Source organism: Numenius arquata, chromosome 7 (genome assembly GCF_964106895.1).
Source record: "Numenius arquata chromosome 7, bNumArq3.hap1.1, whole genome shotgun sequence".
NCBI lineage: Eukaryota > Metazoa > Chordata > Aves > Charadriiformes > Scolopacidae > Numenius > Numenius arquata.
The window spans coordinates 53,127,944-53,200,032 of record NC_133582.1 but is presented as its reverse complement, the minus strand read 5'-3'; the positions used below and the strand labels follow the sequence as shown (position 1 = coordinate 53,200,032).

Sequence of the window (72,089 nt, the reverse complement as noted above, 5' to 3'; positions counted from 1 at the left end):
AGCATAATAAAAAAATAAGACAGTATACAATAAGAAAATAAATAAAATTTATAAATATTATAAAATAATAGAAAGTAAACTAAAATTAAAATAAAATAAGCAAAGCAAAATAAATTAATAAGATTTTAAATTTAAAGAAAATGAATAAAATAAAAATATTTGAAAAGATCTTAGAGTATATAAAGAAGTGAATAGTATATACAAAATACGTAATTTCAAAAAAACTAAACAACAGAATATATAATAAAAATATAAAAAATAAGATTAAACAAAATAAAATAAATAAAATAGACAAAAGTAAAAAAAAAATTAAGTTAAAAAACCAAAGTACAATAAAATAAGATAGAACTGAATAAAAATAAAAGAAATAATGCGAACTAAAAGACATTTAATAAATTAAACTAAAACCTAGAACAGAAAAAAAACCCCAAAAGTAAAAAATGAAACAACATTAACAACAGAAAATAAACCAACAAAATATAAAATAAATCAACAGTAAATACTATAAAATGAGAATAACTCAACCCAACGACAATAAAGTGTTACGGTTTTCTCAACCCATAACACTGCTGTGAAGGAAGCGATACCTTTGGACACCTTGGACAACAGGAGACTGCTCAATGTGCTTTTGTCTTCCATTGGGAAGGTGAAGAACTGAAAAGCCACGTGCTCCTTCCACCATCGGGCACCACAAGTAGCCTGGACAAGATGCAGCATTTCTGCTGAAGAGAAGCAGCTGAAAGAGTGTGCAGGCAGCTTCCAGCCACCTGAGAAACGCCCTTCTCCTTCCCGTGTTCATAAGCAGAGTGTTAATGACCCAGGTGGAGGCGCCTCAAGCTTCTCCTCTCCTAGAAGAATGCACGGTGGTCCTTAGATACAAAGCGGGATTCGTGGGCTTCTTCCCCTGGACATTCTGTTTTTCTTTTAATAGTCACAGAGCCACGGGTGCCATGCCTGCCGGTATTCTGCACGTCACTGCTCAGAAATGGTGTGCCATCCCCTTAATTTTGAAAAAATCCTAATTAAATCTGTCTTTTTGAATGTGTTGTTGACTTACGGCTGGTTTGTGTTCTCTGGTCCGTGGTGGCTGGGTCACCGCCTGCTGCTCGTGCACCACGGGGATGGCCTCTCGTGCCCTGCAGCCGGGGGGAGGAAGGCTTTTTTTTCCCCCCAGGCGGGCTAGCCGATGCCTCGGGGGTTTTTTTGCCTTCCTCTGCAGCATTGAGCACAGCCCCTTGCCGGGGCTCCTTTGGGCCGTGTTGGCCAGGTGCTCATGCTCCACGGAGGAGCACTTCACTCACTGGGCAGGTGACCGGTGTCATAGTACTTCTCATAGTAGGATGTCAAATTAGTTCAACAGGACTTTCCCTTTGTGAACCCATGTCGGCTGTTCCTGATGATTGCATTGTTCTTTAAATGTCTTGACAGGGCAGGCCCTGTCTTTCAATAGCACCCAGCAGGATCTTCTCCATAATTTTTCCAGGTACTGAATCAGTTTTGCAGCCAGAGTTGCACACCAGTTCTACATCTCCACATTAAAAGAGATGTTATAATGAATGAAGTGAGGTCTGATGATTCTACCAGACCTCATGGGTCAGTGCACTGTAATTCAGGGCTTGGTGTTCTCTGTGTTGTTCACCATCATTTGAAACAATTCACCTGAAACCAAAAAACTCAGCAGATAAGCAGTAAGTCTTAATATTTCAGAAAAGTGTATCTTGGTGAAACCATAGTTACACGAAAGAAGCCTCTTCGCATAACTAAGGAATAGTACTTTAATTAAGTAATTTGTTTTGGATTATATGAGCAGAGTCGCAGTCTGGGTTTTCAGTTACTTTCCAATTATTTGATTAATTGAAATGAACAGACATGTACCTGCAAGACTAGAAAGGAGAAATTTTCACCAGGGCAAGGACAGCAATCACCTTATATGCTGAGTCTTTAAACTTGACACTCCAATATTTGTACCTGATTACTTGGTAATTGTTGTAATTGATAACTTTCTTCCTCTTCGTGCTAGGAAGGCCGAGGCCTTCCATGTTAGCTTGTCTTCAGATCAGATTGGATCTAATAGAGAAAACTAGAATTACTTATAGGGGAAAAAAAAAAAAAAAGAAAGAAAATAAACAGTCCTTTTTCATGTTACATGCAAATCCAAATAATCCTCTCCCTCCCACAGCCTGACCCAATTTTGCTTGGGTAGACTTTGTTTTTCTAAGCCAGGCAGCTTTGAGACTGAGAACTTTGCAGACGCTACTGAATATGAGAGCACAGCACTTGCAAAATGAAGTGGGGCTAAAATGTCCAGCGTTCTGGCAACTTGCCTGCTGTAACCAAAACTCCTCCCTTAGCCGTGCTCACACAAATGGAGAAACCAAAGCCAAGAGTTTCATTCCTCCAGCAATTTTAGATACCAGAACATCTGCCCAAGCTGCTTGAGGGAACATCCTACTCGCAGGTAGGAGTATTTAAGTATATTCAACTGCTTATCATTATTGGAAAAGGGATAAAAAGTATCAGCAGGACACCACCAAATGTGTTGATTTCATGCTTGTTGCCAACAAGCTACAAATAAATCACTGCTCGCTGAGTACAATGTGACAACAATGTTGAGGACAATTGTTGTTGTTTTCCAGCACAGAACACAAACCAGTAAGGGGAGATATTTGCAGAGTTCCTTCCTTTCTTCTTCTCACTCTTTTCTCAGTCCTTGCACCCTCCACAGCACGAAAGCACCGAGCATCTTTTAGAACTGCAATCAGCGACACAACTCCTGTTGGTTTTCATTGGTGCTTCCTAAGAGTAAATTCTAGGAATCCCACCCCAGCCTAATGCTGTATGACTTCCTACCTTCTTTATCTACAAAAAGGAAATTAGAGGAGAGTTTAAAAAACATATTTATTTTCATGTTGTGTCCATAGTATACCATGTGTGTTTGTTCTTTAATTCTCTAGCTTGAAGAAGCGTACCCTGCAAATTTAAGAATCTTCCTTTGTATCTGAAATTTTTCAGAATGTGATCAAGCAGTTGGGATCCAGACAGTCCTGTAGCATTTTCTGGGTGCAGAGTGATAACTTATTGCAGTGGAAATATTAAGAATATTTATATTCTTTATATATATTCTGCTGTGGAATAAAGTCCCCTTTTTGGGGGGGCTGAATCATGGAGAAAATACCTTATTCTTCAATAACTCCCCGAAGAACAATTTGTTTATCACAGCGCTGAGAGCTAGGTTCTTGGTGTAGCTGAAGAAGTCCCCTCAGACCAGCAGGCCAGCCAGCACCAGCAGCAGGCCCCGCTGCTCCTACCAGCACTACAGCTGCACCCCGAAAAAGGCTCACAAAAATCCTCCATGCAAATGTGTTCTTGGACATCATGTCAGGACACAATGCCACTGGCCTGAAAAAAGCTGGACAAAAATAGCATGAGAACTTCACAGAAAATGCACAGGGGTTTCCTCTATGCAAATTCTCAACCGACAACGGAACTAAACTGGCAACGCCAGTTTTATAAAACGCACTTTTGCCTCCGATTTCTAGCCCTTTGCTCAGTATATGAATCCCCTTCTCCCAGTACTTTGGCCTCTTCCCCCTGCCTATTTTTCTTCTGCCTCCTCAGTCTTTCCTGTTGTTTTCCTAGGATTTTTTAATTATTTTTTTTAATTTAGCAGCTGCAATAATCCTGAGTTTTGCCATTGAGCTGATAGCTATTTCCAGTAGGCCCAGTGGTAGATGTTCTGGGCAGTATCCAACAGGTTCTTCTGGGTCTCTCACCAGAGACTGTTACACAGCTCACGGCAAACTGAGAGCTTGTTTTGCTGGCAGAAGGAAGAAGGGAAAGGAGCTGGAGCACACAGCCCCCGTCACCCATGAATAAATGGAGAACAGAATACAAAATAGGAAACATCAATTAAAATGACTGAGATTAGGAAAAATTTGCCTATGCTAGCAAAGACTGGTTACATTGAGCAAACTAGGGTAAGGAAAAAACCTTACCACCCTTTTGAGGAAACTCATCGAGGAGGTCTTGGACAGATCTTCCACTTCAGACCACGAAAGGTGGATGTTGTGATAGTCGGCATCCAGTCCTTTTGATGCAAGCTTTCCTATGGAATTTCCTTCCGATTCACATAGGAGCATCCTTCACATGTTCGTGCTGCTGCTCACCGCAAATAGTCAGCTTAGTAAGGTCCAATGTCTTCTGGCCTCCATTCTTTCCCGGAAAATATCTGCACACCGTATCTTTATGGAAGGAGGTAATTCAGTAGGACACTGAAGTGGGACCGAACAAAAAAAAAAAAAAAAAAGGCTGGAAAAGGAATTAAGGGTTGAAATCCTATAAACAAACAGTTTGGAAGTTTGAACAGACCTTCTCTGAAAGAAAAAATTGTCCCCTCCCATAGTTGTTCTTTCCTTTTTCATTAAGAACACTTGCCTCTATAGCCTCTGTTTGCTAAATTTATCTATATCTGATAACGAATTTTTGCTGGCAAAATTGTGTGGCTTAGAGGTACCATCATTTCACATTTATGCAGAGACAACTAAGAGAGATTTATAAATCTCATTGATAATAATTTTTATTATGCTAGAGATCTAATTTCTGAAAACGAGCCTATGTTAGCAATCACGCAGAGAACTATTTAATTGTCAGCGAGCCTCATTCTTCCTTTCTCACTCCGGTCTCTTCTACGCTGGCCTTCCTTTGTGAATCATTTCTCGGATGGGATGGTTGCTCAGAGCACAGCCTCTGACAGTAATAGCAATAAAGGTGGTGTCCAGCCTCGGTGCTTTCACCATCCTACCACAAAAACAGTCTTTATACAACTTTAAAGGACAGATGCCAGCAGCTGCTGAACCACCATCACCAGAAGTGGCAAAGAAAAATTGGGAAAAATGCTGATGTAGACACCTCATTTAATAGTCCTGTAATTCTCTGTACTCTTGTTATTATGAATAAATTGTTGTTCATATTGATCTCTACAGGTCTCCATAGTGTTTCGCTGAAGGGCTCTTATCAGATGAAAGTTTTGGGGTACTCAAGACAAATGAATAGTAATCATTTTCTTTTAGCAGAATTTTTTATCCCAGAATTTGCTTCATATTTTAATATCTTATGGGGAAAATCACCCCATAGCTTACATAAAAAGGCTAAGAAAAGATTAGATTCTAGGCTTTTCAGTATTAACAAATGAAGTAAATATGTATAATAGTATTCAAATAATTTCTCCTTTTTAAAGTAGAAGTTGCTCAGATTCTTTGGTGACTCTTTATCAGTACATAGATAAGTAAAGATCATTCAAGCTCTTCAGAAGTAGAAACCCTTACTATTTCTCGTAACAGAAAATTAACTCTTTTCCTTCCGCTCTCATTAGTGGGTATTTCCTAAGGCGTTTTTATCTATTCCTCCTAAAAGAATTTCAGCACTCAAGAACAGCCTCAGCAGCAAGAGACAGGCATTCTCACAGACAAATGGCTTCCCCGAGCTTGTTAAGCTCCTTTTCAGAGGCCGGATTCCAAAACCCAGAAATCTCAGGCTCCAGAGATGTGGCATAAAAAGTTACCATACTATTTCCAAGACAATCTCCAAGCGCTGAACACGCAGAATTAATCATGTATTGCAAATTAACCTTGGAACTCTAAGATCTAGAGATCAAAGATGTGATTTAGGCAAAATAAAAATATAATAATAATAATAAAACAGTAAGGTAACAAAATGACTAGTATTTTGAGTTCCTGAGAAATCAAGTAAAGCTGAAAATAAGAGATTTGATTTAAAAAAATAAAATAAATATTTTTTTATTTATTTGCAAAATAATAATTTAAATATTAATTAGTTAATTATATTTATCAGTCTTAATTTCTCCCTTTTTTTTCTGGTTTTCTCCATAACTACAAGGCTCCTAAAATTATTTCTTTTTTGAGGAAAGCCGTCCCTTCCACCGCCGGGTTTCCAGAACACCGGGCTCCAAAATTAAGCAGCCGCCGGGAAATCCACTCGGGACCCCGCGGAGAGGCCCGGACCGAGCTGGGGTCCCCCCTGTCCCCCGGGTCACCGCCGACCACCCCCCCTTCTCCCTCGCTACCGCCTCCCTTTAACCCTCTCCCGGGTCTCCCGGGGACGCGGCGGCCGGGGGTGGCGGTGGGCGGGGCTGGGGGGCGAGGCCCCGCCCACCGCTGGTGACGCACCGCCTCCTCCCGGCCTATGGGCGGTGGCGGGAGCGGCGCCGGGGCTGCGGCGGCAGCGGCGGGCGGTGAGTCGGGGGGCGAGCGGGGCGGCGGCGGGCGGTGAGTCGGGGGACGGTGAGTCGGGGGGCGACCGGGGCGGCGGCAGCGGGGGCCCGGCTCGGGGTTCAACGGCAGAGCCCCCCGGCTGCCCGTGGCGGGATCGCTCGGGCCGTGTGCGTGCTGTCCGCAGCCGGCAACGGCGGCGCGGGGTTGGGGGTGCGGGAGTGTGGAGCCTCCCGCCTCCGGGTGAGCTCGTTAAAATAAACCGGGGTTCAGGCGAGGGCTCGGAACGCCCGGGTGCGAGGAGCGAGCCCTCGAGCGGAGCTGCCGGCGTCGGTGGGGCTGGTTTCTTCCCCGCAGTTTAAAGCCTGTTTACTCCCCCGCTCTCCGCGATAGCGCCCCGCCGTGATTTACAGCCCTGTGAACGCCGGCTCCTAGTAATGATTAACACCGCGCACGAGGAAACCTCGGTTTAAATAATTAGTAATCTTGTTTTCAACCGAGGCTTTTTGTTTTGCTGAAGCGAGCCCGTCACCTTTGGCGACGATGACCTTAATACGGGTGTGCAAAAGCTCAGCATCTATATATAACTTATTATCCTATATGCGTTTTATAATCATGCGTGTTATTGTATATAATAATATATCAATATATAATGCATTTGATATAAAATTATGCCACCAAGTACATCATACTTGTACTTTTTTTTTGTTAGCCAGGCGACTGCCTTATTATTATTTTTAAATTAACTAATAAATTAATTTTTAAATGTGTTATTTAAGCTGAGCGGCCTGAGCGTTTCTGGGCTACATGTGAAGAACGCCTCCGAAAACACAGTATGCGCTTAAAACTAATTGATTTATAAGCCAAAGGAAGCTCCAGTGATTGAGTTGCTGGCGTTGCCTTGGGCCGCATGTTGAAATTAGGCAGGGGGGGGGCAGGCAGGCAGCTGCCTGCGCTCTTCCTCCAAACGGCCATGTTGGCTTCTTGTCTGGCACCCACCCGCAGGGATCGCCCAGTGGAGACACACAGTCGCCATCGCACCAGTCTCACGGGATGGGCGTTCTCACAGCCCCTTCCTTCCAGGATGTGGCAATTTTAGGTAAATATTACCTAATTCTGCAGGCAGTGGTGAAAAGATAAAGGCAGGTGGAGGTGTGGAGCCAGGCCACTGAGGGTCAGGTTCTGGCCGGCTCAGAAGCCTTTGAATGTCCCACCTGGCACATGCCCACATTACCCATTGCCCAAGGAAAAGGGTGGTTTGGGTTTTCCTTTCTTGCTCTGTTTCTCACACTGACAGGAAATAGCTCAAATGAAGAGGACAGGCTTCCTATTTGTGCTAGGGAAAACTGAAACTAAAAGTAATGCAAGGCAGAGCTTTCCTGAATGACACGAACTGACTTCCTTTAGAAAAATGGAAATACTGATTTTTTTTCTTTGGGTAGAAGACGAAAATAATATTTATGACTACTTCAGCCTAGGGTATTATGCTATGTTTATAATGTTTGACTTGGAACTCCAGAGGTCTCTTGTTTATCATGTCTATTTTGTATTGAATCTGACAAGTATTTACCGTTTAAAGAATTTCAATTTGAAGAACTTGCATTGGTGCACCGTGTCTGTATTCATATACTTTTAAGTAACTGTATAATGTATTTGAGCTTTATTATAGATACCATGATTTTAAATTTTATTTGCAAAAATAATTATAGCTAAGCTGGGGGGTGGAGGGATTAAAGGAAAAAAGTTCTGAAAATGTTACTACTAAGGTACTAAGAACATAATCTCTCCAGTGAAATAGTGTAGTTAAAAGGCAGTAGCACCTAGAGGCCTCATCCAGTTACTTGGACCCCATGGTAGGAGCTGTGCAAATATAGGTAAAACGGCAGTCCTTGGTCCCAAAGAATTTATAAAATAGAAAACAAAACACTGTTTGTGAACATAGACAGAAATGGTTGTTTAATCAAGTAGCTCCAAATGTTGACAAAGTGTTGTGTCAAATCCATTATAAATTATATTGGTATCATGGTTCCTCTTTCCTTTATGTCTCTGTAGTTTAACTGCAGTTAACTGTTATCAGTTGAACTACTGGAATTAAGGGTTTGTGCTTCTATACCATTGCAAAACAAACAGCAGTTGCCAGCTTGCAGATTGTCTTTCCTAAAATTAGCTGTTTCGTGATTGAATCTGCTGCAATAGTTTGTATGTTTGAAAAATATGGTAATTTATTTGCATGGTGCAGGCTTGGTGGGGTTTTTGTTTGGTTTGGTTTTTCTTTTTTTTTTCTTTTTTTTTTTTTTTTTTTTTTTTTTTGCTAGATACGTTTATGGTACGATCAGTCAGGGGTAGCCCAGCAGAAAGCTGGAGTAGCATCACAACACTGCGTTGCTGTGTTTCATGAAATATTGCCCAGATCCTATCTGAACAGACTTCCGGTTTTCCGGGTTTCCCTTGTTCCCTGCCTTGCAGGCAGAGCTGGGTAAACATTGCCTTTACTCTTCAAAACCTCTCCCTTTCATCTTTTAATGCACTCAGGAGGTGTTTTCAGCTGTGCTTTTCCACATTAACTCCTGAAGAACAGCTATTCTTGAGGCAGCCCCTTTCACCACCCCTGGTGTATCTGCTTCAGTGACCTCTGGGCTCGCCGCTTGCCCGTGGTGCTGTGATGCTTTTAGCATTGGATGCAGCGCAGGTGGGACGTGAGCGATGCTGTGCTGCCGGCTCCGAGCATCCTGGGATTTCCCTTCCCAAGCACAGAGCCGCACGGAGAAAAAGGCGCTGGGGATTTGGGTTAAGCCGAGTAATTCTCAGGCGTAAGAGGAGGTGGAGCATTAAATCAAGCCAGCAGTTGGTGCAAGGAGTTGTGATGTGGCATCTCTGGGTGAGCTGCCACCGTCTAGCCGGGACAGGTGATGTGACTGATGTAAGGTAGCAGTGATGAAGAGATGAGGACCAGAGCATAGTAAGAGGGAAGGCTACGTTCCCAGAAGTATTTTTACAGAGCTCATGCTACTGCTGCTGCATGTGAGTCTTTTACAAAATAGGTTTTCCCACCCAGAAAGTCCTTATTTTGAAGCTTCCTACATCCTGTTCCTAGTTAAGCAACCCTAGAACACCTCTCCTTGATGCTTCCCTCCATCCCCGCGGTGCTTATTGCCCCTGCCGTAGAGCAGCGTGTCCTTTGGTCCCAGGGGTTGCACATGCTTGTGCCAAAGGTGCTTCAGTGTGGCGTTCCCCTCAATCTGCCCACCTGCTGCTCCTCTGATCGTGTGGAGTGAAAGATGCTGTCAAGATTATTGATACTGAAATTGGGGCCCTTCTGACTGTAAAGGGCTGAGTCAGTCTTGCAGCCCTATTTTAGTCAATTTTCGCTCAGTAGTTCTAATCACCATCATTCCAGGCAGCCACAACCTTCTCTGCTCTTACAATACAATTTTGTAATTTCTCCACGTGAAAGAAGAAAACTCTTCTCTGACAGGCAGATTTAAAAAAAAAAAAAAAAAAAAGACAAACACCAATAAATCCCAAAGTAAAAAGGCTGCGAGCAGTTATTTGTTCAGCAGCATGGACTGCTGGAGGTGTTCCTTGCTTCCTGGGAGTAGGTAGATAGGATAGGACAGGTGACAAATCTGGTGTATCATATCTCTGCAATGTATCATGTGGCTCTTATTTCCATGCATGAGGTATATAGTATGCATAAGTTTTTGTTTGGCTTTCGTAAGCAGAGAAGTAAAAGAGATCTGGTTAATTTAGGATATTGTGATTATTTTTTTTTTCTTTCTTTCTCCTTGTTAGACATTTTGCATCTTCTTATTATCTCATAAAAATAACTCAGCAACTTTTGTTTTTCTGATCTAAAAATACTAAGAGTCAAAAACCAGCTAGGTGTCCTACAGGAATTTCCTGACTCCTTGGCAGGATAACTCTCGGGATAGAGAAGCAAATCAGACTGTAGTTGACTACAGGGAACTACACACACAAGTCTGAGGCACAGTATTTTGGCTCTAGATCAGTTTTATTTTGGCATTCCTTGCTGAATCTCTACACAGTAGAGCTTGGGCATGGGTTGGTTGCCTGGATGTGGGTGACTGGTGCCTTTCAAGGGGACTGTCCAAGGGGATCTGGGACATCTGTATGAGGCTGGCATCATGACACGTGACCTACAGTTGACCCACCTTCTTCTTGGGCAGCAGCTGAAGAGTAAAGTAGGACACCTTGAGAGTATCCACAAAGACACTGAATGTTTATGTTTAGCCATCTGAATCCTATTTGTCCAGATTTCTGCAGAGCAGGGGGATCAGTGGGAGATTTAACAAAACATAATCCGATAACGTAATTGCAAATGGTTCTGCATTCCCCACTGAATTCCTCCAGCGATCCTCTTTCGACTTGGGGAACTTCAGTGTAGTATTTCTCTTCTCGAGGTCTAATTAGTGATATGTCTTCACGGCATCCTTAAATGCCCTCAGGGCTTCTGGTGCCAGAAACCAGTTTCCTTTTGGACTTTGCTGGGCAGGTTATGGACATGCTGTCTCGCTGGTGCTGTGGCAGGAGTTATTTCAAAGTGCCTCCCAGTACCACAGAGGAATTCATCAGTAGATGTGAACCCTGCAAAAACCTTTACAACTCGACATCAACCTGTGGGCCTGGCCCAAGAGGAGGGACTTGGTTGGTTTGAAAGGAGTTTGCCTTTGCTCCGGCAGCTTCAGGTGATTGATGTTATTGTTTGCCACAGAGTTGTTTAGGAGGATGCGTACCATCGAGTTACATTTGTTTAAAAACAAATAAACCAACAATGTTTTTGTTACGGATCTTCTCTCCAGTAACTCCTGTGCATAAAAGAAGAACACAATTTGCTTTCCATGCCTGCTTTTTGTGGTGTGAAGAAATTTAATGTTTCTTGGTATTTAAAGGATTTGTGGCTTAAGAAAATGACTTGTTCCTCTCCCTTTCTTCTCTTCCGGAGTTGTCTAGGAGGATAAACTCACTTTTAGGTAGCCTGTGCCTCAGAGCAAAATGGATGTTTTGCTCCTGCAACAAAGCATCTGTTTTACTACAAAGCTGACAATGAGTAAGGTGCCCTGACCTCTGTCTCTGTGCGTGTGTGTGTGTGTTGCCAACACATCCTTCAGGTTCAAGTTCCTGCCCCTCCTGTCCCTCAGGGAATCCCTAACTGCTCGCCTACCTTGCTCCATGTGTACAGCAGTCACCGGGTTATAACTCTGTGCCTTCTAATAGCCTCGTTTTAATTGCATAGTGGTGATGTGTGGTTTTAAATTAGTCATAACTTCGGTATCCGTTTTAATGAGATCTTCAGCTGTCTCCCCAGAGGGGAAGGCTTTGTTTTCCCAAGAGTGATGTGCCTCTTCCCAGAAGAAATGAATTTCTGCTAATGAGGCATGAAAAGCCAAGGTGGTAGGTAAGTGGAGTGTTTACAGGGAGAAGGGAAATCGCTGCGAGTCTTGTGCACCAGAGAACATTTTGATAATGCCAGAGCCTGTGACGTGCTGGGCGTTTGCGTGTATAAATAGTCACATCGGCACAGTGTGTCATTGCAATCATGCTTGCTTTGAGAACAGCTAAATGTAATAGCCTTGTCTCTCATGGCGTGGAGGAACACGGCCCAAAAATACTCTCACGTGTCTTTAGACATGTGAAACAACCAGACCAGCGTTTAGTGGCTGTGACACCAGTTGGTCTGCTCCCCAAGCATTCATGACTACGTTGCATTCATAATGTCTGTCTGCTCAGGATGAAGACTGGATGTGGTATGACTATTTGGAGTTGAATCAACAGGGTTGTTGGGGAGACAAGAAGGCGAATTGCTCATTCCAGATAAGATAAACTCCCTTGTTTTCCCCTCTCCAGGGGGAAGAAGGCAGAGGTTCCTATGAAGATGGTGAGGAAGGCAGCCTGGTGGCTGGCTTAAACAGTTCTTCCACCTCCCAGACCATGAAACTTGGTTTGGGCAGTGAGATCCAAGAATCGGAGAGGATTTGTAGCCAAAATGTCCCTTTAGAGATTTTATGAAGAACTGTTTGAAACATGGAATTACTTGTGCAGAAATGAAGTCTTCCTGAAGGAAGCTTCCTGACTGCTATTTCACTCATCATCTCAGGTAGGAAGATCTGTTTGACCTGCTGGCCAGGAAAAGGTTGTCCACACTAGGTGTCTAAGACAAGGCTAAATCTTAAAGTAGGGATGCGAGATTCTCCCCCAGCTGAGGTCTTTTCAGTGATTCTTCCATATCCTCTATGCCAGAGCCAGAGATCTCTTTGTCCAAGGCAAATTTTGCATGTTAAATACCTTTTTATTAAGAGTAACGAGACTGCTTGGGAAAAATACAGCTTTGGGATGTACAGCCCCTGAAATTTATTGAAGAAGGGCTTGTGAACCTGAGAGCTCGTTTCTTTTCTCAAGTATGCTTCTAACCTGTCATAAAAGGTACCATCTCTGCTTACAGCACCATCTTGCCTTGCTCTTAGACCATGACAGCGACCACTAGGGTGTTTCTGAATGCTGCAGAATTATTTTGTCCACTTGAGGATCACTAGAGCTTCTGTCATTCTAACCTTGGGTGGTAACTGACTTGTCCTAGACTTCAGAAATAGAATTCTGTTGGCACCATGGAAAATTATAATTGGGTTTGGTGTATATGATTACCCATTGACTAGACTTCTAGCAAAGCTTAATTCTAAGGAGTGCTGTCTTTTTTCTCCATAAGCTCAGCTAAACTAGATAACTTTCAAACCTCAGAGAGCCTTATTTTGTCTTTAGTGCAGATGAAATTCTGGTTTTCAGCAGTCAGTTAATAGATAGCTCTTACAGTTATAAAAGCTGTGTTGTTTTTTAGGCTAGATGACAACCGTTCTCCTTCCTGTTCTCCTGCTAGACCAATAAAACAGGCTGTGTCAAGGACAGCACTATCCTTATAGAGTGCTTTCCAAGTGTGTAAAGCTCTTGCCTGTATATAAAGTGGAACCCATTGTCAGTAATGGTTACTTCCATCCTTGTTGGCCATAGCAGCCCAATTGCATCAGTTCTGCAGAAGAGTTACTGGCAGCGACTGAGCGGGCTGGATACCCATGTCAAAGCTTTCCTCTGCGGGTTTCCAGCTGCTGGGGATGTGTGGTTGGATCTCTTGGTGTTTGTCAGGTCCCAGCAGCCATGCAATAGACATTTATTATGGATTTGCCTGTAGGACCACAAAGTAGGATTTAAAATATGTCCATATATAATGTGTAGGTTTCGTCTGGTTTAGCTAAAGGTGTGGTTATATAAATTGACACTTGTTCTAAGACTGCATTGTGCTTCTTTTTGGCCTCAAGTAAATATATTTGAGTGAGCCTGGACTAAGCCTTACTTAAAGAACTCAAACCGGTTTCATCTCGGTCCGTTGTTTTCTATAGGCTTGTAATACAATCTGAACTGACCAGATTTAAAAAGAATCTGAATCTGTACGTCTGTTTGTTTAGGCAGCACCTGCTCCATGAGTGGGAAGTCTCTTTCCCACTAAAGTCAGAAAAAGTCCTTCAGACCACTTAGTGGTCTACTTGAATTCATTGTTGGAAAAATATCACGTGGGTTTGGGCACTGGGAAAGCAAGCTGTGGGCCATATTTGTCCTGCAGGCATGAAGTTTTCTACCTTTGCTCCTCTTGCTGCTTGACTTTGAGCCGGTGATCCAGACTGGCCAGCAACTCCTTTGGCTTGGCTGTGATGGCAGAGCAGTCCAAGCCAAGTACTGCTTTTCTTCTCTTCCTCCTATTTTTTTGTGTTTGTCATGTCCCCTGCTGTTCTCTCCCAACTTCTGAAAGGAGTTTTCCGTACCAGAAAACTACCTCCTGTACTGAGAGTTGGCCAAGGGCTGATGCGAGTCTTATGAAGTCATGGTGGAGCGGTGGGCTCTGTAATTGGAGTGAAAGTAACCAAAATCCCATCTTAACATTTAGTGGGCACAAAAGAAATGAGAAGCAGAAAATCCAGGGATATGGATAAATCTCTGTGATTTTTCAGCCTGATTTTCGTATTGGTCAGGCTCGTGAAAATTTTCTCCCACCAAACACTGTTTGTTCATCAGAATTGTCTGCTTTAGTAATGAGTAACGCTATTAAAAAGCTATTTACTTCCAAAATATTGTTTTCATGCCACTGGCACAGGCTAGCTCAGAAAGAGAACAAAGCCCATTGAACAAGGAAGCTGCCCAGCTGAATTCACTATTAATACATTCTTAAATGATTAATTTAACTATTGATAGATCCAGCTCATAAACTAGTGCAATATATGGGTGCAGCTACACAGATTAATATTTTGCGGTAACGATGGGCCATCTGATGTGTTCTTCAGGGGAAGAGAGCCTGAAGAGTGAATTGCCATTGTGTGAGAGACTGGACGTCTGATCCAGCTGGACCATTGTAGTGATCCTTCATGGGCTTGGTCAACTTAAAAGACCCAAGAAACACAACAGTTTGAACAGAGTTGATGAAAATGGAGGTTTGAGTTTGTTCAGCCTTGAGAAAAGAAGGCTTAGGGGAGACTTTATTACCATGTTCAGGTATTTAAAAGGTGACTACAAAGAAGATGGAGACTCCATTTTTATAAGGAGTCATATGGAAAAGACGAGGTGCAATGGGTACAAGTTATTTCTGGGAAGGTTCTGATTGGACACGAGGAAAACTTTTCACAATGAGAGCCATCAGCCGTTGGAATAATCTCCCCCAGGAAGCGGTGGATTCCCCATTATTGGGCACTTTTAAGATTCAGCTGGAAAGAATGCTGGGCCACCTTCTCTAGACCGTGCTTTGGCCAAGAAAGGTTGGACCAGATGATCTTGGAGATCCCTTCCAACGTGATATTCTATGAAAATGTTTGGTGAGTGCGCTGTATTTACTGCAATATTTCCTGTTTTCTTCACTGTTTTGAGCTGCAGTTACAGAGACTGCTTAGGATTGATGTGTCTCAGGATGTTATTACTTAACTATTCATTTAATCTTTGACTGTATCTGTGCTTGGTCTTTCCCAGCCATCTCCCCAGACACACGTCATGAGACTGGGACTTCTAATTCTGTGGTTACGGCCAAGACTGTCGCTTTTGCTTCACTTTCCTCTCTGGGGACAAGACCAAGCACCAGCACTTCCTAGGCAGGACCAGGTGGCGCGTCACAGAAATGGCTGATTTGGGTAGAATAAGGAAATCCGCAGCAGGAAGACAGCCAAGCTAAATCATGTAGTGCTAGGTAACAGCAACTTGAGCAGCAGAGAAAAATCATAGCATAAAATGAAAGAGTTTGAAATGAGCAAAAAAAAAAATAATGAGAAATTTCTGGCACATGAGACTCAAAACGTTGCAGGGGGTGAGTCAGGAAGGAAGGGTCAGGTGATGTCAGCCTCTGCGTTTGAGAAACTGAGAAAGAAATGTTGTAATAAGACTGCACAGCATTTGCTGACTCTTGCTCTGCTTACTCAGCAGCAAAGATAGAGCTGCCATCAGCCCTTCTCTTCCTGCGATAAGTAAAAAATTTGTTATTACATAGAGATACCTTGGGGAAGATCACATTTTTAGAGCAACTTAACTTGATTTAATGCAATGAAATATGTAATTCCTGTAAGAAACATGAAGTTTTGGAAGAAAGAAAAACATACATTCTCTGAACATAAACCCTCCTTCAGAAGCAGCATTTAAGATTTTTCTTAGGATTTTAATCAGTGTTCTGAAATGCTGATACTCAAGTCTCTGCTTACAAATCCCTTCTTTTTGGTTTGTAATCCCACTTAAGTGACAGCTGTCTGATGTGTTGTGTGTAACTGGCATCACATAAAAATATCTAGGGGTGGCTTATCTGTCAGTGGGTGACTTTTATATTGCCGGTTCTTGTTGGTGTATCCAATAAGATCTGTATGTGGTTTGTGTGTGCACGACATGTACGTCCTCACTCATCACTTTTATAACTGAACTTTGACTTGGAAAGTACTTGGGTACTATGTCAGCAAGTGGCTTTAGCCTGGAGATTGCTTCTTTCCCTTTGTTTTCAAAGGTAGTTTTACTGCCAGTGTTGTGCCCTGTTTATTTAAGTACCAGTAAGAAGTCTCGTGCCTATCCAGTATTTTCCATGTTGAGTACAGCTGTAGTTGAAAGATGATTGAATTTGCCAGATTGCCAAGGTTGCTGCTTCTTCTGAAATTGGTTTCTCCGAGGTCAAGGGATCTCAGAAGTTCTCTGGAGAAAGCATGCTTACTAGGACTTTACCTTGGAGGTCACCAGTGTTGCCCTTCAAAGACTCCCTCGTCTCTTTGTTGCCCTTCTGGAAATGCCCTAGTAACAAAACCTGCAATTATTCATGCTAGGAAATAATTTAGTGTAGTTTAAGCTACTTATTATACACCGTAATATTTGGAAAGAGTAGCAAAGGCAGGCTCATGTGGCAGAGCATCTTGACAGGCTGCCTGGAGAACACAGGAGCCAGAGCTACAGGAGAGTTTTGAGTGGTCCCCAGATTGTCTGCAGAAGCCGTGGCAAGCATCAGCCCTGAGTAATAAATAATTACCGTGACGAAGACTGGCACATACTGTTCTTTCAGTGCCTTGACCCACAGTTACTGTTCTCTAGCCATTGCCTAAAAGCCCAAACTGCCAGTGCTAGCCTCACTGGTATTTTCTAATGCCAGAAAACCAAAGTAAGCTGCTCTGGGATTGGCAACCCACCGAAACTGCAGAATATACGTGAAGTCCTTTGGCTGGGCGCATGTCTGCCATTTGAGACTAAAGGGAGGGGGTGGGGGAACCCAAACAAAAAAAACCCCAAAACCCCCATCTGATGCTCTCTCCTACTCTGAATGAATTTCTTTGTACTTCTTCCTTGTTCATCTTGAGTCTTGTAGAGGTTTCTCGGAGGTCTGGCCCGTGAGTCACGCTGCTCTCCAGCAACCTGGCATTAACTTGAGGCAGTGCAAAGTGTGGTATGCGACCACTGTAACCGGAAATCTGTGGCTCACACCTGACACTGTAATCCACATAATGTATTTATGCTGGAGGGGAGATGGGAATTCGTATGTTTGATTAATTCTTTGATACTCAAGTTCCTCTGAAATGAATAAAAATGTCTTTGATTTTTTTTTTTTTTTTTTTCCTAATGGCCTAAATTTATTCTCTTGATGAAGCAGATTTTAATAGCTAGGAAGATTGCAACACAAGGGAATGGCTGATTGGTGAAAGATGATAACATGGTGTTTAAAGAGGAGGTGTCTTGTACCTGGTGACCATAAACAAGCGTTTAGCAACCAAATGGAGTGAAATGCTGTAGGAAAAGAGTAGTTGGCTAAGCATATTGGCAGCTGGAAGTCAGAATATCGCCTGCAGCTGCAAAGGCATGATTTTGGCAGTGCGTTTGTACATTGGAGAGAAGGTGTGTGAATTCTGTCAGTGGTTTGGAAAGCTCTTGTTCTTTTACAAGCAATTTAGACGGTGTGCTTGTCTCCTGCTCAGCAACAAAGCAATTCTGCTGCTGCTGTAATGCAACACTGATAGAAATACGTACCTTGAGCCTGGAAAGTGAGACAGATTCACTCGAGGGGTGCTTTATTTTTGTTGGCTTCACTAAGCAGTCTGCAGACACTGAGTGCTGTGTAGAGTTTAGATAAAAACGCGGAGGTCTTCCATGTTCTTGTCACTTTTGAGGAGTGATTTGCTGAGGGAAGGTGAGGTGGATAACCAGCGGGGTGGATGAAGGAAGGAAGGATGCCCTGTGTCCTGCACAGTCCAGAGTTATAGTCCTCACTGTCCCATTTGTGGACAGTGATGGACAGAAGGGAACTCATGACTTCTCTGAGCGCAGCTGGGTTGACCCCAGGTGTTAAGCTGGACCAGGTGATGTAGAAGACATCTGCTTATGCTGAGGCTGAATAACTCTGGGTTGAGTGGAAGTCCCTGCTTGGGGAATAGTATTTGAACAAGATATTTCCCATCAACAAGAGCAGTAGTTCTGTGGTGGCCATGTACCCGATATCTGTAAGTGCCAGGCTATGTTATGATGTGGTCGGTTTGGCATCGCAGAATGGTACCTTTTATATGTATGTATAGTTTTCACATTATTTTCTTCAAAACTGGGGAATAAGCACTCAAAATGTTGCCTGTTTCTTATGCTCTGAGGTTCCAGTATGAGTCACCGTTTAAGTCACTGCCAGACTAGATGGACCTTTCCATTGATACATACGGTATGGCTGGTCTTATGATTCCAGGCAGTTTTGTTCCATAAGTAAATTCATGTTGCTTTCTCCTACTTTTAATTGTTTGAAATTGTTTTGAAACCTATAATAGTATTTCATCCATGCTTCTGGCTAGCCGTGAGTTAATACAAAGTGGGGATTTAGCTCCTCTGTTTCCTACTCCCTTGCAACAGCATCGGCACGGGCATCCCTCAGGTCCTCTCCTCCGTGCAGGACTTGCAGGAGATGCTCGTTCCCCAGCAGTGACTCTCCCTGGTGACTGACGTTTCAGAATTAGTCCAGAACCTGACTATTCTGCAAATATAATAAATGCTTCCCAAAAGAAATTAGCATTATCCTATTCTGAATCTAAGTACTACTTATGTTTTGGGATGGGATTATGGAGTTTATTATAGCCATTTTTTGAACTCTCCAGAGCCAGCATTGTCTTTTATTACAGCTCCATTCTTCATATCCTCTTCCTCCCACTACTGCCCCCTGCATGTGTATTTTCCTTAGAAATCCATATGGATGATTTGCCTTTCAGGACCATAGTTCTGTGACAGTGAACTACGTGTATCGATGCGGCTGAACTTCTACGGGCTGTAGATTAAATTTCTTATGACTTTTTTTTTTTTAAGTGTTAAGGTAAGCAAAACATAAGATGCAGGGAAGATGTTCAAGTATTTAGAGACTTGTGATCTCTCTCTCTTGGCCACATTGAAGCCCTGAACGAAAATTTCATTTGATACTGATGATGGGAATAGTCTTGAAAGTGCAGCCGAGGGCTTTGCTTGTGACAGGGTAGGACTTTCAGTCATCACCAAGGCCTAAATATAAATCACTCTTCCCCGTTAAAGCTCAAAGGTGGTCGTTTAGTTATATGTTTAGAAATAATCAAAGGTGGGTGGATGGATAATTCTAGAGCTGAAGATCAACATTTATTGCTCGAGGGGAAACGCTGGCTGTGAGTGCTCTCAGGACAGACAAGGACATTGCATAGGACACTGCCCAGCAGGGAGTGAAATCATAACATTTCAGTGCAACTAAACACAGTTACTAGTGAGGTGGCTGGGAGGGCTCGCGTTTGTTTGTGCTGCTGTTATAGCAAGTTGTTATGGATTTTGTCTGTGGTACTGCTTGACTTCCCGTTTTTCAGTTGGGATTGTAGGGGAGAAGCTACTTCTTCGTTTAAGAGCAGTCCATTTACATGATAAAAAGATCCTCTCCTAGTAGTATTAAATAATCTGTTTCAATTCTGATTTTAAAATGTAAAACAAACTCTAATGAAATGAAATACATTTTATTTCCTAATTTATTTATCTGTTATGCCTAAGAAAAGCACTGCAGTAGTGGTTTTTATTTTTTCCGCCCGATTTTTTTATTATTTTTTTTTAGGTTATAGGAAGCATGGCAAGTCATCCTACGTAATCTTTTTGCTTTGGGTTGTTGTTGTTGGCAGTTGTGGAGCTGTTCCCTGGCGGTTTTGTTGGTTATGCAATTAAGAACCGTCAAAAATAGGTACTGCAAGGAGCAGGTGTTATATTAAGTATGTGAAGCTAATAATAAAAAAAAAAAAGTCTTCAGACTGATAATAAATCAGAAGCAGAACAAAGACGTACTCAAAGCAACGGGGTTTTTTCCTAGTCACAGTAGAAAGCATCTTATCAAAACTACAGATCTATCACTGCCTTTTTTGATTCTTTTTCCCAGCACTGGTTCATTTCTCCGTCAATGGAAATTTTTTTTTAATGAGTAAAAAGACCAGCAACCTTCTGTTTGTCTTCTGAGGGCTGCTTCTCCCCAGCACTGGTATTTTAGGTAAAGTTTTTCTAAAGATAAAAGGCACCCTCTTAAGCAGAGGGCTGAACTGTTCTGCTTCACTGGCTTCTGCGTGTGTTAAGGAAGTCCCAAAATTTATGTCTTTCGACCAGACAGAATACTGCATTCAGTATGTTTGCCAGTGGCTGCAGTGTGTCTGGGCGATCTTGGGCTTGCTGAAGTCAGTGGAAAAGGTAGCTTTAGTGGGCTTGCGTTTCCTTTTTTTTTTTTTTTTCCAAATTACTTAGTGAAGAAAATATGTATTTTAAATATCTTAGGACTTTTTTTGGTTCTGAAATATTAATTTTAGTCACTAAATAATGAAAATGGCCATGGCTGTTTGGAGTTTAAACTGGTCTTTCTAACCTGCACCAACACATAACTGTCATTAGAAAAACAATCAACAAAATGAAATGTGTTATTGCAGCCCTGTCATTCACGAGCAGCGTCAGGAATGAGGTATTTTGGGCTTGCATAATCTCTTTCTTAAATCAGTTCAGAGACAAGAGAGAAAGAAGCTGCAGAATCTGACAGAATAAAGAACTGGGGCGGGGGGGAAGAAATCACTGAATTGCTATTTTAAAAAAAAAAAAAAACACAACACATCCAACCGAGCAGTAAGGGGAAAAAAACCCCCACCCTCACTATATAGGCTTACAACTGCACCCCAATGGGGAGAGGTAGCAGACGGAATCCTCTTCTAACAGCCCGAGCCCTGCACAGTGCTTTCTGTGATGCGGGCTTGTGCTCTGCTGAGAGGTAAAAGCCATTTATCTCCCCGAAAAAGGGAAGCTCCAACCGTACCTCTGCATTGGCAGCAGTTACAACTGATGAGCCAAATTCTTCCCCCCCGTTGCAGCGCTGTGATATTACGCGGCAAGAAGTGTCCGAGTGCTCTTCTACACCTTCAGCCTGGAGCCTATGTGCCAGTTAGGCATAAATACATTGAGTAAAAGAAGAAAAATTTTTGAGAGTGTGTTTTTGATTATTCCTCTATGCTTTTATCAGTGCTGTCCTAGCTACAGAAGTGAAATGGTGGCTGTATCTTTACGGAGATGGGAACCGTGCTGATGGCACCGTTTAGGATGTCTGAAGTTGTGTGTATGGACATCTCTACTTGGAGACAAAATAGCCTGGTTTTTTATATAATTGATCCTATAGAAATTTGGCAAAGATGTGTTTGTTCCAAGATAATTTCCTGGTCAAAGAAATATATGGGTGCTTACCTTTGTGCTCTGTGTCACTAAACCTTAGCAAACCACCTCCGAGAAGGTAGCGCTGTGCCTTCCCTAGTCACGTGTGAACACTTTGCTGACAACAACTGCTGAGGATTGCCAAAAAAAACTGCAAATCCACCTTTTCCAACGCAAGGTGCCAGCCTAGAGAGATGCACGGGAGGGTTTTGCTCAGCTTCTCCTGCTCCACCCTGACTGTGGGGTGTCATACTCCTGGGGTGAAGGAGGGATCCCTCTTGGGTCCTCCCCGTTTGGAAGGAGGAGGCTGATGTGTAAAATCTGGGGAAACAGTAGGAATTTTTTGCGGCTGGGGGTCAGTGTAGGTGTTTGCTGGCAGTGGCCAGGTGGCAAGTGGGAGAGGTAAAGGGGGAAGGCAAATTGCAGATCCTTTTCCCGCGGTGGCTGTTTTTGGGCAGGCGGTGTGTATCTAAGCTAGCAAATGTAGGAAGCTGCCCTGCTCTTCTCCTGTGGGTGCCTGTCCCAAGCAAACCGCTGGTTTACAGGACTGCAGAAAATCTGTCGGGATTTCCAGTGAAAGAGTAGGTTTAAAACATAAGTTAATGATGGGATTTCTTGATTTGGTGTAATTATATACTTCCCTACATGGAGGCTTTGAAGACACGGACGCTGTGAAATTTAGCCTGAGTGTTCTCTAGCCTGCAGGATCCAACAGTTTGTCTCTCCGCTTATCTCCCTTTCAGAGAAACGGTTGAGAGGAGCTTTTGATTCTGCTGACTCAGATGTTTTAGCATCTCTTGGACCTCAGCTGTGGTCACACAGAGCTGGGGGGAGGCAGGAGCAGCACCCCCTGGGCTGTGATTGAGCATGGGGGATGCTGGCTGCGGGGACCTGTTGGGATGTGGGTGCAAGGATGAGCCCCAGGGCTGCTCTTGGAGTGATGGATTTCCAGAGGTGGGCAGGCATTGCTGGACTGTCATGTACGACAAATATCCCCAGATGGGACTCACTCAGTGCGTCTAAAATGGGATTATTTTTTTTTCTAAATTAATTAATTCTTAGATATAGTTAATGCAAACATGTTTTCTGGTATATATGGCACTGAGCCTGGCTGTTTCTACTGTTTACTAATGTATAGCAAAGTAATAATGACCTTCAAATAACTACTAAATGCCAATCTTATATCTGTTTTGTGGTTTTTTTTTTTTAGGTTGATTTTTATTGTAATACAAACCAGTGAAGATGACACCAAAACATGAAAAACAAGTAAGTTGCATCTAATAAAAAAGGGTTCTGGTTTGGTGGTTGTGGATTGAATTTCATTAAGGTTCACGTGGACCAGGAAAGATTGGTTGTATTCTTCATGCTTTTAATTGCCAGGCTACAGAATATTCTGGAGTGATGCAGTGCCAGTTCCTTCTGTTAAAAGTTGGATGGGAGAATCAAATATTCATTGGATTAGAGAGAAGGAGAGTAAGTGACTCTGTGCACAAGGGGCTCGGGCACTGAGATAGGAGAGGACTTGGATTTCAGTCTTCTCTCCATCAGTCTTCAGGTTTTTTATAGGACATAATGGTTGGAGCTGGGTCTGAACTCTGATTACCAGATGCATGGACCACAAGAATCACACTTGCATGTTCTCCTTTGCTCAGTCCCAACGAACATTAAAAGTTTCAACAAATTATTTTGTGTCAGCCATTAGTCTCTTATCAGCCTTACTACTCAGCGTACGTGGAGTGAAGGTGCCAACACTCCCAGCATGAAAAGCCCCATGTCCTTTGTGGTTGATCCTTTTACTAATAGGCAGCCTCATGGGAAACTCTATTTTTTGTGGAAGCTTTGTGGAAAATGACTCTTCAGGGGTTATTGACTAATCAGATGTGTAACAGTGGCACCGTGGAGCATGAGGTTATCACCTGATATGGTCCTGGTCTTAGAGATTCGAATTAAAATGCAACTGGAATGATTGATGCAAATAATCATCCAATGCGAGATTATTTTTATTCGTACTCCTTGTCCCCCCCCCCCCCCCCCCCCATATTAAAAATAGGAGATCTGACGTGGAAACATCTATTTTCCTAACAGGAAAATGTTAAAAGGAGACTTCTCAGAAACAGAGTTTTTTGTGGTCAAATTCAATGTAGTAGAGCTTCTGGCTTATCCTTGTCTCTGAGCAATCCATTGCATTGTGCAGAAATACTTCCAACAGGAGAAAGGAGGAGGGAGGGAAGGAAAAATAAAAAGAATTAAAAAAACAAAAACCAAACAAACAACAAACAAACAAAAAAACAAACAAAAAAAGAAAACCACCGAAAAGAGAAGGACTTCTTGTGTTTGCTTCAGCTGGTATATTCTTCCTTTTGAGGCAAATCCAAATGGGAACATTTAATTTTTCAGTGCTTGTGTCTACATGACCTCAGTGCTGTTCTTTGCATAGGACTTTAACTGTAACCATGAGGGAGTAGGGGTAGACCAGGCTTGGGGGTCACTTTTTGGCCATTTTGTCATTTATGTGTGACCCTAACTACTTGGACCGCTGCAGGCCTTGAGGACAGGGTAGCAAAATGCCACCAGTGCCAGCCATGCCTGAACTAGCTGGCACAGAAATCACGGTGGTTTTAGCCAGGAATTAAAAGGCACATCCAGCCAGAGAAGCTGCTCTGCTGATTCCTGCTTAAAAAGTAGCCGTAACTACTTAATGTAGTAGTTATAACTACTTTTGGGGCAGGTTTGAAGTTCTTCGTGAGGATATTTGGGCCAGCATGGCTACTGTGATCCATGTCAAAGCTGCAGTGCTAGCAGTTTGGCTAGGAAATGTCTTGCTTATGAATTTAGCCATTTCCAGGGAGAAGAAATAAATAGTGGTGCTACTTTCTCCAGCAGCTTTCTGTTGGGTCTGTATTGTTCCCAGTGCAATGGGCCTCCACGACCAAGCTTGGGCACTGAGCTGTCAGCAGTAAGTTCTGGTTTTGAGATAATTTTTGCACTGAGTTGTTACAGGAAACATATTGTTCTTCAGTGCATGATAGACACACATCTGGTGCCCAAAACGCACCAAAACCAAAAGAGAAAGTACATATAATGTGGCATCATAGCTATTTCTGCAATTCTGGAAAAAACAAGCAAAACTGGGTGGGAGGGAAAGAAGACACCTTGAGCAGAATTGCAGCTGACGAAAGTAAAAAGCCCCTGAAACCTTGGCTGTTTTGGGGCTCTGCTTCCCGGGTTGCATGGCTGGGCTGCAGTGCAGTCTTGTGACAAAAGATGACATTAGTCTTCGTGTGGGCTGTGGGAGGAGGAGTAGGAGAAGGTCAGCCTCACCTCCCTTAGGTGAGCAGCGCATTACTTGAAGGTAGACACGTCTGTTGAGGGCATCCTAATTTTTACAGCAAGATGGAGCGGGCAGGGAGTATATACAGAGGAGAAAGGCAGTTATTACCCCAAACTGCTGTAATCTGGTGACTGTGATGGTGAATGCAGGATAGACTGAGCATACAACAGCAATCTCCCAGAGAAATATTGTGATGCCTAACTCTTCTTGGACCTTAACATAGCCTATATATGAATATTGGCCTTTACAAGCTGACTTTTATAGGGGTGGGGAGGCGTAAGCACCTTTTCTGGCAGTATATCTGCATCTCTACTGGGCAGTTAGGGCTGCTCTGATTAAATCAATATTGTCATCCTAGTGGAGTATTGTATCCTGGAGAAAGACTGTCCCTTCTCTTTTGACCTTTAAGCTAAGTGTGCGATGCTGCTGTTTCAGAGCAGTAAAAAAATCTAATGTGAGCTGGGATTAACGCTTCCCGGCTTCAAGATGTTTATAGGGGAAGTAACCATAGATCTTGAGAAAGGCTGGACATTTTCATTTTGGTTTTTTTTTTTTTTAATTGCTTAATGTTTATCTTGCTTCATTCTGAGCTCAAACTCAGAATAAAGGAAATAAAGGGGGGGGGGGAGAAGAAAAACGCCTAGTCTTCTGCTGAAATCCTGGTGTTTCAAATCGGAGCTGACACTGTGTGAGGGCTGCAGTTTGAGGTGCTTTGCTGGACCACAGATCACTTTCACTCTGGGCTCGGTGATATACTGCCTGGACACCTGCCTGCCATAGTGTGTCTCCTTTCTTCTATAGGTAGAGTCTGAAGGGTGCTTGACTTCCTCAGTATTGAAACTCTGTGACTATTTAATCGGAAATGAAAAGTATACACTTTTTTTTTCTGTAAATTAGCATGGTCTGGAATGGTTTGCAAGGTAAATTAGCATGGTCTGGGATGATTTGCAAGGTAAATTTGGTGATTAGCGTAGCTAATGCAACTTTTAATCATAATGCTTTGGTATAATAGAGGTTGAAAGAAGCATTTTACTCTGGAGTTTATTTTGATTCTGTGCAAAGGAGGGGGTTATAGAAGGTTATTTAGAAATGAAGTAATTTGGGGAACCTGGACAGGAGGACGGACACAATGAGGAGCCGGTGTGGTGGTGGATGTGGGGAAGGGGACCAAGGTTAGGTCATGAGGAGATGTGACTCCTGGGCTGCAGCAGTTGAAGGGAAGAGGAGCACAGTGTCCAGTTCGAAGCTTCCTGGCGTAATTCCATTTTTTTCCATCTTCCAGGACTGATGCATTTAGGGCTTGGGGAAGAAAAGCAAGTATGTTTAGGAGAAGAGGTTGCAGCTCTGGGTTGGAGTGGGTGACAGGGAAATAGGAGGCTGGGGAAGACACAAAAATTGTGAGAAGATGAGACTATGGGTATGGAAAGATGTTACAGTGGTCTGAAAGTATGCTATATATATGTGTGTAATAAATATGGTAGACAGTGAGGCAGGTGAAAAAAAAAAAAAAACCACAACCGAAAATGGTTTCTTCTCCTTTGTTCAGCAGATCGCTTGGGAGGGGAATAATTTCCTCATGTTTCCCGCTAGCGTTTTTGTAGGAGTAAAGGCATGACCCTCAGCTGGTGGAAGCAATTACAGCTCTGTTCATTTGTTCCTCTTGTGTCACGTTGGCATGGGGTTAAGTAGTGCTCTTCGGTGAGGAAAGAACAGCAGAGCTGGTGGGAGCCTCTCAAACGGGGTTTCTTTGACAAGGTGCTTGTGACACGCACCAGAAGGGTTTCCAGCAATAATGCAGAAAAACACCCCAGTCACTGGGAGCTGGACTAAGGGAGATAAAACTGTGGGCTGTATCCAGTCATCAGGCCACAGGCTCCCCATCCCTGAAGCAGTGCCGCCTGGAAATCAGTGTGATAAATGATTTATTCCAGACCATGAATGCCTCCCTGCCATGTACAGGGAGCAGTGACTGTTCGGGGGGAAGAAAAAAAATAATAATCTTTTCCATCCAAGGTTGTCATTGTCCTCCTGTGGGTCTGTTGGAGGTTGCTGGTGGCATGCTGAAGCGTGGGGGGAGACGACTTGGCTGAAGAGCGCGTGTTTCTTTTCTGACATCTGTGGTTTGGGCACGGAGAGACGCGTTTTGAGAGCTTTCTATTTCAAGATTTCTTGATTTGTGCAAAGTCATACTAAAAACGTGTGTTATTTACCAGAGAAGCTGGCGTTCCTCCCACAGTCGATTCCTCTACCTGGGGATCTTGTGCAGTGCCTTCCTCAGGGGGAATATATCTACAGCTTAAAATGATACCGTTTTCCTTAACTGAGTCATTATTTAAGTGGTTGGCTTAGCTCTTTGGCTGAATAGCATATCTAAGCAACTGAAGTAGGGCAGCCTGTTCATTTCCTTGGGAAACAGCAGGTAGTTAAGCACACTTTCAGCCTTTGTATTTTAAAGAGACCTTTTCCATCTCAGTGTGAACATACGGATTTAACGTTTTGTTTTGCTTTGGGTTGTTTTTGTTTAGTTTTTTTTTTTTTTAACATGATACAAGTTTTCATGCGGTCATTAGCTAAAGATACTTGGAAGCATGTAATTGTTTGGCCTCTTCCTACTCCTCTTAGTCATGCCCAGTTACATGGCAGTAATGCCCACAGGCCTCACGCTCCTTCAGGATCCCTCTAAATTATTATGTAAGTGTAGGAATCGAAAGGGAATAGACTATATGTGACAACTTCTGCAACAAACACTCTATATCATTGTCCCCCCCCCAAAATGGGGAATCGTGCTCTGCAGAGTGGCTGTGTTGCTTCCTTGGGCAGGTTGATGGGCAGACTGGGATAACCATGCCCAGGTCCTGTATCCTCAGGTGTACTCTGTGGGATAAGTTCCTGGTGTATCAGGAAGCTTATGTGGCAGAGGAGGATTCATCTCCGTCCATGCGGCATCCAGGATGCTAGGCTTGAGACCTTGAATTCCCTGTGTTGAATCTGTGTCTGGGGCAATTAATAGTGGTACGTTCTTTTCCACTGGGCTGGAGCAAGTCATTTGGGGCATAAAGAAAAGGCAGTTTTTCACCTCCTTGTGGAGGTACCACGCACTTATCAGATCCTTGAAATCAACAGGTACAAATACTTAATTTAAAAAAAACATAAGTACAATGACAAAAGAAATTTAGAAGCAAATAAAATGTTATATCTATGTATTGGGTACATGGAACAGGTTTGTAACACGTTCTTTGTGAACGTTGACTGCAAGGGTGGGAAAAGTCTAATACACCTGCCTAGTTCTCTGTTACATGTGTGACTTTGTTAGGTTTTTAGCTTGTAGCTACTGAAATCACCAAATCTCCCATGCATGAAACATGTATGACTTCTCACAGTATTACTTAATCTGAAACACTCCTTTTCAGCTAGCAGTTTAGCAAGGAATTTCCCAGACATGTGGTGTAGCTCAGATGATTCATTGCTTTTTGCTTCTCCTTTTATAGGGTTGCAAAATTCAATAAAACAGCAGCTCAGCTTTTAATCTGAGCACAGTAGTTTGTGGAAAAGCAGAGCAATCAAGAGAGTCTTTCAGGCTCCCTTTGTCTTCTGAAATTAATCGCTTGATTTTTATTATGCACTTGCAGGAATTTGTAACTGTCTTGGTGAGAGACCCCAGGACACAAAAAGAAGACTCATGGCATTCTTACATAGACTACGAGATATTTATTCACGTAAGTATAAAAAATATCAGCAAAGATTCTTTGGGCTCTTACTGCTGTTTCTGTCCAAGCCAGGGTTCTCTTTGGGGTATTAATGGAATTTCTTTACAACACTCCTGGGAGGCTGGAGGATATTATTCTACTGTTAACAACTGAGATGTGGTGGAACAGGTAAGGTGGGTTGGCCAGAGGCTGTGCGGGGGGTCTGTGGCGGAGCTGGGAGGTGGGCCTCATGTTCTGTTCACACGTGCACTCCACAATGTCTTGCAACAGAGATTGTTCTTAACTTTACTTATCAACTAGAAGGTTGTCATAGTCAGTGATGTCTTGCCATTAAAGTAGTGTGTTCTTCAGGTATTCACAGGAAAACAACTTTCTTTTCAAGTAATTATGTGGTTATATGTACTTTAAATCCTCTTGAGTTTCTTTTTGCCAAGTTGTTTGGCTGCTGCAGTATGGTTGTTTTCAGAGTACCTTGACATTCGTATTATGCTAGTTTAGTGGTGCTTGGATGCCACAAGTAACTACATCTGGGTTTATGATTGTTAATGGGAATGCACTTAGAATTACTGTTCTCTTGTCTCTTAAATCTGTCCTATACATTATTTTGTTTTGTTGATTATTCTTTGGTGGATGACGTACAGAAGGAGTTACCCTCATTTCCCAAATCTAGGTCCAGGGATTTTGATTGCAATGTAAAAAAGTATAGTGTAGTGGATCAAGTATCAGGTGAAGAATCTGAGTTACGTGATTAGTGCTTGGCACAGGACCGAAAGCATTTCCTTCCTGTGTGGGAGAGTTAAGTGTTCAGCGTAATGAGAGCAAGCAGTCAAATGATAGCTTATTGAATGCCCATCGTGACAAGTACTTCTCTCCTGTGTGGCAATCGGAACTGTGAAACTTTCACATTTTGCAATGCGGTTTAAGTACTGGTTCCAAAGCAATGCTGTTTTTGACTTCTGGTAAATAGAAGTTCTGTAGATTTGGCAGGGCGGGTGCTGTATGGCTGTCTTGCAGGCGTTGGTGCTTCTGAGCAGAAGTACGTTGCTGGCTTTCTCAGCGACTGCTAAGTTGGGGTGATGTCATTTAGACCCAGTGGGACATCATTCAGCACTGGGCATCTCTGGGGCTGATAACCATCAGCTCAGCTTCCTACCACCACAGTGCTTTCAGAGACCAGGTCTCTAGGTCAGTCCTACCGCCCAGGGTTCTCCATGGATTCAAAACCTGGGGTCTGCTAGGCTCTCAGACCAGCAGAATTCCCCTTCTGCTCAGCACCTAGAGCATTTGACTTCTTAAGCTGTGAGACATCTAAAGAGTCATCTGTTCCAGAAAGCTGGCATCTTTGGGCCCTCTACAATCTGCTGTCTAGGAGTGGTGGCTCCTGGCAGGCGATCGAGGGCGGGTTGGACTGCAGGCAGATTTATAATGCAGTCCTCTCTGGCAGGTGAGGGGTTTCATCGAAATGTATGCTCCATGGGAAAATTTGGCAGAAGCATTTAATTTCCGTGAATTTTCTCTTTGATGAATTGGCATTTTTCTAGTGGACTAATAGTGTTCTGTGGGAAAATCTCCAACTGCTGCTACTTGGGGAGAGCAGTCACATTCGTTCCTTCGATTTAATTTAAGTAGGATTGCACACTGGAAGAACTGTTTGGCTGGCTGTTTGCAGGATTATGACCAGAATAGCTAAACATGATTTACTTCCCTGCACAGGTTGGCATTATCTGCTGAAACTCTTTTTTTTTCTGAGATCTTTTTTTTCCTGTTACTGCAAGTTACTACCGTAATCCAGATCTCTTGCTTTTAAAAAGAAAAAGAAGCAATGAAAAATACTTCCCCTTAGAAGCAGTAGAAACTGTCACCAGTCCTATCTGAGATAAAGCACAGTCCTTAACCTAACCTGAGTTCATGTCAAGCTTTCCATTGGTGTTTCAGGGATTAGCATCTTGGATGTGTTTCTAATGCCATGCCTGCACTTTAGCTTAAGCTGATTTAGAAAGTAAAATGGTTTTTTTATTTCCCAACAGACAAACAGTATGTGCTTCACAAGGAAAACGTCCTGTGTTAGACGGCGCTTTCGAGAATTCGTTTGGCTTCGGCAGAGGCTTCAGAGCAACGCAGTGCTTATGTGAGCAACTTCATATGTGGCTACTTAATAATCATGAAAGGGGAGGATTGTTTCATCTTAATGCTGAGAATTACAGAAATCGGAGCTGGAAAATGTCCTGTGTTTCTTACTGGCACAAGTTTATTCTGTGCATGGCATTTTCTCTGCCTTAAACCCAGAAGAACGTGGTTGGTACTGATAGCCTTTGTTTGGTGAGCCTCTAATTTGTAACGGATTTGGTCTGTTTCCCTTTGCTAAGCACAGGTGGCAGAAACAGCAATGTGGCGTAGGTCTACGGACCTCCTTTCTGTGCTTTTAGGACATGCTTAGGTTCTGCAAGGACCATGAGGGACTCAGGCAGACAAGCATGCAGGCATAACAACTGGACCAGAAATATCTGGTTTGTTTATTTTGCCCTTTGAGGTGTGTGAGAAGCCCTCCAGTTTCTCGACCTTGTGTTCCCAAATTCCATTTCATGAGCTTCTGGAACATGACCCATGAATTTCACCTGCTTGAGGTTGGCATTTGCTTATTGCATTTTTCTCTGCTGTTTCAGGTTTGGTTTTAACTGTATTTCCTTCTTGTTTATAAAGACAGTTACCTGAACTGCCATCTAAGACTCCCTTTTTCAATATGAACAATCCCCATCATGTGGACCATCGCCGGCAGGGTCTGCAAGAATTCCTGGAAAAGTAAGTACAGCCCATCCTAAAGGTGTTGGCATTTTTATGATGTCATCAATTTTCCTGGTTTAAAATAGCTCATCTCTGGTACTTGAGAGCCACCATGTGGTCATCTGTACATGTTGCACATTTGGCTTGCTTTTTTATTTGCAAAGTCATATTTCATACACGTGACTTCAGTTCTATTGGTTGTAAGGAAACGTCAACTGGGGCTTTTCCATTGTGTTTCATTGCACTGGTTATAAATAATAATTTTGGATTTATGTCACTTTGCAATTGTGTACTAAAGTTGGGAGATCTCTCACTGTGATGTCTATTTCTAGCTTTCAAGAATGAGCTGGATATTTTCACACAAAGAAACAGACATCTCTCCCTCTTTATGTTCATGGAAAAATCAGTGTCATTGTGGGCTAAACCACTGGGAGCCTGGGAAAAGCCTGTACTGAGGCTTCCTAACACAGATACTTCCTATAATGGCAATTAATTTGTTTACCAGTCCCACTAACACAAACAGGCTCTAGCAGCTGTGACCACTTCCAGTACAGCTGCAATCTGTATAAAATCATTCATCCGTGGGGTTATGTAAAGGGTTAGTGTAAAGGACTGGTGTATAGAGTCTGACCTGCCTTACAAGGGAGCACTGTATGAGTCTCAGTCCTGTATCCCTCAGTCCTGCTGCTGTAACCACATCACCTGCAGTGGCAGGGACCCTGTTGGTGTGATTTTCTGCTTTCTCTGCCATTCTCCTAGTACCCTGGCACTGCTGGTGCGTGCGAGAGCAGGCTGCTCGCAGCTGCTGGGGCAGGGATTGTGCATGCCTTTGAAGGCTCTCTTTAGCCACTGCTTGGGGTAAGGGCACGGGGAAATGGTGTGAGTAGAGACTATTCATCTTCCTTCAGTGTCAGCGTTTCCATGAATCAGAACTGCATAAGCAAAGGGAAAAAGGCAAATCTTTTAAGTAGGCTCTAAGCCTCGTGGTCAGTGGGTAGAGGAATATTGGACCTGCTATTTTTCCAGTCATTGTGGCATAATTATAAGTCTTCCTAACAGACAAGAAATCATTGGTCCTGAGCTATATTTGTTAGGCTTAGCAGCTGAAGGCAGGGCGAGCGAACCACTGCAGGAATAGGATAAGGATCCTATAGGGAAAAAAAAAAGGAATAGGAAAAGGATAGCAAATAAACACTGGATGAAGGCACGTGTGACAGGGAAGGGAAAGCAGAAGAGAATCAGACGTGTTTTTTCTGCACCTCAGGAAAGACAGACAGACAAATAGTGTGACTGTGCGTCTAGAGGCGATAATATTAATGATCAGCTGAGGGGTATGGTAGTTCAGGTCTCTGTGTGAGAGCAGCTCAACATACCTGTGCTGCCCCACAGAGTTGTGCGTTTCCAAAATCACTCTCGTTTTAAAATGGCAAATAGACCAGTCTGGTAACAAGGTACAGTATTTCAGCATCAAAAATATTTACGATGCTGTCTGTGCTTCAGAAGCCAAAACACAGAGGCAGGTTCTGAAAACACATCCTCACTCCCCAATTTTGTGGATGCCCGTAACTTAAATGGGTGCTCACAGCAGAAAGTGACAGTGTGCAGTGACTTTACCTTGCTGCTGTTGGTCCAGGAGTTGGGGAAAAGAGGCATCTCTGTTGTAAGGTAATGATTTAAGTGTTTGAACTTGGACGCTGTTTAGAAAGGTGTCACCTTTCTCTCAGCCCTGGGGAATAGTTGGAAGGAATTTTCAGAGATAAGAGTTGTGTTGAGGTGAATTGGCTTGGCACCTTCTGTGCTGTACCATTGCCCTCTGCTGGCTGGCACCTCTGTGCTGCTGCTTACACAAGGCATCTTTTTACTGGCGCAGATGCGCTGCCATGATGCTTTTTTTTTTTTTTTTTTTTTTAATTTCCCTTTTTCCTTTATGAGTCTGAACCAAAGGTTATGAGTTCTTTCTCTGGATTTGTGGGACTCATGGACAAGCGTGTGTCTCTCTGTTTATGTATATATGTATGCACACGCTTGGCTTTACTAAAACTCTACATCTTGATGCTCCATGTTCTGTAGTGCGGCAATGCCAGGGGAAGCAGGACCTCCCTGGTAATTAGGAAGGGGGTAGGAAAGGAGTTAGAAAGTAGTTGCATGGGATGGTGTAACCCAGAACTGCAAAGCCGAGTTTGCCCCAGTGATGATGGCCATCGCTGTGCACAAGCTCACAGCCCCACTGGTGTTTCTTCGTGACTCTGGGAAGACGTGGGATTCGAGTCTATGTGGACCTGTCAAGGGAGAGGTTCCCAGATAACCTCACAAGGCACTGAGGGAAGTGCTGAAAGATGTTATCAGGATCCACGCCATCTCTGAGATGGAGTTTACATCTGTCGCAGTCTCTGTTTCTGCCCTTTGCCCATTGCTGTAGTGGCTTCCCAGGCAGGAGTCACATGCCCCAGGAGTAAGGATGGAGCGGCTGGAGGCTCTCTGGTGTTCGGCTCCTGGCCCTGGGAGCTCCTCCATATCGCCTATACGTGGATGGCTATGGAGTTCTCTTGTCCTCCTCGTGTCACTCCAGGACAGGTTAGTATGGGGCAAGATGTGCACTTAGACAGAGTCTTCCTGAAGCCTCTCTGTGCTGAGCGCAGTAGCCTGAGGCCAACAGCTGGACATCAAAGCAAAGCGCTGGAGTTTGGTGAAATCTGGGAACAGGTGTCCCATTTTGATTTGGCTTTACTGCACAAATGCAGGGCAAGACCTGCTTGTCTCACAGGTTATTATCTCTGAGTGATGAAGAGCTGTGAAGCTCACTTCTTGTCTGGGCGTAATTTAATATTTCAAGAGGCCATTTGCATTAACGGAAGTCAGCTAGCCCCTTTTCAATTATGAATTACTTAGTAAGAATAAGGAAAATTATGTGTTTTTCCTGGTAAGTATCCTCATACCTTTGAGGATGTCTGTAAATTAGCAGGAAAAGCTTATTCTTAAATTAGAGTTCAAAATTAAAACGCTACCTTTATAATATTAGGTTCTATAAGGTCCTTTTTGCTTTCCTTTTTCCTTTGTAGCTGCACAAGTTTAACTTTGGGATTTAGATTGCCTTCACAGAACATCATTTGGGTTTGCTTATCAGAAAACTAATTAAAAAAACTGTTTTCAAATGAAGATGAGTTCAATCACTGGCATTTTTTTATTGAATACAGTTGGTTCCGAAAAATTATGTGGTTGAGGAAAAATAATTAGTCTTCAATTAGTTTATAAGACGTGCGGTTTATGATGGGGTGGAAGACATTCTAGGAGTTTTGAGAAATGCAGCTCTCGGATCCACAGGAGACGAACAGCATGCCCAGTGTGGCTGCTCGGGATGGCTGTGCATGAGGCTCGCTTGGCGCTGGAGCGAGGAAGCCACCCGAAACATGGCTGCCTAAGGCAGAGATGCTCGCTGGAGGTGGCCAGGCTTTTGCTCTCCTCCTCGCCTTCCCCACCGCGGTCCCACAAGCAGGAGCTGGTGCAGGGTCAGAAGACTCTCTCATGGAGGTGTCTCCACCGGGAGCTCTCAGGGATGCGGAGAGTGGGAGACTGGCTCCAAAGGGGACGGATGCCCGCTTGTGGGGGCATGGGTGGCCATGGGGCAAGTGGGACCTCCTCAGGCAAGTGGTGGCTGCCTCTTTCCAATGGAACCTTGGTGATTTTCCTATCTGGTGAGTGCAGTGAATAATGCCCAGCAGGCGCGTGTCGCTTAATCCGTTCTTAAACGTTATCAGATGCCCAACAGTTGCGTCGCAGTTGCTCGCTCTCAGTAGTATTTCCTCCCTTATAAAAAATGAAGGAGGAAACACAGTCGGCCTCTTTTTTTTTTTTTTTTTTTTTTTTTTTTTAAGAGGAAACTGGGGCTTTGTTTGCTGTGGACTGGGGCTGAGGGGCTGGATGCTCAATAGAGGGCACCAAAGCACAGGCTGTCAGCCCCTGCCTCTCAACTCCTCCTGGGTTGTTGGTGGTTTTTTTTCCTTCCCCTTGCTCTTACGATATGATGTAAATGGGCAGAGTAAATTTGTTGAAAACAAAATCGGAGTGTTAACCTTCCACACACATGCAAGTGTGCATCTGTCATTGTATTAGGTTACAGTAGATACAGGAAATCTTTAGTTAGGATTAAGTTGTACTGTTCAGCCATATGTTGTTCTCCTCCAGCAGAACAGTGTATAATATACCTAATAAAATCATGTTGAAGAAAACCAGATTTTGGACCTTGTCCAAATAAGACAAACCACATGTTTTGTCTTTTGTAAATGTTCTTGCCGTAACGCAAGGAAGGAGAAATAGTCCTCGTATAGTATCCAGCATTTCCTCAAAAATGACATTATTTCTTTTGGCTGTGAAGTGACATTTTTCAGCCCTGTTTCTTTAAAGGTCTGGGGATCATGAGCACTTACTGAAAGCTTACAAATAAAGATTCACATGGCCATGAATAAAAAAAAAAAAAATTATTTTATTATCTCTAATTCAAATGTAGAGCCTTATCCTGCAGCCCCCTTAATCACATAAGTAGTCATTATGCATGTGAGCAATCTGGCCGAGAGGAGTGAGATCTCTGACAAGTAATGACTGCTGATGGGATCAAGACTCTCAGGATTTAGCCTTTCGTTCTTATTCCAGGCGTGCATGGAAAGTCTGTTGTTCTCTTAAATATGCCGGGGCAGTTTATAGGAATTATCACCGTGAGCCATGACTCTTCCATTAGCGCGGCGGCAGGGAGAGCTGATTTACATGGCTGCGACGGCGGCTTTGCGCTGACACCGGCTGTAATAAAACTGCTGGAGAAGCACCGGGAGCGCTACTGGTTGTGCGTGGAAACCACACGGGCGTTCAGCCTCTGCCCGGGCACCCGAGTACCGGCACGATGACACTCCGCCTTGCCTCTTGCCTTCTTAATTTGTTAGGTGGTGTGTTGGTAATTTTGATATTTGAAGACTTTGGAGCCAAATCCGTTTGGTTCTTTTATAGCCGCACAACCCTTCACGCAGCGAGTCCCCAGGACAGCGAAAGCCCTGGAGAGCAACCGCTGTACCAGCACTTCATAGTACTAGTAACATCTGTTGATAAATGCACGGTTATTTCCTCAAAGGAGGAGTATTTTGAACAGGAAAGCATAAGGCTTACGGATAGCACAGAATTTATTTTCCATTTTGATTGCTTGAAGGATGCAATTAAAAAGCAATCTAACCTGTTGGTTCAGAGGGGGTGGGAAAAGCAGAAGTTATTTTTTAATTAAACAAAAAAAGAAATGCTTCCAGGGTATGACTGGGTGAAAGGTGCCCATATGTTTGCTTTCAGGATGGTTTCAAGTGGTTTGCAAAATGCATGGAGTGTTTGGTCCCTTCCCCCCCTTATGAACATATACATATGCACACACATATGCACACACATGTGATTAGCTTTATGAACATTTCTTTCCATTTCTTTGCCTTGGCTTCTCTTCACTCCTTTCACCTCCAGATGGCACTATGAAGCAGAAAAGAAAATTACTGTGAAATAATGAGTCCCATGTAAAGTAAAATTGGAAATTGAATTATAGCTGCAGAAAAAGGACAGTAGCCTTGAGGTCCTGATCAGTCTGTGCTCTTATCACTTTTGTTTGCTGTTCCATGTGTTAGGTTACTGCCGAGTTAATAACAGTGCTTTAGCAGTTCAAGGCTTAGCAGAATTGTACTGGACATGAAATAAAGCTAAAATGAATTTGTGTCCAATATCATTGACATTAGTGCTCATTACTTCTCTGGTGTAATGCCTCAAACCATCTAAAATCAATTTTAAAGATTAGCCATTATTTTATAAAGAAAATAAAATACATTTCAAACAGCAACAGAGCTGTAAGTGTAGTGTAATCTCATGAACAGTTAGTTACTTGTGCTTTTGCTGGTTGGCAGGAAACTTTTGAAGGTTCGGCAAGAGGAAAATCTGTGAAACTAAATGCCATCCGCGGAGTTTAATGTCTTGGCTTTTTGCTGGGTTACTTGGTATTAGACACGCAAATGTTAGAATCGCAGAAATGTGCATCCCCTCATTGTGCTCATAAGCCTGGGAAAAACGGTAACTCTAGTTACTCTACAGTAAACTCCAGCGTGTTGGGGTTTATGTTTTTGGTTTTCTTCAAGAGGAGGAAAAGAGGAAGTAGAAAATTTACTCCCTCAAGCGCATAAACCATAAATGCAGATTTATTGTGTGGAATGATACTTTTTCTTTTACTTTTTGTTGCGATGTTTGTCTTTGGAATGTATGTTTATCGAGAGTCAAGGCTGAAATCCTCTTTTAGTGGCAGCTGAATGATGGCTTTTCAAACTCTATTTGTGCTGTTGCTGTCCAGGTGTGTAGACCTGTAAATTCTGTGTTTTAAATATTTTTTACAACATGTTTGCTGGCCTCTTGCAGACTACAAAGTTTTTTCTGTATATTAATACGCAGCGTGCGTTGATTTTTACAGATGTCTATTTGCTATGTTTATTTTCAAGTAAAATTGTGAGGCTTCAGATTAAAAAGGCTTTTTCTAGGTATGAAAGTCTGCTTATTTTGAACTTCAGCGAAATGTGGTCCCTCTTAGACTGAATTTCATATGCACCTGGTAGATCATTAGGGTCATTGCAGACATTTCCTCATTGGGAAGTGTCAAAGTTTGAATTATTTGGTTGAGACTGTGTATGTTTCCCTCGGCAAACGAAACATGCATGCACACAAATATCCTGCATTTTCAGTTGGATAACTCTTATTACTTATTTTAATTTGTCAAATTTTTATAGGCTTAGATGAAGACAGAAATCCTCTAGTGTATTTATTAAATGTTATTGTAATGCTGACCACTTTAGAGAACAGTTTTCAGAATGTATTTGTGTTTTAAAACGTTATAGTCCAAACACACAATTAATCTTATTTGAGACAAGGAACTAATCAGTTATACTTTTCATTTTAGTCAAAGTACCTATAGAATGCAGTATTTCTTTTTGCTCTTACTAGTTCTTACATTAATGTCATCTCTTGTTTCCTATTGCATAGCAATTTTTTTTTTGGTGATGACTGTAACCTAAATGGGTAGAAATAAGTAAATATTGACTCTTAATAGTTTTCATTTGTTTAAAGATATTTTAATAATTTTCTGTAGAGCACTGTTTGGCACGGTCATAGGCTCTGATGACTTTATTGCATGAGTAAAATTACACATACATATAAACAAAAGAGTCTCTTGTTGATCATTCTAGGATTTGCGTATTAAAGAGTTCCCTCTTTAGAGAACTGTTGCAGCAAAGTTGCCTTTTTTTTTCCTTCAAAATAGTGATGATAATCCTTAATTAAAGTATCTAGACAACTTTCTGTGTTACTGGAATGTATTGTATTTTGTTTACTTTCACTTGATGTAAGTAAATACTCCACGCTAAATTTATTTGAAGACTTAATTTAAAATATATATAAACTAAAGATCAAAATGGACTTTTGAAAAAGAACAGCTGGAATGAAATAGTATTTAAGATTCTCTGCAAACTGTTTGCAAGTTAATTTAAATCAGTGTTCCGTATTAGCATTTTCATGCTACTTTAAATGTACACGCATTTGTAAAAGTGTAAATGATTTTGGCTAGTGTTGGCTCTGTTATTTACAGGTATTTCAAAGTCCTGACTCTGTGTGTCTGAAGTCCTCCGTCTTTGTACATGCATCTTTCCCCCACCCAACAAACTGGCAACTTGTAATTTTTAGAAAAGCTTGGCTATTAAAAAAAAAAACAAACAAACAAACAAAAAAAAAAAACAAAACCAAACAGTTCTCAAACAGAGACCAAATTTTTGTAAGAGTATATGTCTCCAACTGCCTAAAAATCATTAATTGATCCATGTGGTAATAACAGATGGTTAAATGCAAGAAATGTCCTTGAAGTTATTCTAATAGCAGATGTGCCTAACTATTAGCTTTGTGTTTTTACTCACCTAAAATTCCAAATAATGTAATAAAGAAAGTAACACACACCTAATCATTTTAATATGTTCATTACCTTCTGTTACTGATTTAGGATTCATCTGAAAACTTGAAAGCGGGACATCATTTAGAATTTGTGGTGGTAAAACACTTCAGAATATATGCGTGTCTGTGCATCTGTATAAAAGCATTTTACTTTTTTTTTTTTTTTCCTTTTTCCAGGATCCTCCAAGACACGTTACTGCTTTCCGACAGTCGGCTTCACCTCTTCTTACAGACTCAGCTGAGCCCAGAAGACATGGAGGCTTGTGTCTCTGGACAGACCAAATACTCCGTTGCTGATGCGATTCATGAGTTCGCCTCTCTGAACAGACGCTTTCCTGTAGAAGACGAAGAGAGAAAAAAAGGAAAAACCGATGGGGACTCTGATTCAGAGAGGTGATTTCTGTATTTCCTTACTTTCTGAGATTATATATACGTACATACACACGCGCATGCTTCACTTTTTTTGTTGATGTAATACTAAGATAATGAAAAAATTAATTGACTGAGATTTTATTGAGCTGTGACAGCTCATCATAGAAGTCTTCACACACACCTCCACACTGAATTAATGAATGCAGTAGAAATTCAATTATCTGCATTCTGATTATGTGAATTTCATTTAGTCAGACTTGAATTATTCGCGTTTAAATTATCTTGCTAAAAAAATATCCAACTGCACTCCAAATGGCTAATTAAAAGTCCAAATTTCCTGTCTCTCTTTGTGACTGGAGATAATTAAAGTTCTCCTCTGTTACTCAGGCTTTGAGTGTGTTGTGAAAACCAATTTCCTCCTTTTTTTTTTTTTTTTTTTTCTTTTCTTTCCTCTCTCTCCCCTTTTCTGCAGTTCATCCTCCGGGCTCGGACCTAGTGATGACAGCACTTCGTGCGGATGTAAAGCAAGCCCAGCTTCTGAAGAATCATGAAAATTCATTTCTGTATTGCTATCTTAAGGACAGTACGAGACAGATTCCGCTCTGTTTACTGGTTGCGTGTACCACGTAAACACGGCTGGCTGGTAACACGTACCTAAAAGACACGTCGTCAGTACAACCATACGTCCTTACAAAATTTTCAGAACAGACCTCGGTATTATTATTTCTTTGTTGATTTATTGTATATGTTGATTCAGGTCTACACACTGCCTATTACACTTAGGTTTTTGTGACTATTACAACCTCAGTATTGGGTAAGTCAGGTTCTGCTGGCATGCCTGGCAGTTAAAACATTTCCCTTAATGTATCTGATCTGAAAAATAAAGGTAACTTAATTCCTCAGCTTAAAAGTTGGTACATCATATCAAATAAATTCAAAGCATCTTTTTGTAATTTGCATCAGAGAAGTTTCATCTTCAGAAGTCATTTGACATTGGTGATGAAATTACACACCCCACAAGGTATTCACTTTTTAAAGTAGCTCAGCAACATCAGCAAAACAACATTTGTACAAACTATATGCTGCTGGCAATTTGAGATATATTTATATCTTCCCCTGGTCTTTCTGCAGTGTTGATGGGAAGCTTGGTTTTATCATGCATAAGAACTGCAGGCCAAAATCCTTGAGCCTGATTGATTGGAAGTTAGAAATATTAATAAAAATGACTTAATTTTTAGGCTTGCTGGAGATTCTTAGTTCCCAGGGAACGATGGATACTTGTTCCTGGTGAAAATCCTGGACGAGGCCCACTGAAACCAGTGGCTGAATTTTGCATCGGCCTCTCTAGGGCCAGGATTTCACCCGGCGTGTCCAACTTCGGGCACATACGTTTGCAGACGCCGGGGGAGATGTTTTATTTCAGCAGTTTAAACGGAGAGTATCTCCCTCTCCGAGATGATGATCATCACGAGGCTGTAACCGTACGGATGTGGACCTCTCCCCTCTTTGGGAGCAACAGGCGCTGCTGATTTCATTGTGGCTGTAGTTAACACGTCGGAATATTGACTTTTTCACAAACAAAAGGCAGGCTCGAGCACAACTTCCTAACCACCAACACTTATTTTTGATTAAACGTCAGTTTTGCTCTTTATTGTTAACAGCAGCTGCGTAGTGTCTTGTCCCAGATTCTGTCAAAGGAATATGTTTTACTGTGGTGTTGTATTTATATTTGACATTTAACTGCTATTAAAAAGAGCTAGGGGGTCTGATCACCCTAGCAAAGATCCCATTAACTTCAGTGCTGTAGTTACCGCAGAGAAATGCATACTTTGGTTTGGTTTGGGGTTTTTGTTTTGGTTTGGTTGGTTTGTTAAAGAATTATGTGGATACTTTCAAACAAGGAGTATTTTAAACCTGTGAATTACAGAAACAATAGATTATTAAGTAGCCAGGTAATAAAGGTTAGCACAGGCGTGTGTGGGCATGCTTTATTGAAGCATCCAGCTGGGAATCTGTGTAATTTTAGAAAAGTGTTTTAATAGCCTGAGGATAACATCTCCTAGGTAGCTACTTTAAGCCGCTGTATTTTGTTGATGGTAGCACTTTTATGAGATAAATATCCGTGTTTCTTTTTGCTTGGTCCTATTCAATTGCACAAATGTATCTATTCACCTTCTCAGCTTGTGTGTGAGTTAGCAGCAAAGCTATTTTAACGTAAAAGTGTTAAAATTTAATTAAAAGCAACAAGTTATCACTAAAAGTAGCTTAAAAAATAGCTGTTATTGCCAGGCAGAGATGTTTGATTACTTGACTTTTTTTTTTTTTGAGATGGCACATTACAAGAAAAATTGTGTAGCAAATTTGTTTAAAAGATGGGGAAAATATAAAAAAAACCAAACTGGAATAATGTCTGAGAAAGATATTAATGTTTTTATTTAATGCAATGTTAGGGGAGTGGTTTTTTTATTTTGTTTTAAAAGACTGATCTAAACTGTTGAAGCACTTTACAATTCTGGCCTATTAACACATCCTCAATATCTGACAAAAATTACAGAAATACAAGGTTTAGAGAGCCTTTGTGGCTTTTTTTTTATTTTTAAATTCCAGGAGCTTATCTGTATGCCAGTGAGTGTTTTCCAAATGAAGATGTTTCTGAAATAAATACTTCTTTTCTAATAGTTCTAGTGTTGTTCTGTTATTTTCTTTGTCACCCTGCTCAAAAATTCGAGGACTACTCTAATGGAACTTTTTTCTCAGCTTTGACAGAAAATTGTTTAAATATTTATCTTTTGAATGTTGTTTGTGTAGCTAGTATTACTGGAATTTTTCTTATTAAAGGGGAAGGAAAAGTATTCTATGCTCTAGAATGTCTTCTTTTTGTATCAGCTGTATTTATCTGCATATAAATGCTTTAAGACTTTTTTTTTTTTTTTGGAACATTTAAATATAACTGTTACAAATTTAAATGTAAAAAAATTACTTTTAATGACTTTCGTGACCAGTGATTTGGTGATTTTTTTTTTTTTTTTCAATACTATGTAATATATTTTGATTCAGTTTGGTATTTTGACTCTCATTTTTTATTTGTGAATAACGCTGATGTTTTCTGTTAGTTTTATAAACTAGGTATTAGCCCATTTAAAATATCATATAATACCTATTGCTAATTTACATCTATCGCAGTAATTCTGCACTCAAAAACTGTAGCTTAGAACTTTATATTTTCCATTTTTACAGTGATTTACTAAAACCTTCTAAGTGATTAAAGAAAACAAGTTACCACTTTTTATTTTGTGCTTAAACCTGCCAGTAAGGCTTCCTTTATTTCAATATCAATATGCTAATCACTTTATGACTTACCATGTGTAATTACTCTTCAACTATTTTTGTAAAGTGTGTGTGTATACATATATGTGTGTATATATATACACACACAGTGTTGTGTTTGGGTTTGTTGTTACTGGTTTTGTAGAAAATGTAAAGTGAAAATAACTCCTGTCTTATGTGCTATCAAATTCTATAATGTGTAACTTAAGGATATTGTAAACTAGTATTAAGCAACCTGTTACTTGCAGTGTCGTTGAAATATACTTTCAAGAAAGATGAGAAAAAAAATCTTTTGGAATGAAATTTTTAATTTAAATAGCAATGTCATTTTATAAGCATTGAGAACGTTTATATTCTTAAATGCCCCACATCTACCCCTGCAAAATTCTGTGCCCAAGTCTTTTTTTGGTTTGGGTTTTTTTTTTTTTTTTTGATATGTGATATATTGGAATTTTTTTCCAGAGCAGTATTTAAGTTATATAGGTACATGGTATTTGTGATGTGCTCTGTTGTAAAATACAAGGTACAGATAAAGCTCAGCACGTCCAGGGGTGATTAAAACCACCTCCTGTGTTTCTCTGTCGTCTCTCTCTAATTGCTGATGACCAGGGAGAAAGTAAGGCAGCGGATTTTTCTTCTTTTTTTTTTTTTTTTTTTTCCTCCCCACTAGCTTTTACAATACTGCGAAAACGTAAATCAATATTCCCTGCATCAGGTTGTGGTGCTTCTCATGAAAGGCCTAAACGCTTTGGGAAAGACACAGTTACTCTGTTCCTCGATGATAAAAATACTCCACAATGAGTTAAATCGCTCTTTACATAATAAAATAAAACCGCCTTAGAAAATAACTCAAGTGACCTTGTAAAACAGAAATCAAACTTTCTACTTGGGGCTTAACCCCTCGATTTTTTTAATTTGCCGGCCCCCCCCCCCCCCCCCAGAGCCCACGCCTGTCCCTGGCTGTTCGTGCCCGCCTGCCCGGCCGGGGGCGGCGAGCGGCAGCCCCGGCTGCTCGCCAGCGGATGCTCCCGCGGGCCACCGCGCTCTGCGGCCGGGCAGAGAGAACTTTAAAAACACAGGGAAGGAAAGGAACAGCCGTCACACGCGGGAAAGGCGCCGGCAGCATCACCCCGGTCGCGCTCCCCGGACCTTCCCCGCGCCCCGTCCCCTCCCGGCGCTGCCCCGGGGGCCGCGGAGCGGAGCTGGGCGAGCGCCTTACCTGGGGCCGCCGTCCTCTCCGCTCCGCCCCGCGGAGGCTGCCGCCCCCTCGCCTCCCCCCCTCCCCGCGGTGCGCAGCCGCCCGGCCTTGATCCGGTAACTCGTGGCAACCGCAGCCCATGGCAACGGCGGGGGGGAGACGGGGGGGACGGGCGAGCCCCCTCCCCATCCACGCGTGGCCGCGGAAGGCGCCGGCCCGGTTCTACCCACGGGGCGGCGCGAAGACCGGCCCCGCAGCCCCCTCCTTCTCCTCCCCGCCCCTGGGCTCCGGGCCGCGCCGCCAGGGGGCGCTGTGGGCCAGGGAGAAGCGCGAGGCGGGCGGGGCGCGGAGCGGGGTGCGCTGGCAGCGCGCTTGGCTTCCGCGGGGGCGCGGGGCGGGGGGGGGTCATCGCCTATTTTCCCTTTATTCCTCGGTGTTACTGCTCCCCGTCCCCCATCCCAGAGCCCACCCATCCCAGAGTCATCCCCCCCCCCCCCCTCCCTCCGCACAGCTCCGCATCCAGGGACAACCAGGAGGCGCCCCCCCGCGCTGGGGATGGGGCTCAGCCGAGGGGGGGGGGGGGGGGGGGGGAGGGTCGAGAGGACTGGGGGCGCACTTGCCTCCCCACGGGGGAGTCCCCGCCGCGCCCCACGCACCGACCCCCCCCCGGCACAGCAGCACCGGGCTCTGCAATTTTTAAAAAAATGTATTTATATGTAATAAATATTACAATTATATACAAAAGATATATAAAATATATAATACACAATATATTTTTATAATAATATATTACTATATATTTGATACATGCATTTATAATAATATATAATTTGTATATAATATATATTATATATAAATTTATATATTTTTATTTTTATGGAAAAGCAATATAAAAATATGATAATATATAATTTATATATAATATATATTGTATGTATATAATTTTTTTTTTTTTTTTAATGTAAAAGCAATTAAGGGCCAGCGCGAAGCCAAGGTGTGACATTTGCCAGCCTGTGTGGCAGGCAGGCTGTGCTGAAATGGGGGGGCCTTTCCGCGGAACAACAAGAGCCAAAAGGCCGTGTGTCACCCGGTTATGTAAGACACAATCTCGCCTGAAAATGCACAATGAATCGGGAAGGATTTATGTAATTAATTGACCAGTCTTAACCTGTTATCGTGATGTAAGGAATTTGGAACTCATTAATTTGGGCCCTGACAGATTTCATATTAGAGCTGGCAAATATGGATTGAGCCTCTTATTCTTGTAGCAGCTGGAATTTCCATGACAGTGAGGATTAGTGAAGAAGACCTATTGCTGGAGTCAAACTGCCTCTTTTGTAATCAGCAGCCCTGCTCTGCATTAAAGGGGTAATGGGAAAGAGAAAAAAAAAAAATAAATACCAGAAGGAAAAAAAAATAAAGAGAGAGAAATGTATTCATGTACGGAACAGAGCCGGGGAGGGAGAGGAGGGACGTATCCTGGAGAGCAGCGGCACCGGAGCGGGGCTTTCCCGGCCCTGTGGCAATGAAAATGCCATGAAGGCAGCCCTGGCGTGGTGGAAAGGGAAGATGCCCAAAGGACGGGTCCGCAGCATCAGCGTGGGGCTTGCTGCCTCTCGGTCGGACCTTCAGATGGAGTTCCAGGGAGCCACCGAACGCTTGGGGACACAGTGTCAGAGGTTCTGGGTGGGGGCTAGGGGCTGCCAAGGGCTTGGAGGGATTTAGGGGTTTGGGTTATGATCCTGGGCAAGTGGGGACCAGGAGGTACCTGTCTTCCAGCCTGGACCGTGACGCCCTCCCCAATGGGGAAAGGGATGCTGAGGGGAGGTAAGGACCAGGTTTGGGGGCAAGGACAGGCCTCCAACCGGCCACAGCAAGGGTGACTCTGCATATGACATCCCCCAACTTCCCGCGTACAAAGACAAGAGTAAGAAAACTCCCTTTGTCTGCTGGTTCACGACGGCCTCTCAGTACGGGTTTTCACGGTGCCTGACTGGGGAGGGCCCTCATCCGATTATCATTTCTAGGCATTGATGTAACAGTAATAACATCGAGTGCAGACTGTATGGAAAGAGTCTGGGAGCTTTTATTTTCTCTCCTGGCAACCTGTTAATGACTGCTCTGGTACCGAATACAGTTGTTAGAAATGACTTTAAAAGGTTTCCATGAAGCATCATCGTATTTCTCCCTGCAAAGTGTTTACTTACTCTTGTGAAAAATGCCATGCGAAGATGGAGGGGTATTTTTCCTTTTCTCATCGCTGCTTTGCCTTATGCTTTTTGGTGGTTGAATATTTCCCCTCCACGATCGCTTAGATCCACCGTTTGTTCCTGTGGGTCATTTCTGTATCGTAACCGGGGAGAAGGGAGAAGATGCAGAACGGGTAATTGACAGTAAAACCAGAGTTGTTTGCAAAGACTGTAATGGGAAATGCAGATTAAAAATAAAATGCGGCAAATAAGGCCCATGTGTCTTGAATTCTCTGGTCAACCTCATCCACGTGCATATTGGCCTTGTCTTCCACTGTTGTGCCCAGGTGGTTGTATGATCCTGGTACCAAAACTCGAGCAGTCAGTCCTGAATTTGAGAATCTCCACGGGGCTGAGCATGTGGTGCTGGAGACCTGCCCTTACCAAATTGCAACCTCTTTGGAGCAGGGCTACTGTGTCCTCCTTGTGGGGCTGGGTCTAGCTCCGTGGTAGCCTTTACCTTGCTCTGGTAGCTGCCAGCTAATAATCTGGATCATAGCTTTAATCTCCTTGATTTAAAACAAAAACACCCAACCCAGACCAATAGGGTCTCCTTCAAAGAGTATCTTTTACTGACTCCTGATAAATTAAAAAATCTTAGCACATGGAAACTAGCTCAGATTTCCCCCAAAGGCATGGAATATTTTATCTTTCATGGTGGTACACAGACCCGACTCAACCATCGTCTCCCCAAGTCTATCTTTGCTGTTTTGAACGACCAGGAGTGGCAAACCGCTCAGGTACTACTGCAGCTCTAGGCTTTGCTCAGATGTTCCTCTTGTTGAAGTGTTGATCAGGCACAGCTAATTTCCATATCAAATGTTCCAGTGTATGCCTGAGCTTAGCATTATTTCAAACAACAAAACACAGCATTTTTAAGTTTAAACGAATATTGTAATTATAAGCACTTGCGCTTTTCCTTCCCGTGGATATATTTAAAATACGCCTGAGTAATCTAACTTTCCTGTGACACCCATGATTTTGGGTGCTCACAAATTTAAAGTTAGTATTTACTACTTGTATTTACTAGAATTTACGAGTATCTACTAGTTGGGGTTGGTTTTTGCTCATAGGTAAGAAAAGAGTCATCAGCTGAGATGGGCATTTTGCCACATTCCTACACTATTTTTATTCTTTGATAGATAATCAGAAAGCAAAGCAAAACCATGATACAGAAAACCAAATTCAGAAAAAACACACAGTTAAACCTTCAGAACAAAAATATCTTTGCTGCAGCTATTTTGTTACTTATACCAATACAGAATGCCTGTTTTAATTTATGCGCAAATACTAAATGCAAATTTCAGACTAGAGGTGGTTAAGAAATATCAAGCGCTGGTTCAATTGAAGGCGATGGAAAAAACTTTGTGCTGCTTATACTGAAGGTGAAAAAATTCTGTCTTCCAAATGGCACTCAGATTAAAAATGACATTCTTGTTCGAGCCAATAGGTGGCCTTTTTGAATGTGCTATAGTTAATACTTTTTCCTGAAAACCGCAAAAAATGTCTGCTTTGAAGTAGAGAGCATTTTCAAACAGTACTTTTCAAACACTGAAAACATATTTTTGTTTCGGAAAGACAATCGGTAGTAGATGAAGTTCTGGATGTATTTCCTAGTATTCTAGAAGTTTTCAGTGTACTTGTGTTTGCGTTAAGTCCTGAGTCTTTGTTGGAAGAGTAGCCTGTATATAGCAATAGGATGGCGTCTTATTATATGGCAAGAAATGTCTTATAAGTGCTGTTTATATGAATCTTCTCTTTTACCACCATTTTCCACTCTATAAAAGACCCACAACTCTTGCTACTTGATCTAAGATGGTGGGAGAAGAGGTGGAATATGACTGTCAATTTGGTCACACAAAAAAGGAAGTCTTAAAGCAAATTTGGCTCCTGGGTGGTTTGAATTTTGCTGGCAAGTCAAAGTTCCCCCTTGGCACCAGAGTCAGCACACCACTGACTGGAAGTAGGAAGTTAATAATTCGTCTGTGTTTATGATAAAGTTTTCCTGTCTAGAGTCTCAAAGCCTTTTGTGATGAGGAATTAATTCAACCTTACAATAAACAGGATCTACTGTTTTACAGCTGGGGAAACTGAGGAACAGTGAGGCAACGCACAAGGATGTACGGGGCGTCTGTTGCAGATAAGGGAGGAACAAGGATCCTCCCGCTGCTGGGCTCCACGGCTTTACCTGCTGGGAGGGACAAGGTGCCACGCTCCTTGAGACAATCTCACCCCAGCTATCAGCACAAAGGGTTCCTGAGAGGTAGTGGAGGAGCCTCCAGTCTTTGATTTTTGACTTAAAACACCTGAAAGGGATTTGCTTTTTTGCTTCCAAGCACTGTGCACTTTTGCACTTGGAAAACAAACTCCCTCTGGCATCTGTTGCATCTGAAAATTTTGGGCTTTTTATCCTTTGGGTTACAGCATTCAGATCAGAGATTTATGTCTATTTTGGCAAAAAGGGGGTTACTCACTCCTCTCTCTAATTAAAAAAGCAGAGGTGAGAAGAGAGAGGCAGTTAGGATACCTTGTTTGTATTTGTTAAATAAGCAGCACCGATGGGATTTTCTCTGAGGGACACTTGCAGAAGTGCTGTGGTCTTGTTGATATCAGACGGTGTTATCATTGGAACTGGACTGAAGGAAGCAGGGCTGATGTTGACTAAAAACTATAGGAAAGATTGATTTTGGCTGGGTCTTTCAGTCTTTACTCATCTATCCATGACAGGGCTTATTAAAATAATTTGGGACTGCTAGCATGAGCAAAGACCCTTTGTGTGAATGAGCATTGCAAACCTGGGCTTTAAACTTCCCGTACCAAAGTTGTGTTGCCTGTTCAGCTGATACCAGCAGACCTCCTCACACCACGGGAATTTATTTTGCCAATGGGATGTGTGACCTGGCCTTCCATACTGCTGTAAAAACAGTTCCCAAAAATTGACTTTAAATACAAGCATTATAGGTAAATATAATTTTCTAGGTTGCAACAACCTGCTTAATTAAACCCAAGCAGAATCTTTCAAGGTTCATATGTTGCTTTCTGACCAGTTCTTTTTCTCGGGTGGGTGACTGAGACACTTCACCAACAGGGACTGCGAGCTTATCCTTGATTCTGCATTGTTTGTACAAAGCGACGATGACTTCTGAGCAGGAGATGAAGACTGTGCCAAGGACAGAGCATTGTGCTGTGCCTGGAGCTTTACTGGCTCTTCCCTCCTGCCCTGTTTCTTGCTAATCACAATGGCTTCCTACAACACATTTATCAGCGCAGGCCACTGCCTGTAAATAAGAGAGTTCTGTCCTTTCCAAAAGCCAGAAGCACAATGTTATCTTTCCTCTTTCCCACAGCAGAGAGGCATTAGGAAATTCCTTGGTTTAGTTTGTCCCTCCTTGTTCCTGGATGATGTTGGAGCCATTGTGAAAAGACGAGGCTCGCGTTTCCTTCTGAAGATGGCAAACTCATTGATGCTTTGGATTGATGGGCTGGACGTGCACTGATGTGTTGCATCCTGGAAGGAGAGGAGTATTCTGGGCTGCTTCAGGGCTTGGGAGTCCACAAAGCATTTTGCTGGTCTGGGAACTGAGTGCTTGGGATTGTCTTGGGTGAAACACAAGGAAGTATAGACCTGAATGTTAAATTTAGTGAAAAATTATTTGGGAAGTCAGTTCATGGCAGCGGTGATGATGTGCTTGCACTCATTCGTGACCACCACCATCAGCACCCCTGGAAATTTCATTGAAGGCAGTGCCCTAATTCCCATGTGGGAATAACTCGGGAAGGAGACCTCAAAGATTTGGCTTTATAAGGTGAAATGCAGTTCCTAGAGAAGGATCCTCTGGCAGTTCTCCATTTCTCTGTCTGCCATAGCAGGGAGGGCAAGGAGGGGCCCCCGGCTCAAGCTCTTGCCACAACCAAGGCAGACCGCTTTGGCTGTGGGTGGTGCCAGGGATGTCACCAGCGGGAGGGTCACCTCCTCTTGCTCACCCCTATTTGCACCACTATGATATGGTTTTGCCCTGCCCAGCTTTCTCCCCAAGGAAACGGTGCTTTGGGGTTCACTGAGAGATGCCTGCCAAATTCTGCCACTTGAATACGTGACACTTTGCAGCCCCTCTGGTAGATCTGAGGAGTTCAAGCTCCCCTCTCGGTTAGGCAAGTATTAATACTGTGCACATGCAGAAACTCTGCAGGAAATAAAGGGTTTTACTTTTCGCGAGTCACAGATTAACAGCCAAACCATCCTCACTTACAGAAGTCATCCCCCGGGGTCAGAAGAACCATTTGTGTTAGCAAGAGAGGCGAGACCTCCCGAGATGCGCCAAAATGATCCTGAGATGAAATTGCTCCACTCTTCCCGGGAGGGCCAGCAGCATCTCACAGGGTCGGCTGCATAAATTGTATGTTCTTCAGGGCAAGGACCTTGCCCTCCGATTTGTCTGGGAAGCACGCGTTCGGTGCTCCGTACCACAAATAACAAATAACCGCTTCGGCTGCTGGCTGGGCTTGGGATTACGAGTCGATTCTCCCTCCTGATTCATTTCTTGTTCCAAGATGCCAGCGATGCAGTTTTACCAGAGTGTGTCAGTCGCTGGTGTTAGCCCCCTGCTCTTCCCTTGCTCACGGTAAGGCAACTGTCATCTCCTGTCTACAGCATACTTCACAGCACCGAGGAAGAATATTAATAAGACTTCCAAAGGGCTTGCTGCCACTTTTAGTGGAAAGGTTTCCTACAAGGGATGCACAGCAAAACTCCCAGGAGACAGACGGAGAAAGCCCTCCCACAGAGAAGAGCTGGTGTCGTCCCGTTTCATTGTCTCCGTGTCACCGTTAACAGCCCCATGACTCTGACACGCTGCTCTGTGCTGCTCTAGTTTGTGCTGCTCAATGTAATTTCCTTGGTTGAACGTCTTTATTTCAGATTTGTAACGAGGTATTAACTAGTTTCCCTGTGCCTAACTGTTAGGTGTTCGTGGTTTAAGGAACGGTCTCCTTCCTGGTAAGGTCAGCCAGACTCTTATTTTCCCCATTTGTTTTTCTATCTCATCACATTTTAAAAAAACAACTCTTTATGTGCCATATTTCCATCCAGGCTAAGGGCTCAGGATCACAGCAGCGCATCTGACAAGGAAACCAGAAATGCACCTTGTCAGTGAGCAACAAACACATTTAGCTCAGCAGCCAAGAAAAGAAGGAGGTAGACGCAGAGAATCCCAATGGCGGGCGATGAGGCCCGCAGTTTACTAGATGTGTTTCTCCCAGGCGAGCTGGCAGAATCAGTGTTACGATGACGCTACTAGGAGTGCACTTCGAAAAGCAGTGGGCATCCCTGTTGTGTTTTTCTTAGCAACGTCTCACCTGTTGCCATTGCACCTAAGCCCACGCTGGGTGGTCCTGGAGGGTGGCCACCCCCGCTCTGCTCCAGTGGAGCACTTTGTGCTCCCACTACCCCTTGCCAGGGGAGACCCTTCCTCTCCACAAGCAGCTCCTGTGGGATGTGGATCTGCTGGAGGCACCTTGTCAGGGTGTGCCTGGCATCAGGGATCAGGAGACAGGCTGCCTTTTCCAGGTCTGCTCCTGAGGACGCCCTTTAAATGCAATCTGGGCATCCTCAATAAGTCTGTGGAGATAAATAGAGCTGCTTTCTAAATGAAGAGAGAAAGTGCAAGGGAAGAAGGCTTTTGAAGCAAAGAGAACATAATGCTAATTGTGGAGGAGTTCCCATTAGATGTTAGACGTCCTCAAGCCAATCCAGCAGCTGCCTTTACACATCTTGACCTTCGTTATTTTTATCTTCTTTGGGTTCAGGGAGACAACCCTTAAATGGAATTAGGAGTACCATGAGCTGACCCTGTACTTGTAAGTGGATGCTCATCAAGCAACTGCAGGGTTGACCAACAGATTGCCATACCTTTTATTGCTCATTCATGCATCATATATATATATATATATTTACATAGTTGAATAAGTGTAATACTTTAGCAAGTTTGACAAATATATCAATTGCATCATCCAGACACAACTTTTAATATGGAACAGTGACATTGCTTGGTGTAGTCATATAATAAATCCTTAACTACTGTGTAAGGCACATTGAGATTTTGTTTCATTTTGTTTTCAGATTGAAACCGAGAAGCTGATGTACATGAGTTGGCCTGTTCTGAATCTTTGTCATCTTAGACATCCCTGCTTATTGCCAGCTCATTTCACAGAGATCTATTTCAAATCAACTCATAAATTATTAATAGTACATGTGTAGGTCAGAGAGACACTAACCCTGACAATCACGCCCTAATATTCTCTCTTTAGCATCAGAAATAAGAAAGGAGATGTGAATAATCAATATTCAACAACCAAGGTACATCTCATACAGATACGGTATATGCACTTAGGAAAAAAAAACCCAGATCTTTGCAAAACCTGTCAGGCTGGCATTAATCTTGCATGATGAATAATGTGGCAATCTATGAATTTTTAACACCTTTAAAATGATAAAATTGTGGGATGTGATATCCAAAAGTAAATTTGTTCAAATTGGAGAATATTTTTGATCAAATGGAGATATTGAATAATGTGTATAAAAATATTTAAACATCAATTTAAATTGCACAGCAGGCAAGACAGTTCGTACGGGTTTGTGACTGGGAGCAGCTTTCCGTCACAAATAATTCGCCTGAAGATTTAATTATAATTCAAAGCTTTAGCAGTACCTCTTCTGAGAACAGACCTAACTTGGGAGGCCTTGAGTGGCTCCCGGGGCTGGCTCTTGCCCCCTGGCCACCGCCAGCGCTGGAGGGGCCACAGGGACTTGGCAGGCTCCTGGGCCAGGGAACCTTCCCTTGCCTGGTTCCTGCCGTGCGACACCATCTACAGGAAACCCCACCGAAACCGGAGCAGGATGCTTGCAGAGAGGATGTAACGCAGCGGCAGCAAAGGGGCAGAAGCAGAATTTCGCCTTTTATTCACAGCAGGGCTAAACCCTGGCGGTGCTGCAGGGCTCTTCACTACCCCCGGGCACTGCCAGAGCTTGCCAGGGAGCAGGATCAGGCCCTTGCTCGGCTGATAGCGCTGGGTGGGTTTTTCGGTTGGAAGAAAATGAACCGCTAATGTATAGGAAATAATGGGATGGATGCTGTCCTACGTGAAGTCGGTACGAATTTGTTGCTGACATTCATAAGGTCAGGATCAGACTTTGCATTTGAAGTCACTTCCCTCTGAGATTGCCTGACAAACAGGAAACCAAAATGTTTCATTTAGAAACTGTCAAAAAGGAATTACTAACCTTTTATACTTATTAAAATTGCTATATACATTCCTGTAAAGGCACTGGAGAGCAGATGGACATTTTAATTTTCACTCTATGCAAAATAAAAATGACACTTAAGAACTTTACCTATTTTTTAAACCCTTCTAATGAAAGCATTTTATTCCGTTTTTATTGAACAGAAAATAAAATGTGTTTGTTTCCCCAGATTTGAGGAGAACTAACATGTATCTGATTGTTAATATTTGATCCTTCTTTAATTATTTATGGTATCAAGGAATGAATCTGTCAAGTAAATAATGAAATGCGTACATGCAGCATATGTAATTAGGTTAGGTGCATAAATCCAAAGTGTTCACTTTATAGTTGTCAGTGCAAAATTTATTAATAATGAGAAATGCTAAGTGAAGAAAATCCCTAACAGTCTACTCATTAGTGTAGGTTAGAGCAGTTGCTGAAAAGGGAAGTTATCATTCCTCTCGTCCTGTGTTTCATCATTTAGGAATGTTAGTAAATCATTATACCTTTTCCTCATCTCTGCTTTTAAGAAGACCAGTCTTTAAGTTGTGCTGGGAAGGTACACTTTATCATCACGCTGCAAACAGCTATCAGAGTAGAGGTTTTCGGTAGCTTTATGTAGTTTAAAGCCAATGTTATGCCCCGTGTCTGGCTTTCCTTAGGACACAGGAGTTCCTATAGATTTAAACGGGAAGAACTACGCTGTATTTATCTACTGGTATTTTAGGACTGAAGGTGATGAATGAATGCTTATATACAAGGGCAAATGCGACTGTACATTTGTCAGGGGGGTAGGACACAGGCTGTACAAAATTGTGGGTGATACAGTGTGCATTTGCTTGTGTTACATGCCATCTCCTGCACGAGGGCAGGTCACGTAGCCACAGTCTTCACGTAACATATGTCTTCCTATAACATATATGGAGCAGAAGAGCTCAACGCTTAGAGGTCCGCGTTTGTAGCCAGGTGTAACAATCATTGTACCATCTATTTTGAGTGCAGAGGTGCATCTAAGTATTTCTTGGTGATTTGGTCCACACAATCACAAACCTTGATGTATTGCCAAGGGCGGGTGACCTGAGCGAGGACCCCACATGGCTGTGCCTGGACCAAGGAGCATATGAGCCAAACGAATTGGCTTTAACAGAGGGACTATGGCCCATGCTGCTCTTCCCACCCCTTCAGCTTAGCTTGCCATCAAGTTGTTTCTGCTTTTTGCAGATTAAGGAAAAGATGGTTCTAGTTAATAAAAAACAAAACAAAATTAATCTGTGAGTTTGTGCCTCTGGGGGTCTGAGAAAAATGTGGGAGAGAGATGAAACACCTGTTTGAGACAGAGAACTGTCATTGTGGGACCACAAAGAACATTGCTCGATCCCAAAAGGTATTTTTCAGAGCTCCCTCTCCCAAAGAAGATTTGATTGCTAAATGCATATTTAAAACAATATTTCAATATCATTTTGAAGCTTATCATTAGCACGAGCACTTCATGAGCTAATTCTCTATATCCAAGGATAGGCATTCACCCCAGCTCACTGTAGCTGTTGAAAATTAGATATCTAGTCTGAATTAGTCATCTGGGCTCCCTCCACAGCCATTGAGATTCATCCCAGCCTGAAACTGATGCTAGAGGCTAAGCCTAAGATACAGGAGGTGAATCACCCTCCGGAGACACACGCTGTCTTCTTGGGCTGCCAAAAGCTCAGGCTGGAAGCCTAACTTTTAGGCTGTTAAATGAGATGAGCTGAGTCCCACCCTATGCATCTGCGCTGGATCTGACTTCTGCTGGGGAGCCTAGAGGGGACGTCATCACACGTGATGACCCTAAGGTAGCTAAAGCTCTTGGAGACTGACTGCATGACCACAGCAAAGTGCTTATGCTGGCTGTGCCTTATTTTTTCAAAGCATTAAAATAAGGAGGACTGGATTTGCTGATCAGCAGAAGCTGACCTAAGTCTGGGCTGTCACTGAAAGCCCCCAACCTGAAGCTGCATATCTGTATCCCTTGCTTCTGCTGGCCTCAGCACCCACGCAGCTCAGCGGGCAGCTGCTCTGAGAGCTGATTTGGCTGAGCACTAGACTTTGGGGGGTGTCGCCGGGTAACTTTTCATTTGTAGAGATCTAGCTGACCATGCAGCCCCACGGTCGCTAGTGCTGGCACAAGGGAGAAGATGGGAAGGCAGAAGTTGCTGGCGTTGTGAGGCGGGAGGGTTGCTGCTACTGGTAGCGGTGCAAAATTAAACGGATTGTGAAATCGAACCCTGAGCAAAAAGGATGCTGACAGCCATTCATTAAATTTTGCATCACACTGTTAGATTTTAATCACAACGTTTTGGATCAGAATCACAAATCCTCTTATCTGCCGTAAGAGCTTCTTTCAAGCTTAACGTTTTTATGCCCCATATAGGATGCAACAATATTCGTCTCTGCTAGTCAAGCTTAGAAATGCATTAAACTGCCCAACCAGAAAATCGGGAACAGGCATTTAGTGATGCAAAATGGTCATTCTGCAACCTAATGCCTAAGGGACAGATCAGTCATCACAGACTCCCACTTCTGCCTGAAAAGACCAATTAGGTGACTCTGCCTATTCAACTATCAATACAGGATTGCTCCCAACAGGATATTCCCCTGTGCTTTACTCACTCTAATTTTAAATTACTCAAGTGCCAAGACTTCTATCACTTCCCTGGGGTGACCATTACACAATTGAAGGCCTCACTGTGAGGAAATGTTTCCTGATATTCTGTCACAATTTTCCTATGCTTAGATTCATCCCATTTTACCTAGTTACACATTCCTGAACAGCTCTAACTTCTTTCATAGCCACGTCCTTGCAAAATATAATGAGAGCTAGCACACGCGCGCACACACACACGCACGCTTTTTTTTTATTATTTTTTTTGTATAATCATTCCTGCTACGCATTAAACATATAAAGGAAAAGTCAGTTATTTCAACCACTGGTATCATTGTTGGTGTTGTTCCAGTGCTGAGGTGCCCTGATCATTCAGCATTGAACAAAGCTTCTCCGAGAGGAACTGTTTTCTCTGCACATCCTTTGAGGAAGGATGATAAAGGCTGAACAAAGGGAAGTTTAGGAAAAAAACATCCAACTTGAGATGTTACGTACTACTGTGGAAAGAGGAATTTGCTACTCACAAAAGAGTCCCCTGATAATGAATAATGAGGGTGGAGCTCCTCACAAGAAGAGCCTAACGCTTACATTCTGTTTCTAGGTTTTGGTACTTCAGAGCACAGTGGGATGTGGCTGGTTCAGACCCGGGCCACAGTCCCGTGCTCTCGGGCACTCTCAGGTGCTCTTGCTCCAGGGAATAATGCTTGGGTACATCTTATACAGCAGGAAGAGACTTGTCTCCAAGCGTCTTGGGCAAATGACTGGCAGGCCTCCTCCTCACCAGTCTTTTTATGCTTAATAAAGGGGCAATAATATTGTGTTGCTGCTGCTTTCATCTGCATCAATGCCACGCCGAATTTTGGGTTGGGTGCATTCAGGATGAGCTTTCACAAGGTCGTTGCAGGACCTTTCAGCCTGCTTTAGGTAGGATTTCTTTCTGGATTTTTCCCCCACACAGTGAGTGTCGTGTAGTCAAACCCTTCATCTGTTTTATCAGACAAGCAGAACTGGGAGTCTGATATCTTTTAAAAAAAGATACAGTTCTCTGATTAACTGAAGAGTAATAGCATGAAATTCTAGCCTCCAATAAGTAACATATTGATGCTTATGTCTAATTTAATCAGCATCAGGGGGGACGGGGGTGCCCATTCCTTCACCATCAGTTATGCAGCAGTTCAAGGTGATAAATCCTATCTGCAGAATGATATTCCGTCGACATTTCTATAATATTAATTAGATCACCGTGTCAGGCTGTAGGAAATTTGCTTAACATTCATTAGAAATTTCTTATAGATAGATAGGCATCCCTCCCTCCTTCTTCCCCCCCCCCCGCTTTCTTTCTCCTGTGATTGACAGATGAGGTCAAGCCGGAGACAGCCCCCCCACCTTTCCTCCTCCTGTTTGAAGAGCCAGGTCACCGGACTCCATAATGCATGGGGAGTGGGAGGGGAGGATTATGCCTTGAAGAGACATCCTATTAAATTGGACAAAAGCTCGTCTGCCTCCAGGCTCCATCGCCAGGTCTCCTCGGCCTTGCAGCCGGCACGCAGAACGCAGGCGAGTGTACGACGCGAAAGCCATTTGCATTACCCTGCAGTCATTTTTATACGTGGAGGTAATGAAGTTGTCAGCGGAGCCCCGAGTGTGGCAGAGCCTGATATTCAAATAGACCTGCCAGCTCTCCCCCCTTCCCTATCCTTGCCGCCACCACCCTCCATCCTTCCCGCTTCCTCCTCCCCCGCCCCCCGCCATCCCCACAGCTGATCTACTGACTCCCTGGATTACTGCTTCGCTGGCTCCCCGGCTCCGACTGCGCTTGCACTCTTGCCCCTGTCAAGCGCTTTTGTTTCCAAGTCAGGGAACAGGCAGCTGCGGCTGGCCCACGAGCCCCCGCCTTGCCTGCACACACGGGGTGTCACAGGCTGACTGCTAATGAGTGGCAAGTGTCCTGCATCGTCACGCGAGGCTGTGGTGACCATCAAATTTAGGTGGATTTTTCTGAGTAAGGTGGAGATGAAGATTGCGTGTTCCATGTTTTGCGTGGCTGCAGCGCCTGTGTGCCGAGGACCGGCAGAGCACGGTGCAAACTGTGTGTGCCACTGGGAGGGAGGCAGCGGCCAAGTGGTCCTCAGCCGTCATGGGTACCAGTGCCGAGGGGGTGTTGGCAAAGGGCATCACACACATACCTTATCCTCATAAAAGAAACCACCGGATCATAAACAACAAGGCATTCAGAACTGGCCTTTGTTAATTTTTAAGTCAATTTTTTGAGAAAGAAGAAACAAAATTAAAATAGTCCCTGTGACAAAGCTGCCTGGTAAGCAAAAGGTCTGAATCAACCCCATTAGCCTTGGAAACTAGCTTTTACTAAATATGGGGCTAGGCTGTCAGCTGGTGTTAATTGGCATAAACCCACTGAAGTCAATGGAATGACAGTGATTTATACCAGGATGAAGACTTGGGGGATGGATACTTAAAAGGAGGGCTGTCTTTTCTCTGCTTTCAGTAACTGGACCCACTTGTGGTTACAGCCCTGCAGGAGCAAATGGTGGCTTTTAGGCTTGATGGGCAGATGTCACTAGGTAGCTGGGCATCTGCAGGTTGTCAAATGTGCATTGCGAAACTGAAGGCCACTTAAAAAAATTCATCACCCTGGTAAACATTTAGCTGCCTCAATAGTCTCATTTTTGGATCAGCAACTCATTCATTATTTGCAGAAAAGGATACTTTCTGTGCTCTTATGAAAATGATCAATGATCCTTTAGCACAGAAGGCCCACGGGATTAATTTATTTTGTAAGCAGCACGTTAAAAAGACTGGTTCAAGCATTTTTTAAAAACTTACAGGAGGGTCAAAACCACACTGGTTTCAGCAGAAGCTTTTTTTGGCCTTTGTTCTTACAATGAGATTTTGAAAGATTCCCTAGAACCCCAGCAAGCTACAAATTTTCATGGCATGATACATCGTTGTGCCACTGGAATTCATATGCCTTCAGGAACTCCTTTTTGAGCAAACTGAAATATATTTAAGAAAGTGAACTTTATGTTTACACTACAACAGTTAGCATTTAAGTATTTCCAGTATACAGGGCTACTCTAAATGCACCAACCTGCAGATTAAAGGCTCCCTGAGTGTAAATTGGCACGATGCACTGTAAATGATTCACAAATGGAGGAGTCCCTAAGTGTGCATTGACTCGCTACACCATAACATCTCCTACAGAGATTTTACAGCATCGTATGCCAATGATCCATGGATTAAGGACTCCCTAAGTGCACATTGACACGATAGACTGGAGCTGTTTTGGTCTATCGTGTCAATGATCCGGGGATAATGACAGTGTCTTGTGCAGATCCACTGAGACCGGAGTTGTTGTGGTTCCTAATGGAAGAGCCAAAATTGTCCCACTTAAGTCATATTGACCTTTTTGGGTGCTACAGAAACATGGACAATGTTCTCATCCTTCATACCATTTGAGGAATGTCTTCAGCAGTGCAGTTCTGTAGTCTGGGTGGCTTCTGTTTGTGTCTGTACATGCATATACAGGTTCATATAAAAAACTGTGTGCAAGTGCACTTTTACACATTTTATATGCATATATCTTTCCATGCAGAGTTCACAAATCAGCAGGACTCTCACACCAAATTTTTTTCACTGTCATTGAGGGTACCAAGGCTCAAACTGAGGAAGAGTCATTCTAGATACAGATCAACTTCCTATGCAAAAGAGCAAAGCTCTCCCTAGCGCAGAGCAGGATGGGAGGGGGCAGAGAAGACCCAAACTATTTATTCCGGGACCCACATCTCAAAAAATGCCTTTCCAACAGTTGTAAACCTCCCCTTGAACAGATGGGGAAATTGGGATGTAACGAGCTTAAACGATTTGGTAAACCTGTGACTACAGTGCAGCTGGGATCAAAACACAGTCTTTTCTAATCTGCCCCAACTCCAACAGCAATGGTCTAACAGGTTGAAGATAAGGCTCTGTAGTCCTTGTGCCGTATCCATGAAGACTATGCAGAAGATGAAGACTGGAACGCCTTCAGAGACAGGTAAGAAGAGGGTCTTAGGGGATGTTTATCCTCCAGAAAATGTCTGTTGCTTGCAGCGTCCTGGGTCATCCCTTTCACCTTTAGCTACTCAAGCTTTATAATTGCCAGGACAGAGGGAAAGTTAAGATGACAAAAAATGAGGTTACAAATGCAGCTCCAGGAGAGGCAGAGTCAAAGAAAAAATGCAATAGACTGTGCATAGAAAAAGGTTGTCTCAGGGCTATGGTTATTTATCTTCTCCGCATGGCTGGTCCTGCTTGATCCCATCCAAACAGCAGAACCCCCAGCCGTGCAGGTGAAATGAATCTGATGTCTAAGCCACACTCGATGTTGGGAATTTCCCTTCTGAACCTACTAAAACAGATATTTCAAAGGAGATTTCTGAGTTGGCTTTGTATTTTAAATCTTGGAGTTATTTCTTCTCCAGGAGAAGGAATGACACAGATGACTGATAGAAAAAGGCCAGCACAAACCCTGGCCATGTTATCGTAGCGCGAGGAGAAACAGGAAAAGGAGCAAGTCTGGAAAAGGGCAGCTGCCACAGATACAGCACGTGCTGTTTCTGTAGAAAGAAACATAAGCACAATTTCAGTGTACAGGAGGAGTAGCTTTAGCGAATTGTAGAAAACCAGTTTTTATGTCCCAGTGGAACATTATTTCTGGTTTATGTAATCTCTCTGCATTTTTCTTTGAGTTTCAGTAAGAGCTAAACTGATTTCTATAGTAGGATGAAATTGCAGGGGGTGCAGTACAAAACTAAATGGGATGAAGTTGACACAGGTCAGGATTACAAGCATCAACAAATGCATCTAGAATTGGAGTGAACAGGTCGATGCACCACTTACACAGAATGCCATGAGGGTGTTTTATGGAAGAATAAGGAAAACTAAGCATAACTGATGTTTGTCCTGAGTAATAAGACCTGAAGGATCTTTAAACAAACATTCACTGGATATCTATCCATCTGAACCCCTAACTTTTTGATTAAGCTATTTAATGTTTTGGTGGGTCTGGCCACCACTCTGCCTGAAGTCACTAGAGATCTCTACAGTAAATTTCTGAAATTGAGCCTAAGACAACCACTGCCAAAGGGAATTAGCTGTATGTGTGCAAACCCATCTTTTTTTCAGACTATGGTCATTCACACTTCTTTCTCCACTTTTCCCATAAGAGGAGGACCTATGGGAAGTTGCACTGGAACAGCAATTGCTAAGTGCAGAGCACTTGTCCCTGTTAATGCACTTAGAGTGGGCCAGATAATTTTCATCATTTGTAGGGTAGATTTGTCTTTAAAGTTGGAAAATATGTTTGAGAGTTTGATTTTTATTTTTTTTTTTAATAAATAAAGGTGATATTGAAGATTCCAGAAGATGATTGAAAAAGAAAATATAAAATTTTAAATATACGATTAAAATTGGAGTCCCATCAACCTCCACAGAGCTCTCTCAGAAGAAACTATTAATACTCTGAATACATTTAATTGAAAAGGAGAGAGACTTTGACTGTGATTACGATTTAAATGAATACATTATACATTGACAACTGGATCCTTTGGTGAAAGGCTGCTTAAAGTTGCAATATATTGGCTTCTCGGGTCCACTGAGGTTCATTATAAAAATTTCCATTATAATATACTATTTTCTGAAATGCTTAAATTCCTTGACTCCTGACGGTCAAGAGGAAAGGTGCATATTAAGTATATTAAGAACATTTCCATCTTCTGTGCAATTTTACCTTTATAAAAGGCAAAGTCTGACCTCCTTCTATTTTCAGAGGTAAAACGCATGCTACTGAGACGCAAAGAAAACTGAGAAAGTTCCAGAGATTATCACTGATGTTTGGGAACTTAAATCCAAAATAGCCTTTTCTGTTTATATTCCTGGAATGACAAAATTCATGAAGTTTGCTGCTTTATTGGAAGATATCACTTTATTTATAGCACACATACCGCTATTTTAATCATGTTCAAAAGGATCAGGAATGTCTGATAAATTGCCATATTTCTTAATGCATGAGGCAAGAGTTTCCCATTCCCAGGATTTTACTAGCTGATTTTCAAGAGTGAGCTATTCCAGTCTCCCCATTCCTAGAAGCTCACTCTCCATGAAAGTCTGACATTTTTTGATGACAAGTGTGGAGATTTTGAGAAACAGAAATTATAGCAAATATTCACTGCATTAACAATTCATTTCAAGAAATACAAAGCATAAAAAATTGTAAGTAGTTGTTCAAGCAGCTCCTCTCTCTGCCACAGAAAGTCAACTGACAGATGGTATTTAGTGGGAAGGTAGTCACAACCCCAGTAGCTCCAGCTTGGACAGCACAGAACAGCCGCAGCAGGAAATTGGGGTGTTGGGTGCCTGCTTTGGCCTGCAGGCTGGCACTCAACACAGTTTGCAGAAGGCAGAAGTAAAGGGGACACTTCCTAAAGAAGCACTAGGAATAAAGAAGAATACAGAAAACTGGCTAGTCTTCCAAAATGTGAATACTTCCTTAAAAATGCTCTCCACAAAGCCTATCTTCGGCTGCTTCAAAATCTACCTACACAAGTGCTTAAGCAGTCCATCTCAGCTGGTTTTCAGGGATCCCAAATACTGGGGTGATGTCCTTGTTCCATTTAGGGAGAAATCACTGAATCTGATTCTAGGTGAGAAAAAATGTGCATTTGTTTATTACTAGTGCAAACTTCCTTAGCATGCTCTGTATTTATATATACTGTAAATTCAACCATCTTGTTAATTTTAAAGACTTTTGCTGCTCAGGAACTTTCCTTCCATAAATCTTACCTCCATTTTTAGCCAGTAATCTCCGTTTTTAGCCAACATCCCTCTTCACTCCTTCCCTCATCAACGTGCACCATGAAATTTAAATGCCAAAAAGAAAAAAAACATAAATGAAAAAACAGACTTGCAGCAAAGCTTTTCTGTGTTTCACCACTGGTAAAAGGAAGGGAAATATCCTGAAGTATAAGTCCTAGTTGGTTAAAACACGTCCTCCAGAAAGGCATCTAGCCATGTTTTGAAGACATAAGGAGACAAGAACTACACTGCCCAGAGTATTTATTACTTCAAAAGTATTTGTATACTTTTATTGTTTTTATATATATTGTTATATATATATTGTTTTTATAAGCTAACCAGAATAAGCCTCTTTCATGTCTTGTTCTGAGGCAATTTTGCCAGTCTCTAGTGTATATAGAAATGTACTAATAATCTTACCCAAGCTGACTGAAATCCAAGGAGTGTCTATTGTTAAGCTCAGTGAGGCTGGGGTAAAACTCAACCAATCCTACCTGTTTCTTTTAGGAAAGGTTAAGACTGTGGGTAGCAGGAAGACACAGCTCTAAATTTTTATTTTCTCTCCAGGCATCTGAATTTTTTAAATTTTAAGCCATGGATAGTTATTTGTGCTATGTATACCTGAGCAAGTAGTGTCGCCCAATAGGAGTGGATGTGTGGGATAAAACAGTCAGTGCTGAGGACCTGACACACACGCTTTATGCTCCTCAGGGTTTTACTTAGGATGAACTCTAGCCTGACCCCCAGGACTGGACACTTATTCGCAGCTGGAGTGTATCAGGTGCACTCCTGGAGCTCATCTTCTGGCTTGTTTTCCACCAAAATTAATTCAATACTCCAAGACTGTCCTGCAGCATGAACCAATATGAAGTAAATGGGGACAGACAAGAGATTTTTGCTCCTGCACTGATCCATAAGTGGGCCCCTGCTACAACCTGAAACACCGCCATAGATAAGCCCTGTAACCATCATGCAGCCCTGTTCCAGCTGAACCTCTGCACAAGCTCCATGGTTTTATCTTGGTTTAGTGTGTAGTCTGCATTGCTTAGCACAGCTCACAGCTATAACTGCTCAAAGAAAGCCAGCACCCGCAAACCACCAGCTCTGCACATCCAGGTGCATGATTCACTAACAAACCCCTCCGGATGAGGGCATCCCTAGCACCTACTTGCTCTCCACATCGGTCTGCCATGGCCTTAGCCTTCTGCTGTAATCCAGAGGGTTTATTCTCGGTAAGACATCTATGAATACACACACACATATATATAACTTTACTGCAAATCCCTAGTTTTCTGAAATGGGTCCCTGCAGGGATGCTGGTATGCTTTCAGTAGCACCACTTAATATCTGAGTCTGTCCTCATCAGTAGCGGTGGGGTACACCAGGGACAGCCACTGTCTGTTTCCTCCTGAGGATGCTCCTAGCTATACTACACACTTCAGTCAATTTGGGGAGAATAATGGGGGTTTTTTCACAATATTAATGGGAAATCATGTAATAGTGTAAAACCTAACATGGATCTGATGCAGCCCATGCAGGAGCTGAAAGGTAGGAGGAGAAAGAATTTTATTATCTCCCCTTCTTGAGAAACCTAGCCAATGCCAGTTATTACTGTGCTCAAAATTACACTGGAAATTAGAGCCCTGGCTCTGAAATTGTTAGAGTATGGCCACGCTCCTGATATACGACAGAGGAATGGGAAGTCCAAGTAGGAAACAGATGGAGAAATGAAGGGAAAACGGAAAAGGAAAGTTCTTTGTTGACTTCAGCTTGGCAGTCAGGATCTAAATGGATCTGAGAGGGCCAGGTCAGGGAAGGATCTGAGGCTCATTTTTCCTCAGAAGTGGGGAAGAAGAAAGGGACGTGGTTGGGGACCGAGGACAGAATGCAAGAAATCCATCTGTACTTCAGAAGTGTTTTTTTCTCAGATGGTGAGACCCACTTTTCAGTGGGTGTCTGGAGAAGAGAGCTCCCCAGGGACTGAGGTATATGACACCTGGGATAAAGCTGCATGAAGTGTGTATGAAGATGGGTGGGTTGGGAGACAACACATGGTTGTCTCGTTCCATTGGAGATGTCCTTGGCCACTGTAGGGGTCTGTTCAGGCTGACTGGGGTGACACAGGACCTGGGAGAGGTCTGTGCCCATCTGGAGTGGCAGCTGAAGGCTAGCACAGCTGCCTAAGGGCATCTCAGGTGGCATCAGTCCCCTGGGTAACAGAATCAATCCCATAAAAAACGCACATCTTGTTGCAAAACTGGTGCTTTGCATGTGCAATTTATAGCTGTTCTAAGAACCTTTAATTCCTGTGCATATGCCTGAGATAAATATACCCTGAAAAAACCCCTTCGTTTCTTTTTTAAACTTACAGATTTTGACATTTGTACCCCTAGCATTAAATTTTGAGATGAAGGGAACCTGGCTCCTTTATACAGATGAAAACTACACTAAACTTTTCCCTTATGAAAGATCTTTCAAACATTAGCTGAATAATTTTTGTCCATTTGACCATCTGAGTAATTACTTTAGAATGTCCTCTCCTGCATTTCTTTGCTAACAGTCAAAGACCTCTGTAATAAAATATTATGTTCAAAATATATTTTAGAAGAAAGGTATATAATCCTATTAATGGATTTCTTTAAATTCTCTATATGTGTTTTGCAATGAAATAAGCATATCCATAGCAATTTTTAAAGTTCTGCTTCAGGATTTATGCACTCTTAATGGACGGAGATTATTTCTTTGGATAATATAAATATCCCAAAGATTTAATGAAGCCATAAAGACATTCATTAGGCTTCTGTAATTAGAATTATAGTTACAAAAGCTTCACAGTGCTAAATATACCTGCAGTATTTCATTGTTTCAAATTTTCAGTAAACAGCTTTCATCCAGGGGAAGAACTCAGAGCTGTGGAGGTGGAATTCACCTCCAGCCTGGCGAGAGGCCCCTGAGTGTCACCTCCTCTCAAACCAGGCAAATAACACATGAAACTACATTTATGGAGACCATCTCTTCCAGGCCACCTGCAGCCTGCCAAGAGCCTCTCTTTGGGCAGTGCTGTGGAGCGTGCCTCAATTGAATGTCATCTCCAGCTTGCAACAAAGGCTGAAGGTCCTTCCTTTCTCATTGTACTTGATGTTGGATCAGGACCACAGATATGTTTTGGAAATCTGGAAAAACCAGGTATGTAAATGTTGAGACTGATTTTGGCCCTAACTTCTCGCTGGAAGTAGGGAAAGGTAATGCTTTTTAATGAATGTTGCAAGTCAAGCCATTTCTCCAATTCTGGGTTTGTTCAGGCCACTTTGCTCTCATGCAAATGTTTTCTCTGTTTTCTATGCAAAGAACAGCAATGACACAGAGCCCAGTGATGACGTCTCGGAATCCAATCAGAAAACCTGCATAAAGATGAAAGGTCTTACCAACGAGAAGTGAGCTTGCTAAACTACACCTTTCAATGAATTCGGACAAAACTGAAAAATGTTGTTGATATCAGATCCTTAGGCTGATTACTGAAGCGTTCGATTTTTCAGCATGTCAATTCATCACTGTCTACCTGGTTATATTTAACACTTTCTCCTGTTTCCATCCTGTCTGCTGAGATAGGCAATCTCTGTCACACGGTATCTGCTTCACCAGAAGGTCAATAGACCATTGTGGAGGCCCACGAGTCCTGTTCCCAAATCGCCTTGATTCTCTCCATGATATTGCTGACGGCAGATGGAGCTTTCATGTCTTCTGGCATCTAAAATATTAATGAGATTAGAGCTTCCATCCTTCAAACAGTTCAGTGCTTTGGTTTTGGTGCTTTGCAATTATGCAGCCAGCCAGTGGAACGCAAAACCGCCGTAGTGATGGTTGTTACCCTGTGATGGTAATGCCAAAATATTGCATTAGTCACACTGGTGTTCATTTGCTTTGAGAAAGTGCCGCTTTGCATTTTAAGGTAGTCACAGGTTCAAAATTTTTTGTCGAAGATATAAAGCTTTGGATGACTCAGTCTGGAGTTGAGAGACTTGGGATGTACGTAGAGAATTTATGTTTGGTTACAGCTCATCAGTCCTGGCCAAATTATGCAAAATATGTACATGGAAATGATGGCTCACAACTTCCATGTGCACTAGCCTGATTTTGAGGCTACTTGGGAGTAGTTCTCGGGCTTCCCTAACTCAAGCCTCTCAGATACTGCTTGTGGTACCACAGCTGCGGTGTGGGACTGAAGAGGATTAGACAATCTCCTCCTCCTTCTGTTTCATTGCGAGTGAGGGGATGGAGCAGTTGCACAACCTGTGAGGTTGCCTCCTTGTTTCTATCAGATTATCCCTCAGTATGTAACCGAATCCTGGATGCGTATATGCGTACATACACACATATACAGCTTTAAATATTGACACATACATAGAGAGAACAGTCACTGACTGATTAAAAGGCGTTTATTGTTAGAACTTGCTGATAGTTTTGTTTAGCACAAAGTGGCTTCACCGGTTTCTTGGACTGGGATTATTTTCCAGTGTGAGTCCTGAACCAAACTCTGGATCCTTCTGGATGCTAGGGAAATCTGCTTTTTGGTATTTGGCTTCTCCTCTTTGTAAAACAATAATCGCACAACTTGCCTAGCTTTGTAAAGTGCTTTGAGATCTATGGGTGAGACACACTGTAGGCACACTAAGCATGATTTATTTCCTTGCAGGGCCTATCCCTAAGTGGCTCATTGAAGAAACAACATTTATAAATATGCATAGCTTCCTGGTATAGAATTTTTCCTATTCTTTTCAGAATATACAGGCTAAGCTGTTATTATTCACTTTTCCATTTTTAGAATCAAGGATTAAATTGCACCACACTGCTGTGTTGTACCAATTAAAATAACTACTGTCTATTTGGCAGTCCTTTAATGGGAAATGAAATTCACTTTTTGGGCATATATCATGGTAATACATATATCATATGGTATACAATTTAGATCATTTTGGAGGACAGTAGCTGTATTAGTTCTTATTCCCTACCTAGTCCTCGTTATGAGCATCAATTTTGTTAATTAGAATTTTAAACCCTGTGAATTTATAGTACAATTATGTTTTACTTCATAAGTAGGTCTTTACCCCTCTACAACTATTAACAAAATGTCCACTTATATTATTTGCTGGTGGTTTCAAAGGCTGATGAATTTTTGGATGAAGATTTACCCTTTTTTCTAAGCTTTGCTTACTGTGTGTCAGCTGTTTGTCAGCAAAACATAACAGTGAAGACTTTTGACTTAAATCTTATTTTTTTTTAAAGAAAAGCCAATTCATCAGGTAGGAAAGACTGCTGCTCACACTCTCAAGTCCTGCCAAAGACAAATGGCTGTAAAAATTTAAAATCAATCATTAACAGATTAGCTGTTGGTCCAAAGTAAATAGCAATCAGCTTATTAGGCATCAGGCAGAGTGAGATAAAGGGGAAGAGTTATTGAAAATGAGGATGTTTGCTGGGGCTGTGCTGATGGAGCAGAACAGGGAAAGGCTGTTTCTTTGTTGCTCTAATTACAAATGGAAAATAACCTACAGTGCTGAACAAGTTGAGCTCCCTCGCTGAATTGAATGGAGCATAGTGCTTATGTTCTACGTCATGGTTTGATTTATCTTGATTATCAGTTGTTTGCACTACTTCTTCCCTCCCCAGAAGGCCCTGTTTGGCATTCTCTTATACTGAAGTAAATGCAATTTTGGGCTCTGCAAAAATGGGGTGTTGAGGGACCCGGGGGGAGGTGTTGCCACCGGAGAAATGCCCTTCTCTTCCAAAAATATAATTTCCATACAGGAAATTCCTCTTATATGATGGAATTTTGTTTGCAACAGGGTTTCATTATGGTTAAGGGACAGATTGCTGGTGACTAAATCACAGATGGCTTTGTGCCACAGTTGTATTCAGACACAGTGAAATGCTGCAGAGCATATACATTCAGAAGAAGGAGGATGTTGTAAGAGGAAACAGAGAAGGAGTGGAAGGGAAAAAGGCTGAGAAGACAGAAACAGTAGAAGTTGGGTAGGAAGCAAAGCTGAGGGGAAAGAAGACGACAAACAATAGCTGAGAATAAAGTGAGATGAGGAAGCGGAAAACACAAAGAAGTGAAGTAGGAAGTAGGAGGAAATGGGTACAAGTCAAAGTCAATGACAAAAGCTCCCTTTCATCATGTAAACACTGAAGTGTTTACATAGAGAGTAACTGATCATTAGAATGATTTACCAGGAGTTAGGGCCATTTCTCCATAACCGGGCATGTTAAATTCAGGCTAAGATATTTTTCTAACAAAACAGGGTACCTGAGCATTGCCTCTTCAACGGTTTGAGCCCAGTGAATAGAAAGCTGGCCTGTTTGTATGTGAAGAAATCTGGAAATGGTATCTTTCTATTAATGACACTATTCCACTTGTTACCTCACACAGGTAAGACGCATGGCTTGAAGATAAGCTCAGGAAAAATCCCTGCCCACCAGCCTGGTGAAGGCTGTGGTCCCTTCTGCCCCGGGCATGGGACCGAGGTTACACATCTCTGCCTCTTCCCTGGCATCTGCACTGCGTGACTGACATCTGTCTTGTGACCGCACGAATGAGATGCAGTGCCAGTGCCAGCTTCGGTCCCTCACAGCCAAACATGCAGGCGCTGGACAATGCTTCAGCCAGCTTTATTTGAGCAGATGTCGCTCCATCCAAGCCCTAGTACAGTTATATCCTTCCCAGTTATGGGTTTGGGGCCACCACTAAGCCCTGGAGGAAGGCAGGAGGTGCCCACTGACCCGTGCTGGCACTGGGATGGTTTCTCACCCTGGTGCAGAGCTGTAGCGCTATAAGGGCATGATCCCAGCCAGAGCTCCTCTACCAGTGGCCACACACACAAAAAGGTAGGGATCCTTTTTTCAAAGTTTCTTATTTTAAAAAAAAATATTTTAAAAAGACCAAATGAGTAAACTCTCACATGCTTTTACTGTTTTTTTCTTTAGCAGGAAAATATACCTAGGATCTGTCAGAAGAAAAACTATTCTTGTACTCTTTAAACTTACTTTTCCATTAAATAGATGTGGAAAAACAGGAGAGTGGTTATTTCCTTTCCACCTTTTACATTTATTTTCGTCTTTTTTTCCCTACTTCTCCTGTGGCATAAAAAATAAAGTGTCTATCTTCCATTCATTTTCTGCTGCTTTTGCTTTAAGTTACTGTCAAAGACATCCAAGTGAAAATTCATAAAATGACATAAATGTGATTTCAACAGAAAGAAAAAAGTGAGAAGTCTCAGAACAAATACATCCTAACGATTATTTGCCAACGTTTTCACAGAAAAGAACAGTCAGCTGAAATGGCAAAGTAGCAGAAGTCTCTTTTCTGCGTGCTGAAATGGCTGAATAAGCTACACAGAGCAAAAATGACTTTTCTGCCTGAAATTCTGCAGAGTCCCAGGACAGCAGCTCACACCTGGGGGCGACAGAGCTGTGGCAGTCTGTCATCCTTGAGCTATTTCTCCATGCTGCAAGGAGGAGAGAGGGGTGACGCTGCTTTCTGTCTACGGCAGGAATTGTTTAAATTATTTACAATGGACAGAAGGACAGCTGGGGGGAGAGGATGGGGAGGCGGGTGCAGTGCTGCAGACATTGATCCTGCCAGGAAAAAGAGCAAACTGTCTCGCAATATGAACAGTGGTCTTGCAAATGTGGAGGGAGGGACGTTTCCCAGTGTCATCTTCACAGTCTGAAAGAGGGCTCCATGCATATTTTTCAAGTGCATGCAGGCTGTAGTGTTGTCTAGGGGTGCCGTATCTCAAGACAGCTTCTTTTCTTCTTCATTTCCTACATATTGGTGTTCTCCAGTCTATGGTACAGTGGAAGCTGTGCAGTGAACTTTGCGCATTTGCAAAATTTATCTCCCTGAAGGAAAGTGCCAGTTTTTCACTGAATTGCTTGTAGGAACAGAGCAAAAGCAGAGGAAGAGCTGAGGGCTGGCCAGTCGCTGGGAGGCTCTACAGAAAATCAAGGAAGGCAGCTGCAGGACCAGCTCTTAATAACAGAGGAAGACCAGGAGTAGTTGACATTAAGACTGTAAAGAAACAGTTAAAACTGGTGACACATCTTATACAAGGACTGCCTTACTAATTTTTCCACCAACATATTCCTGTTATACAATTTTTGCTTCTTTTAATTAAGTGTTTCAAGAGAAAATAATGGGATCTTAAAGCCTCATGTATTTTGGAAAAGGTAGTAGTAAATTGTGCAGTTTTGACCTTTTCAGCTTTTTGTAATTTGATTGGCTGTCTGTTCTTTTCCCTCCACTATTTACAGCTGCAGTGAACTGTGCAGAAGGGGTAGGATGGCTAGCCAGCTGAAATACGGAATATTTAAAAGGTTAAAATGCTGCAACATACTGGTGCCTTCCGCAGAGTATATGGGCATTATAAATTTCGCTGCGTTGATCACATAAAGGATTGAGAAATTAAATGACTTCATGAATCATTTTTTGTGGGACAACAAATGTGACCAAAATGGGGAAAAATGGCATCAGTCTGACCCCAGATCTGGGAAGCATATTTTTTTTGTGTTTATTATTTCTGCTACAGTAATAGATGAAGACTCCCTCTGAAGCACAGGATCATTTTAGCAGGCACTGAGTATCTATGAGTGACATAAAGACAAGCCCTGCCCCAGAAAGCTTGCAATCAAAGCATCTTGAATCCATTCAACAGGTGACTAAATAGAGGTGGTGACCTTCTTAGGAATAAATATTTCTTTTTTAGCGTACCAGAGGGAGATCTTAGGGAAAACACAGTATACTTTGAAAGTAATTCCTTAGCAGATGGAGACGGTAACATAGAGACATTAATAGCCATGTAATGAGTCCAGAGGGCATGTGAGGGGCAATGTCAAATAATTTGGTACCCAGGCAATATGCTGAGGA

General features: G+C 42.7%; 1 protein-coding gene across 1 annotated transcript; it reads left to right on the top strand.

Moving 5' to 3' along the window:
• Window positions 1–22,647: 22,647 nt before the first annotated feature.
• Window positions 22,648–43,189, top strand: SNX10 (sorting nexin 10). The gene is made up of 6 exons (XM_074150396.1): window positions 22,648–22,703; window positions 28,398–28,484; window positions 30,503–30,603; window positions 31,176–31,274; window positions 39,429–39,644; window positions 40,096–43,189. Exons 1-6 carry the CDS (start codon window positions 22,680–22,682, stop codon window positions 40,172–40,174), a joined length of 606 nt encoding a protein of 201 aa, XP_074006497.1. The 5' UTR covers window positions 22,648–22,679; the 3' UTR covers window positions 40,175–43,189.
• Window positions 43,190–72,089: the final 28,900 nt, after the last annotated feature.

What these genes read in the sequence shown, in the direction of transcription:
- SNX10 (XM_074150396.1), top strand. Translation starts at nt 22,680, where the DNA reads ATGACACCAAAACATGAAAAACAA. An exon ending in CACCAAAACATGAAAAACAA is followed by an intron (nt 22,704 to 28,397) that starts GTAAGTTGCATC and finishes ATGCACTTGCAG; the next exon opens with GAATTTGTAACTGTCTTGGT. An exon ending in GGGGACTCTGATTCAGAGAG is followed by an intron (nt 39,645 to 40,095) that starts GTGATTTCTGTA and finishes CCTTTTCTGCAG; the next exon opens with TTCATCCTCCGGGCTCGGAC.